Source organism: Neofelis nebulosa, chromosome 9 (assembly GCF_028018385.1).
Source record: "Neofelis nebulosa isolate mNeoNeb1 chromosome 9, mNeoNeb1.pri, whole genome shotgun sequence".
NCBI classification, from domain to species: domain Eukaryota; kingdom Metazoa; phylum Chordata; class Mammalia; order Carnivora; family Felidae; genus Neofelis; species Neofelis nebulosa.
In genome coordinates, this window is record NC_080790.1 from 36109252 (window position 1) to 36167578 (window position 58327).

The 58327-nt window shown below is 51.5% G+C and overlaps 1 protein-coding gene across 2 annotated transcripts; it reads right to left on the reverse strand.

Annotated features, from left to right (window-relative positions):
• Positions 1-5102: 5102 nt before the first annotated feature.
• Positions 5103-31581, reverse strand: MAL (mal, T cell differentiation protein). Of its 2 annotated transcripts, XM_058683244.1 has the most exons (4): positions 31333-31548; positions 11652-11819; positions 10291-10416; positions 5103-5707 (listed from the first exon to the last, which is right to left on the reverse strand). In XM_058683244.1, exons 1-4 carry the CDS (start codon positions 31423-31425, stop codon positions 5633-5635), a joined length of 462 nt encoding a protein of 153 aa, XP_058539227.1. In that variant the 5' UTR covers positions 31426-31548; the 3' UTR covers positions 5103-5632. The 2 variants fall into 2 exon arrangements, with proteins under 2 accessions (XP_058539227.1, XP_058539228.1); XM_058683245.1 differs by lacking the exons at positions 10291-10416; positions 11652-11819 and having other exon boundaries at positions 31333-31581.
• Between the last annotated feature and the right edge of the window lie 26746 nt (positions 31582-58327).

The window sequence follows — 58327 nt, forward strand, 5'->3', positions numbered from 1 at the left end:
GGCTGGGTGCCAGCTCCAGCACTAACTTCCTGGGTGCTGGGCGGGCCTCTTGGCCCTTTGGGTCTCCTGTTCTTATCTGCAACTTCTCAAATCCCTCCCAGCTCTGCTGTCCCGCCTCCCTCCTGAAGGGGGCGCTGGGGCCATCAGGCTGCTCATGCCCAGGAAACTGAGAGGACGCGAGAGTCTGATTAGATGACCCTGACCCTCTGGGGCCCTCGCGGTGTACTTCACGTAGTGGTCAGAAGGGATCTGAAGGAAATGGCCTCCCTCCCAGGGACTGAAGTTCGGTTTACTCTTGGGGCTATTTTAAACTATGTCATGGCCAATTAAACGTTCAGTTCTGTGGGGAAAAGCAAAATATCAGTCCAGGTTTGTGATGTCAGCAACATGGTTAATCAATAAAGACAAAGCGAGACACCATCGTCGTCCCAGGTTAGAAACTTGAGGATCATTCTAGACCTTTCCTTCTTCATTCCCATGATGGTGACCATAGTTGGCACTTCCTCAGGCAAGGAAACTGAGGTTGAGAAAGAGGACACACACTTGGGCTGGCTCAGGGATCCATGCCTTTGGCCACGACATTCCACTGGCTCTCAGTCCACCAAAGTCTGGTCAAGTCCATCCTGCTTTCCCAGCCCAGCTTGCCTGCCCCACTGCTGCTGTCCAGACCCAAGCTTCCCTCACTTGGACAGCTGCTATGTCCAAGAGGTATTCCCCGACTGGTGTCCCTGGGGTAAAAGCCAGGCTTTAACTTCACCTTCAGGACCACCCCAGATCATCAAAACCTCCGGAGCCCTCTCTCTCCCCACCCTGCCTGGGTTAGATCACCACCCTGGCTCTGCCCAGGAAAGCCCTCCCTGCCTTCTTTGCCTAACAAAGTCCCCATCATCTCAGACATACCTCCCGGGAGGGTTGGGCTTCTGGCTGCGTTTGCCTCACACTCTTTGTGTGCGGGTTGGAATCTTTTTATATCTTCTGTCAGTGTTGGAGGCGTGAAGAATTTGCTTACCATGTCTGTGCTCTCTGCTCCCAGAGGGACACAGACCCTCTAATGGTGAGATGTGGCACATGACAGGTAACTTTGGGGCTTTGAAGCTAGACCCCTGGAACTGGAATCACATTTACTTGCTGTGTGACCTTGGGTAAGTCATTTAACATCTCTGTGCCTCAGATGCCTTGTCTAAATGGTATCTACCACATAGGGCTGTCATGAGGATTAAGTGGACAAGTAGCACTTCGGGCAGCACTGGGCACACGGTGTCATCGGCAGGTTTTCTCCCCCTTCGTGTCCCTGGGGGTCTATCCTAGCAGACTTTTGTTGACCATGCATTGGCCAATGGAAACCCTGGAAACTGAGCACGCTACACGTATCAAATCCCTGAGGGGACCATCCAGAGAGCTTGGCACAGTGATTGTCCCTGTGTTACCTGAGAGGGAGCTCTGGCACCTGCCTCAGCACTGCAGCACCACGGCCACCATGGCCAAGTATGATGGGGATGGAACAAGGCCTTGAATCACACAGTGAGCATCATCGCTTTAAATCTGTTTCTCCAAATCGTGTTATTTTAAATGCCCTGGGCAGATGCCCATGTGTGCAGGGACACTTGGCTGGGCCAGAGGCTCTTTGTCCCCTGAATGGCACCATTGTGACCCCCGAACCGGCCCCGAGTGATTCCTGGAACAACAGGCCCTTGTGTGGGCCCCAAAGGCCTGCTTGCCCCCACCCTCGGCTGGCAGTGCGAACCCTTGGCCGTCTCTTTAAAGTCGGCATAACGAGGCCTTAAATCCTCCATTTGGGTGGCGGCCAGGGTTCTGATACGAAGTACTTTTTAGAGTTTGGTTCTAGGATGTCGATGAAGCTGAGTTCCTAGAAACTGTGCCCTCTCTAGGAGAAGGGCAGATCCAGTGGGCACCTGCTATGAGCAGAATGGGGGAGCCAGACATTGGTGTGCAGAGGACGACCATATTCGGATGGGGCCAGCCTGCCCTGCACAGGGAAAGCCACCGGAATTCCCCCAGAGCCCCGACGAAGCAAGGGGGCCACGGCCACTGAAGTCTCGGCAAGAGTCTCCGAAATTCCTGGTTGGATTTGCTCCACAGCTGTCTTTGGCTGTTTGCCCTCCCGTGATGCACGCCCTCACCACGTGTTTGTGGTGACCATGGTCTGTTCTGTTCTGCAAGCTTTCGCTCTTGGTCACATCACAGATAGCAGCTTCTTAATCCTTTCTCGGATCCATGAAGGGATTTGGCTCTTTGTTCCGGGACCTTAAAAACACGCAGTTGTTCACCTTTACAAAGGATCAGCTGGACTAGGTGGGCCTTTGGCTCTCTGGAGGCTGCCAAGTGGAACTTGGGAGCCGCCTGGACGGGCATGGTCGTGACTTTGCAGCTCAGAGCAGTCAGTCCCTTTCAATAAGACAACTGAGTCCAGGACCTGGACTCAGCCACGTGGCCTCCTGCAGACCCTGCCGGTGATCTGGGCTGTCCCAGGTGCCCGCCTCAGCCCCTCGGAAGACCCTTGCACTCTGGGCTGGTAGCAGGTGCGCCAGAAGGTCTTATGTCACTGTGACTTCCCCCCAGGTGGGAGGACAGACTTGCATGAGGACGGGTCTGGGCACCCTAGGGCAGTAAGCAAGCACAGGGCTCCAGGGCCAGAAGGAGCTGGCCAGACATCCACTTTCAGTTCTGACCGGCTGGGTGAGCCTGTCTCCTCACCTGTAAAAGACGGTATTAGCCATCTCCTGTGGCCACTGTGGGGATGACAGGAGGCTATTTACATGTAAGGTGTTTATGAAGTGTCTGGGGTAGGGCAAGAGCTCCAAAAACAGAAGGCAAATGGCCACATAGGTGCAAATGCGGGTTCTTTGGGCAGTCATGGTTGGGTGTTGGTGCTACCTTACCTTTGGTCCATCGGGGACGCCAAGCAGGCGGCATCTGAGGAATGTCCCATCTGTCCTTGGGCCAAAACTGAGACATGCCCCAGAGAAGGACCCCCTCCTGCTCAACATTCAGAGGCACTGAGGTGAAGCATGCCAGCCACAAGAAGCTTTGGGGAGCAGACACCATCCCACACGTCGAGGGACCAATGGTCCCAGTAGAGTAGACACTCAGTTGCTGCCCATTCTGTGCGGTCGAGTACCATTCGGCCACTGACCAGCAGGCTTCTTAAATGCCCACTTCCGCAGGCATCGTGGGTTTCTAGAGGAGCAGTGCTCTTAGCAGGAAGGCCTGCCCACCAGCCAGCACTTGTCCCTGCAAACACTTCCCAAACAGCAGGATGCAGACCGAACTGAGCAATGCGATGCCTGAGCAGGGAAACTAGACTAGTTTTGGGGGTGGGAGTCGGGGGGTGGGGAGGAGGGTCTGGGTAAGCAGAAAAGCAAGACCAGGAGAAGGCATTTTTGGAGGCTGGCCATCCATTAACATCTGATGAGAACAGGATGCAAGTCAAATGCCAGATGAACTGCAAATTTTAAAAATGACTCAGGATGGGAGGAATGAGGAAGCTATGTCAGGGGATCATCTGCAAAGCCTTGAACTCATAAGGGTCTCATCATTAGACCGATTGGCAACTGACAAAGAGAAAAGAGAAAGAGCATATCAAGATTCCTTTAGGGGCACCTGGGTAGCTCAGTCGGTTAAGCCTCTGACTCTTGGTTTCAGCTCAGGTCATGATCTCATGGTTTGTGAGATCGAGCCCCGAGTCAGGCTCTGCGCTGATAGCACGGAGCCTGCTTGGGATTCTCTCTCTTCCTCCCTCTCTGTCCCTTCCTGGCTTGTGTGCGCTTGCTCTCTCTCTCTCTCAAAATAAATAAATAAAATAAAAATAAAAGGGTTCCTTTAAAGGAGTGATTAAAATTCCAAAACACTGAGGAAACTTTGGGAAATTCAACCAAGCCTTTTTTTTTTTTTTTTTTTTTTTGATGGGGGTCAAAAACGCTCCTCTATTGGCATGTTTCTGGCTCATCAGCAAGCAATCAGGCAGTTCTGTTGAACAAATGAGACTTCCCTCAATCAACACTTGATTGCAAATTTTGCTAAACACACAACAAACCGTCTATCGTTTCTTAATGATCCTTAATTTGTGCTTTTTCAGGTTAAAGCCTCAATCAAACCTTTTGCTCCTTGGGGTGCCTGGGTGGCTCAGTCGGTGGAACGTCTGACTTCGGCTTGGGTCCTGATCCCATGGTTCATGGGTTTGAGCCCTGTGCCCGGCTCTGTGCTGACAGCTCAGAGCCTGGAGCCTGCTTTGGATTCTGTGTCTCCCCCCTGCCTCCCCCCTTGTGCTCTCTCTCTCAAAAATAAATAAATGTTAAAAAAAATTTTTAAAAAACCCTTTTGCTACTAATTTACTAGGAAATTTTTACTTAAATTTTGTTTTCAGTGGACTCACTAAAAGTTGCCTTTTACTTCCATGGCTGGGAGCTGACCAGTTTCGGAGGCACCTATCTGGTGTTCCAGCTGCGGAAGATCATTGCGTTGTTTGAGCAAAGAGATAACGCAGCCTTTGAAAACGGAAACTTGGCTTTCAGGATTCCTGAGTGTCCTCCTTCCTAACTGTCCACTCCCCTCTCAATCCAGACATCACATACTTAAAACGTGGCACTCACTGCACTTCCTTTCCCTCAGTAGTCTGGTCCCCTGTCTCTCCTGGAGTGGCCCAGGGAGAGTCTAAAAACAGTTTATTTGGAACAGAACGCAAAGCACAGTGCCCAGGGAATTTCGGCCCAGCTTCACAAAGAGCGAGAGGAAATTTTTGCGCCTTGTTTTCTTTTGGCTGAGGGACTTTCTCATTGAGCGCAGGCCCCTTGGTCTGGTAGGAAGAAGACGGGTTCCCCTGGGTTGGCACCTGGCAAGTTTCCAGAGAGGGCAAAGCCACGTGAGACGCCTGGTAGCTGGGGCGGGTGGAGTACCCAGCGACGGGCTCTCGGACAGTGCGTTGGCTGAGCATACACAGCTGAACTGCCATTTGATGCTGTCTCTAGAGATTCAGTCTCAGCCAAAGGATTCCTCAGAAGGAAAGCTGAAACGATGGTGTTCCTGATACGGGGAAAAGAAGAACACCCCCCCCCCCCCCCCGCACCAAAAACACCCCACGAAAGTATCGAACATAAAGGCACTTTATAAAGCATTTCAAAGGTTTATCATCTTCCACCGTGGACATCTGCACATATTTGTTGGGTGAGTTTTACTCCCCATGACAGGTAGACTATCCATGAAGTCTTGGAAAGATGCCCGGGGGGGGGGGGGGTGGGGGTGGGGGGCAGGAACTCAAAGAGGCTTGTGGAAAATTCCAAAAGACAGTTCAAAAGATCCGGTCCGGGAGTCAGCAGGGGATCTTTGTTTTGTGGTCACACTCCCCATTTTCCCACCTCCACATCCCCCTTTCCCAAATAGGAAATGATTCTAGAAAGACAGCTCGTAGTTGGAGGTCAAACGTGGCAAGCCCCCAACCCTGACATGAAGGCATGTAGGAGAGTAAACATAACACCCACAAGAAACAGAGCGTTGCTTTTGCTTGTTTGTTTTCTTCTTTCCAGCATCAAGAGTGTTTCTGCGTCGAAAATGTTACGCTGGAAGGCGGGCTGATCAGTTAACACCGTCTGGGGTTTGCGGCAAAAGTTCTGCTGCTTTACGAAGACTTCCATCTGATTAAAGAAAACACCGCATGGACCACGTACAGCAGAGTGGCCACGTAGGAGAACACCTGAAACCAAGATACATGGCCATTAATGGGAGTGCATGGGGAGAGGGCGACGCGTGGGCCATTGACACTGAGCCAGGCGCTGACATGGCGCTTGGGAGTGACAGACTGGAAGGGTGCGGGCCGCCGCTGCTTCCTATCATTCCCGCAGATATCCTTTCCTGCCGAGCCCAGATGTGGCCCCAGAATGCTTTCAGCAGAGGTCTCCAAGTGACCTACCAGCCCACTGGGTTTGGGGCTGCAAGGTCAATTATCTGTCATCACACGTCATCATGCTGGTGCCACCCAATTGGAAATGGGGGCCCTCAGAGACCCCTCAAATGATACCACTCTTCATGGGAAGCTTCCTTCCCCCACACCTGTGAGGTCAGAATCCACCAGCTGACTCCACTGGCCTTGGCTAAGAGACTATGAGCACCTGGGTTTGCTGGCTCTGGTTAAGGTCTGGATGCTGTCTGGTCATCCTCAGACTCCTGCGAGAATGTTATTCCAGGAATCTTAATTTCACAAGCATGAGCAAGGGTGCCAGGCTCATAGGAAGTAAGGAACCGGGACGGGGAGGAGGGACTGAGGCTTCTGCAAAAAGGAGGGGGCTTACTGAGAAAGCTTCTGGAAAGATCCAGTCAGTGTGTTGGCACTGGGAACAAAGGCCCTGGAAATGGGGCAAACGGTCACTTTGTCCCTGTCAAGGCCCTGACTTGCGATGTTCACATGGGCCCCACCTATTCCTATCACCCTACTCTGGGTGGCTGGCCTCCCTGAAGGCTTGCCTGCCCCCAAGTCAAATATCTGCACCTGGTTTTGTGACCTTGGGTGTTGGGGTCAAGAGTTTCCAACCCAGGCACAACATCAGGGCAGCTACGGTTCCATGACTCTTGAAAATGCCCATAAACACCAGCGGTCATCATGCCTGCTCTCTCCCTGCCTCCACACATGGGCGAACTCCTCACCCTCATTGGCCAGAGGCAATGAGTAAGCCGAGTTACTTAATAACCAATATAAGGGAACTCATCCGGGAACCCTTAACTACCATCTGAGAGGTGCGGTTGTACCTGAGTGAGCAGCACCCCCAAAAAACACCTCTCCCTGTCAGATGGGAGCAGCTGACGGATGCGAGAGCCCTGAACAGAAGCACCTCAGCTGTCCCCAGCAGTGACAGCAAACAGGCACTTATTTTCCAAGTGAGGTCAAGCAATGGCACACTGGGGACACTGAGAGCCAGGAACGTGAAGGCATATACTTAGGCCTTCAGAAACGCCTCTCCCTAAATGGCTGCCATTATTATTCCCGCTTTCTGCAGAAGTTTCTAGCTGCCCTCAGTGAATTCCCACCAATCCCAGGGATCCCTCTGGCACAGACTCTCTGCTGCCTGCAAAGGAAAGAGGGAGAAGCTTAGCTTTTGAGACGGGTCCGACTATCACAGAGAGGGCCGAGAGGCAGGCCAGATGCTCTCAAAGGCTAGGAATGTGCGGGAGAAGGTCTTGAGGTGCCTCCCCATTCCCGGGCTGGCTACCCCCAGGAAAGGCATGCTGTGGTTGGGCAGGATCTCCCCTGTGCACTCATACAACTGATATATTTTTTTTTTTTAATTTTTTTTTTCAACGTTTCTTATTTATTTTTGGGACAGAGAGAGACAGAGCATGAATGGGGGAGGGGCAGAGAGAGAGGGAGACACAGAATCGGAAACAGGCTCCAGGCTCCGAGCCATCAGCCCAGAGCCTGACGCGGGGCTCGAACTCACGGACCGCGAGATCGTGACCTGGCTGAAGTCGGACGCTTAACCGACTGCGCCACCCAGGGGCCCTTGAACCGGGTTTATACATCCCCTTTGGCCCAGTGCATCGGCTGGCTGGCAACATTTTGATTCTTGATTCTGGCACTCTCGACTTTGCCTGGGCATGCCCATGTAGATTTCATTCAACTAACAAAAATGGGAGGGTGGGGGAGACACGATCACTTGTGGTGTGGACAAATAGATGCCGGTGTAGCCACCAGTGGAATGATATACAGCAGTGGGAATAAACACTCTAGTCTCCACCCAAAAATGTAGATGAGCTTCACAAATCTGAGGTTGAAAGAAGGAAGCCAGACATAAAAGAATACACACTGTGTAACTCCATTTACATGAAGTTCAAAGGCAGGCAAAACTGAACTAGGCAGCTAGAAATCAGGATGGCGGCAATCTTTTGTTTGGGTGCACGGTGATAGCAGCAGCAGGACAGGAGGATTCTGGGAGCTATTTATGATGTCCTATATCTCAGTTTGGATGCTTGTTACACAGAAGAGTTCACTTCATGGAAATTCATCACTTGGGACACTTGTATCTCACTCACTTCTCTGGATGTACGTTGCATTTAGGAAGGAAGAAAAAGAGAAAAGTTGGAATACAGTAGATCACAGTGGTTCTCAACTAGAGATCTGTCCAGTGGGCAGAGGCAGTAATTCACCCTATCTGGGTCGTTCCGTCACGTGCTGACCCACTAGCCATGTTCCATGCACATTTCACTATTATCTGCAATAATTTTATGGAAATTGTCAAACGCCTTGCCGCTGATGTCTGTTTGGAGAGAAGGCCTCTGGGGTTGGTTTAGGGGGAGGGATGAGGCTCTCTAAGGTGACAGGAAACGAAAGAGAGTCATTTGAAGGATAATGGAGGAAGCGGGTTACCAGCCTCCCAAGGGAAGGAAAAATAGCCAAGGTGCTTCCTGGCTGTGTTAGTATTTAGAAAGCAGCCATCTTGGGAAATGAGCCAATATGGGAGACATTCCCACACTGGGGGACGGCTGAAAGGGTGCCAGGGACCATACAGTGGCCATGTTTCTGGAACTGGAGAGTAGGCTGGGAGCTTAAGGGGAACATGTGGCTTCCCTGGGACAAGGGACCCGTAGACAAGGTTTTCAGTAACTTTCCTCCAGACCCCACCCTCTGGAAGCAGGAGGAACACCTTCACCAAACCCCTTCCTAGAGCCCAACAGTGCCCGTCCCTGTGGGTTTTCTCTCACCCTCTACTCTACTCTTTCCAAAAAGTGGGGACAGTACAGTTTTGGCACCCTGAGCTGGCATCTTGTGATCTATCGTCACATTTGACCTCAGGATTTGTATGATTCACAGGTCGACCTCTAGAAATCTGAGGAGTGCGACTTCCTGAAGCTTCTTCCCTATTTTTTACACCTCACTCACGGCTAGAAATACACCTGATATCGCGAGTTTGCATGCTGGTGGGAGCCCGCACATGCAGAACTCTGGAAAGAGGTTTTATGAATCAAAACATTCTCCTCCTCTCTGTCATTCCGATTCATCCCATTAAGAAGAAAATCCATTAAGAAGAAATTTGGTGGACCTCGAAGTCCACCAATGGGTCTGGTCCCACAGTTGGAGAACACTTCTTTTAGAGCTCAGAGGCCCGCGTGCAGCCTGCACCCTGGCCACACACAGCTGGCACCCCCATTTGTTCTGCTGACGGGGTGAATGAGGCTCAAGCCCCCGGGCCACCCATTGCTTGCTCTGAGGCCTTGGAGGAAGGTGTTCGATATGTCTGTAGTCCTGAGGGAGTCGGACAGGAATTACCGTCTCATTTCACAGATGAGCAAGCTGAGGCACTTGCTCAAGAAAGTGGTGGAGGCCTGAGCTCTGGCCCCTCCTCCTCCAGCAGGTTCTCAGAGCTGCTAGGCAGGAGGCATCATCGGGAAGAGCTGAAGTCCTAACTGCGGCGACAAACACCCACAGCTGGGGGGTCTGGACACGCTGCACCCAGAAAGGCTTCTCCACAGCCTCAGTTCCAGAGCCAGGGCTTGGGGAGACACTGGCTACTCCATTTTCCATCCCTGACCTCGCTGCTTCCCCGAGCCTGACTGTGCTTTGAGGGAGAGCCAGGAGACCCGAGTAGCCAAACTCACTGCTCCAAACAGGTGCTAAGAGTGTGGATGGGGGAGCCTGGGTGGCTCAGTCGGTCAAGCATCCAACTCTTGACTTCAGCTCTGGTCGCGATCTCACGGTTCTTGAGTTTGAGCCCCACACTGGGCTCTGTGCTGACAGTGAGGAGCCTGCTTGGGATTCTCGGTCTCCTCTCTCTCTGCCCCTCACCTGCTCATTCTCTCTCTCTCTCTCTCTCAAAAATAAATAAAAACTTAAAAAAAAAAAGTGGTCACCTGCCCTGGACACCAATAATTCCTGGCCACCTTGGAGCAAGGTATCCATGTTTTTGGTGTCCCGGTTCTGCATCTGTGAAATGGGTATAATAAGCGCACCTACACCCTAGTGTTATCGTGAGTGTTAAATCAGATCGTTTATGGAGAGCTCAGACAGTGCCTGGTGCTCACGGTCATGTCCCTTTTGCAAAGGCATGGACTCCTAGGCCAGCCCAGGCCTGGGCAGCGCAGCACTGAGCAGAGAGGGCCAAGGGGAGTCTTGGACACATGCCCTCCCTTCTCCAGGGCTTCGTTTCTTCAGGAATAAGGGGAAGGTTTCATTCCTTCGAAAGTCAGTGAGCTAGGAAACAGAGGGGAGGGCCCAAACAGCCTTCTGCTGACCCTCCATCGGTGGGCGGTGGGAACTGGGAACGGGGGCAAATTGCCTGGGGGACTCACCACAGCAGAGATGTTTTCATGGTAGTGTTTATAGGTGTAGCCCTCCTGCATCCCGATGGTGGCCAAAGCTTCCAGGACAGAGGCGCTGAGGTAAAACAGGGCAGCGACACAGTGGTAGGCTGCATCCTGCAGGGTCAGGAAAGGCCATCAGAGAGATGGGCAGCTGTGGTCCCAGCAGGGCGTGGCTACCAGCCTTGTCCCCTCCTGGCACGGCTCAGGTCCCGCCCTCATCTTCTGCTACTTCCTTTGGGAAGGAAGGGCCTGCCTGCCCAGACCCCTGCCCCATCCCCCCATTACCATAGCCCAGCCCCCTCCTCACAGAGCTGGTTTCATCTCACTGGTTTGGGGGCCAGAGTCAGGACTTCAGGGAGAAGGCACGCTGCCTTCCCTTGGCTGCCTTCCCTTGACGCGGGATCAAGTAAGAGGTGGGGGCAGGGAGGGGCAGCCTGGGATCTAACAGGTAGAAATTGGCTCTGGCCCTGAGAAGTGTCATATGTGGTCCAGTCTCAGTTTAGATGTGGCCTCGGTGACCAGTGCAGGGTGAGAGGCCCAGGCCATTTCCACTGTGGTTTTGTCTTGTTATTGTCAGTTTTTTGGGGGGGAGGGGGGTGGGGGAGCTCCGGGAACGTTTAAAAGCAAGAAAATACAAAGCGGGGGTTTTGAGTAGCTGGCATTTGGAGGTGATTTCGAAAAGTCTCCGTAGGAGGCCTTTTGAGAGTAAAGGCCTGGCCAAGTGGCCCTGCCCTCTTCCATGGTAAGTCATGGCCAGGTGTCCCATGCATACATTTTACCCCCCTCGTGGGCCTTAAGGCAGAATTTACGCAGTATTATGTCCACGGGCCATCCCTTCCCCCCACCCCCCAAGCCCCTCCTTGGGGACCCTGCTTTAGAAGGTCATCACTGGACACTGGCCAGTAAGCCTGGCCTCACACAGGGCAGCCAAGGCCAGCCTCCAGGACCCTGCCCACCCCCAAGATGGAAACCAGCCCTCCTGGACGTTGGGAGATGCCAGCAGGCACCTGGCAGGTGCAGGTGGCATGGGGAGGGGTGGTTGGGCTGCCGGTTATCCATGAAAAAGGCAGTCATGCAGGAGAAAGCAGAGCAGGCCAGTGGGAATTGGGCAGCGGCAATCCAGCTCTGCCTTCACCTTCTCCGGACCTCCTGGCTGTGGGGAGCCCCCAGAGAGCTGCTGGGGAGAGCTCAGAGCCGAAGGGCTGGCCAGCTGAGCCTTGGAACGTGGCTAAGAGACATCTATGGGCAGCCTCACCCAGCACTGGAAAAGCCAGCTTGCCAGGGGAGAGGGTCCAGCACCCACCCACCCACCCACCCACCCACATCAGCCATTCCGGGCTGGGACTCACCAGGGTGACCCAGGAAGTCTCCCCGCCGTGGGCACCAACTATGTACAGGATGAGCAGGGCTGTGGTGGCCATGAAGCAGAACACAGACACAAACATCACCCAGCCCTGGACCAGGGGGATGGGCACCAGGGACGAAGCAATGAGGATCCACACGAGGCCCCCAAAGACCTGCAGAGGGAGGGAGGACAGGGCTGAATAACAGAGCAGGAGAGCCCATACCCAGGAAGGGCCAGACCTACAGGTCACACTGGGGCATTAGGGGCAGCAGAACAGGAAGGAGGCAGAGAATGGCAGCGGGCATTTTCCTCACCAAAAATGACTCTTTCTTCCCCCTCAAGGCTCTAGCCTGCACTGAGCCAGTCTTCCCAAGCCCCTGCTTGCCTGCCTTTGTCATGCCTGTTTTAAATACAATTTCAATTTTTTATTTGACAAAAACGTCTATCACACTCACATGCCAGGCACTGCCCCGAGCACTTGGCAAATATGGACTCAGTTCATTCTCACAACCCTATGGACGAGGTACCGACCCATTTGTCAGATGGAGAAACTGAGGCACGTGGACGCCAGGTAATTTGTCATCCCAGGAAAGGGCTTACGTCATCCAGTATTATCATTATTCTGAGGTGACATCCTAGATTAAATCCTAGTATTTTGACATTGAAATATCGTTTCTTTTTTTTTTTAATGTTTATTTTTTTTAATTTAATTTTATTTTTTAAAAATTGTTTTTTCAACGTTTTTTATTTATTTTTGGGACAGAGAGAGACAGAGCATGAACGGGGGAGGGGCAGAGAGAGAGGGAGACACAGAATCGGAAACAGGCTCCAGGCTCCGAGCCATCAGCCCAGAGCCTGACGCGGGGCTCGAACTCACGGACCGCGAGATCGTGACCTGGCTGAAGTCGGACGCTTAACCGACTGCGCCACCCAGGCGCCCCTTTAACGTTTATTTTTGAGACAGAGAGAGACAAAGCATGAACGGGGGAGGGTCAGAGAGAGAGGGAGACACAGAATCTGAAACAGGCTCCAGGCTCTGAGCAGTCAGCCCAGAGCCCGACGCGGGGCTCGAACTCACGGACCGTGAGATCGTGACCTGAGCCGAAGTCGGACGCTTAACCGACTGAGCCACCCAGGTGCCCCTGAAATATCGTTTCTTTTACGAAAGGTTAGCGACCAGCAGATTCTGTTGGTCTTTACTTGCCAAAATAGATTGATCACGCTATGTCATAAGCATAATTTTTTGATTTGTCCCCTTCGATCCCCAAGCCCAGGAAGTGTTCTGATTACTAGGGTCAGGGCTGGAGTGGAGAGTCTCTTCAGGTGGCCTACGACGGGCATGGGAGAAATGTTTCCCTGCCGTTATCCGGAAGACGCCCCTGTTGATGTCTGAGGGCTCAGTGAGTCCCATGTTTTCAAAGAGGTTCGTAAGGACAGTGTAGGGGTCCCGGCTCCCCGGGGACAAAGGCGCACAAATCCAAGCTGGGACCTTCCATACTTCTTTCATCCCCAGGAAGTCAGCCTCGTCCACCGTCCCTCACCCACATAAGGCTGGGACGCAGGCGGAGGGGGCTCTGTAGTCAAAGGTCTCCAGGGTGCTTCGAGCATCCGGGGCTGTGGACGGGCTGCCCTCCTAGTCCTATGTCCCCTGCCTTGTGAACTCAAACAGTACCTTGATTCCATCTCCTGTACCTGCTGCCCACCTGCTACGTAAGAGACCACTGTCCCTGTAGGTGTTCTCTGAGCCTCTCAGCTGAGAAGCATCAGGAGAGAATCACATTTGAGTAGATAAGTCAGAGCAATGAAGAATCTGGAGTTATCAAAACCAAGCTGGGCCTAATGAATCAGATATGGGCATCTCTGACCAGAAAACCTCCTCTACTGTGGAATCCGAGGGTGCCTGAAGGCCCCAGCAGAAGCAGTGGGACACATTTTACAACTTGAAGTCATTGGAGCAAACAGAGAAATACAGCAGGTAAATAAAAATCCTTAGACCACTGTAACATAAGATGTGTGTGTGTGTGTGTGTGTGTGTGTGTGTGTAGATTTCATCCAGAGTTGCCTTTAAGATCACACAGATTGCTTGGCCTTTTCCATAATGGGCCCTGACAAAGGGACACGAACATGCTGGTGGCTGAGAACTTGGATGTAGGAGGCCCAATTGTGGCATGGAAAAGTGGGAGAACTCGGCACGCCTGTGTGGAGGGCAGAGGCAAGGGCCTGGGATGCTCCTCTCCTGACCATCCAAGGTGGACCAATCTCAGTTAGTTCCCTGTTCATATGGTCTCAGGGAGCCCTGCCCTTCTCCTTTGCAGTGCCCAGCACAAAACAGATGCACTTGTGACAATGTGGCACTATCCCCGACCATGTGATAGAGGGGGTGAGGTCCCCCTTGCTCACGGCTAACTCCCAGGTGTGGGACACCTTCCCAGCGGTACATCAGTGTCTGAGTTAGTTGACTTGCCTTCAGGGTCTCCAGTCAGATATATGGGTAAACTGGTACGATTTATGCACCAATCCCAAAGGGACAGTTTGCATTACATGTGGAGGGGAGAGCGCGGTGTCAGGGAATCCTGTGGGGGACTCGGTGCCTCAGAGGTGCTTGTGGGTGGCCAGTGGACATAGCTGTGAGGAACACTGAATGTCACATCAGGAAATGAGTCTTTTTCTTCCTTTCTTTCTTTCTTTCTTTCTTTCTTTCTTTCTTTCTTTCTTTCTTTCTTTCTTTTCTTTCTTTTTCTTCCTTCCTTCCTTCCTTTTTAATATTTATTTCTTTTTTTGACAGAGAGACAGAGAGAGAGAGAGAGACAGAGCTCGAGGAGGGGAGGGGCAGAGACAGAGGGAGACACAGAATCTGAAGCAGGCTCCAGGCTCTGAGCTGTCAGCACAGAGCCCAACACGGGTCTCGAACTCACAAACCGTGAGATCATGACCTGAGCCGTAGGACGCTTAACCAACTGAGCCACCCAGGCGCCCCAGTGATTCTCTTTTTCACTCTCTTTGGTTTTTTCTAAGGCAAGAAGGGCTTCGAGTTGAGCCAGGGGTCTGGAGCTCCCTGAGAGCGTGGACTCCAGGAACGGGTAGGCAAAGGTGAACTGGATAATGACGCTGTTTTTATTTTTAAGGTAACGACACAGTTATTTCGGACACAATTAACTGTAAAAAACATATGAGGTAAGCTGATGCACAGGTGGTCCTGGAAATGGCAAAATCTGAGAAGATGACTCTCAGACTGGTCTGCAGGCTCATGTAACTTAACCTCTTTCAGCTAGGTGTCTCCCTGTGTGGCTTGGCAGGGGGTGGGAATCGACGTCAGAGTGAAGCCACCGCATTGAGTGCCTGCCACAGAGTCCTGAGTACGCACCAGGTAGCTTGGATGCTGAGCTTCTGGCACCCAATGCCCATTCAGAGGGAAGCTTTAAGGTAATCCAGACACTTGACCTGCTTTTGGCTCTCTCTCTCTTCTCTCCCTCTCGCAGGTTCCTGGAGCCCACGGTAAGAATACCTGTCCATAGGAGCAAAGCCCACCCTGGGTTCAATCCCAGCCCCTGCCCCTTGGTAGACCTCGGGACCCTGTCCTGCCTTTGGGTGTACTACCTTGCAAAGATCCTTTTAAAAATTATGCTTTTTCTTTCTTTCTTTTTTTTTTAATCTTTATTTTGAGAGAGAGACAGAGTGTGAGCAGGGGAGGAGCCGAGGGGAAGGAGACACAGAATCAGAAGCAGGCTCCAGGCCCCGAGCTGTCAGCACAGAGCCCGATGTGGGGCTCAAACCCACAAACTGTGAGATCCTGACCTGAGCCGAAGTCGGTTGCTCAACCGACTGAGCCACCCAGGCGCCCCTATGCTTTTTATTTCTTTGTGCGGTTTATCTATGGCAGTAAGTTTCATAGTAACATGGTGGGAAGCAATTCTCTCTTAGCTTTAAGGAGATATAATTCACATACTATACAATTCACCCATTTAAAGTGTACAATTCAATGGTTTGGGGATATACACAGACATGTACAGCCATCATCCCCAGACCAATTTTAGGGCATTTTCATCACCTCAAAAGAAACCCTGTAGGGGTGCCTGGGTGGCCCAGTCGGTTAAGTGTCCAACTTTCCATTTTGGCTCAGGGGATGATCTCACGGTTCATGACATTGAGCCCCACGCGGGGCTCTTGCGTTGACAGTGTGGAGCCTGCCTGGGATTCTTTCTCTCTCTCTCTCTCTCTCTCTGTCCCTTCCCCGCTCTCTCTCAAAAATAAATAAACATTAAAAAAAAAAAGGGAAAAAGAAACCCTGTGCCATTTAGCTATTGCTTCCTTCCCTCCCTCTCATCCCTAAGAGGCCACTAATCTACTTCCTGTCTGTAGATTTCCCTATTCTGAACTTTCACATGAGTTGAATCATATAATAAAAGATGGGCTTTTGCAACTGGCTTCTTTCCTTTAGCATAATGTCTTTCAAGGCGAGCAATACTCTCTCAAGGGCACCTTTAGAAAATGTCTCCACCATCACAGCACGTCCCACGGGCCCGTTCTGACCCCCACCATTTGGGGGTGAATGAATGTGAATGTGTCCCATTTCTCTGGAGCCTCCAAGCCGCAAACAGCTGAGGAACCACTGATTTGCAGGGAGGTTCCTAAAGCAAGCATGCGGCGGTCCTGCCTGTCCCTGGAATGTATTTTAAGTCACACATCATGTGAAGGTAAGATCCTCACAGCACGGATGAAGTGATTAGAACCCGAGGGGGCGGGGGGGGGGGCAGAAGACTGGTAGGGGCCTGTCCTGCACCCCTCACAGCCCTGCCCCTTGGGGTACCCGGGGCGCGGTGGGGGGGGGGGTGAGAAAGGTGGGGCCGCAGCTGCAGGAAGGGGCCACAGGCTGGGAGTGGTAGGGGGGGGAGGCAGAACAATCGCGAGGACAGGAGGGGTAAGTGGAAAAAGATGAGGCTGAGCCGAGGAGGGAGTCTATTCCCAGCGGCACGTCTGTGGAAACGGGCCCCGTTCTCGTGAGAAGTCCGTTGCGGGGGCCCGTGGGAAGCCAACAGCTGCGCATGCGTGGAGGCTCCGCTCTCGGCCGGCCAAGGCCAGCGGCCCGCAGCGCCCGCACCCTGCACCCTGCACCCTGCACCCCGCCGCGTTTGCTCCGCCAGCGGCTCGCTCGCTCGCTCCTCCCAAGCCGCTGGCGGAGGCCGCAGCAGGAGCCAGTCTCTTGGGCCTCGGCTTCCTTGTCTGCAAATGGCAGTTTGCCGCTGTGTCTCCCCACTGCAGGCTGGGGCACACTGGCCGGCACTGCGGGTGTGAGTGCGAAGCTTCTGGCGCTGTGCCCAGCCACAGGGGGGTGAGACACTGCTCACCCCGGAGGCCAACAGCCCTCAGAGACAGAGGCGGAGGCAGCCAGTTTACAGTGCAGGGTGGCAGCCAGCCCTGAGTGGGCAAAGCGGCTTGGACTGGTGCAGGGCCTCAATCGAGTCTTGCAGGGGGAAGTAGACTAGCTGGTTAACTGGGCCTAAGGGTCAACAAGGAGTGGCTTTCTGGAGGGAGGAAAGATTATAATATAATATAATATAATATAAGTAATAAATATATAATATAATATAATATAAATAATATATAATATAATATAAATATATAATATAATATAATATAATATAAATAATAAATATATAATATAATATAGTATAAATAATAAATATATAATATAATATAATATAATATAGTATAATATAATATAATATTAATATGCCAAGTCCAGAGAATGCTGAAGCAGCAGTGAGGGCTTCAGAAAACCAGGGAGCTGGGCATAAGGTAGGCAATGAGAGGGGAGAGTGGCTGGAGATGGGGCTCAAGAGGGGGTGAGGCTCAAGACAGAACTGATTGCCAGGCCAGGGTGAAGGCCTTTAAGGCCCCATTGCGTGGAAAGCTGGGGTTCAGTGTGAATCATGGGGCAAAGCCAGTGCCCGCCCCACTTCACCTACTAAGTGTGCAGAGAGCAAACAGAGAGAACAAGCAGAGCACCCACACCCGGGGAGATAAGGCATCCTGGGCAGGGAGCAGTCCACCCCATCCTGGCCTCAGGACCCCACTGGCCAAATATTTGTCAAGAGAAAGGGGTAGGTGAGGGTTCAAGCATTTCCCTTTGTAAAGAAAACTCCAAGCATCTCCCAGCTCCCAGCTCCCAATGCTGAGAAGCAGTCATTTTGAAACACAAGTGGAGGCATGACCCCAGTTTCCATTCGTCTCTGTCAACAGGCTGGACTTCCCACCACCCTCCACCTACACCCAGGTCACCGTCTTCCATAACTGAGATGGTGCAGCTGGCTAAGGTGGTGGCAGAAAACGGTCTCTAAGTTGGGCGGCCCGGGAGTCATCTGCATTGAGCTCTCTCTGTGGGGTCCCGATCCCCATGTTGGAAAATGGGGGTGGGTCTGGGCTAACGCACACGGTTTGCAATCCTCACTCTACACGAGAATTGCCTGGGACAACCTGAAAACACAGTAATGCCCAGGGTTTGACTCTCAAGTGGAGAGAAGGAGAGTTATAGCACATGGAACAGACGTCCCAGGCTGTTTGCCAAAAGCCTTAGAACACATTTCCACAACACAAGCCGTTAGATTATGTTCTGGTAATTCCTATCAAACAGAATACCAGCTGGCTCCTGTCTCCAGTGCCCAGCTCGGCTGTCCCGTGGTGCCAGTGGAGACACCTCTCCAGTTCCTGACTGGGCTCTGGGAGCCCAGGGGCAAAGCTCCCTTACCTCCCCTCTCCTCAAGCTTCAATCCCTGTCTTGCCTTGAATATGAGATTAGCTGGTCCTTGGGTGTCAGGCAGATGTATCTGTGAATGGGAATGCGCTGGAGATCTGAGGCCCCTACCCCTGCTGTTTCCGGACTGGAAATCGCCTGTTTTTAATTCAGTCCAGTTTTAGATGCTGAGCAGGGTCGAGGTTCCCTAAGAACCAGGGGTGATATAAAAAACCAGACCAGGGGCGCCTGGGTGGCGCAGTCGGTTAAGCGTCCGACTTCAACCAGGTCACGATCTCGCGGTCCGTGAGTTCGAGCCCCGTGTCAGGCTCTGGGCTGATGGCTCGGAGCCTGGAGCCTGTTTCCAATTCTGTGTCTCCCTCTCTCTCTGCCCCTCCCCCGTTCATGCTCTGTCTCTGTCTGTCCCAAAAATAAATAAAAAACATTAAAAAAAAAAACTTAAAAAAAAAAAAAAAAACCAGACCAAAAAATTTCAAAGACTTAAACGAGTTTATAAATCGTGGCCTGCCCAATCCAATGATTTTTGTGGAAAAAAATTTCCTCAGGAGACAGTCTTCAGGGGAGCTCTTGTGTAAACTCAGAGAAGCTTCTCAATTTTTCTTTCGGAATTAATCCACAGGATTAGCAGGCTAGCATGGTTAAGGGTGTAGACTTCAGAGACTGAGTTACCAAGTTTCAGTCTCAGCTCTGCCACTTTACAACGGGATGGCCTGTTGTCTCTGGGCAAGTTACTTAACCTCTCTGTTCCCTATTTGAAAAAGAGTGATAACAACAGCGCCCACCTCATGGGATCGGGGTGAAATGGGGTTATGTCTGTGGAGTGCCTGAAAGATGGTAGGCAGTCCGAGCGCTCGCTGTCTCAACTGCCATATGATGAGGCAAAGCCTCGTCTGTCACCCACCATTCCAGTGGGTCTAGGATCTCAACATGCACAATTATCCACTCCAAACCCTCCTGGGACCCAGAATTTAATAATAACTTCAGAGGTGCCTGGGGTAGCTCAGTCAGTTGAGCATCTGACTCTTGGTTTCTGCTCAGGTCATGATCCCAGGGTCGTGGGATCGATCCCTATGTCGGGCTCAGTGCTGAATGTGGAGCTTGCTTGGGATCCGTCTCTCTTGCCCTCTGCCCCTCTTGTGCTCTCTCTCTCTCTCTCTCTCTCGCACAAGTAAAAATAAAATAAAATAACTTCAAAACCATTAAAAAGAGAAAAACTGGTGATCTTCTAGAAATCTGAAGTTGAGAAAAATGTGTCTGCTTTTGTGGAAGGAAACACAAAGGACATTAAAATATGAGAGAGCCTTCCTTCAAACAATGAGCCTTGGTTCCAAAGGGGGGGAAAGGAATCCTCCAGCACATTCTTGAGATTCGTGTGGTGTTTCCATTGCTTGACCAGGGATGAAAGAGTTCTGCATCCACCATTGTGCAGTGTTTCCGCTGCACAACTGGGATAACCGAAGTCAACTCAGAAGAATTGCTCAAATTCTCTGGATATTTTTCTGGATATTTTGCTTTGTCAGGGTCTTCACAAGCAGACACTTTTCCAGTAACAAGTCAAGGCGTGAACTAAAGAGGACTTCCCATTCAGGGCTTTCCACATACACACATACGCCTTGGGGCCCCGCATCGGAATTCCCAATGGCTCTGAGGGCATGGTGCGTGTGCCCTGAAGGCACATCTGAGCAGGAGTTTATAATCCAAGCTCTTGAGGAGGAGAGGAAACTTATTACCGAACACAGACTGTGCACCTAACACTAAGCTGTCTTACCACCTTGGTCAGGCGGTCACAAATCATCTCCCCAGGAAGGCAAAGGAAAGATGGCCACACCAGAGGAGACGGGTCCCAGCTCCCTGAGCTCCGAGCACTTTGGCCAACAGGCCGGAAAGTAACCTCAGTTTGTGTTTCTGGAAAGGTCCATACTCGCCTGGACTATTTCAGTAGTCAGGGGTTATTGCAATGCCAGACAGACATGTTGTGTAGGTGGTCTGACCAGTACAGTAACTGTGCTGGAGGAGAGACTCAACCAGCTCTAGGGTTGGGTGGCTAAAAAGATTCATCATTCTGTGAGTTAGAGCAGAGGGTATTTGTGTGTGTGTGTGTGTGTGTGTGCGCATGCGGGTGTGAGTGTGTGTACAGGTTGGTTATGGATGAGCTGTTGGAGAGCAGGGGAGTGGCAGCAAGGGGAAGGTCAAGGGGACAGAAGCACCAGGTGGTAGGAGAGTGCGCAGAGGGAGGCCAGAGGGAAAGACCAAAACTCCAAGACCCTGAAGCCTTTCCCATACTTCCCTTGGCTCCTCAGAAAACAGGTCTGAGAGGAGGACGGGGGGACTCTTTTCCTATGGAGACAAGATGGCCAGAGGCACACATGTGGGGCTTATGCCAGCTTCTCTGGTTCTCGTGTGAGCCCCACCTGCCTGGTGGAGAGGAACTCGGCTCCCAGCAAGTCGAAGGAAAAGCTCCCTTCGCTTGCTCCCTTGCTCACCCACTCATTTGTTTGTTCATTCACGCATGTAACAGATGCTGAGTGCCCCTGACCGTGGCCAGTAAGCACCGAGGCGGGTACACCTACGGAGGTAGACCTTATCCAAAGACATGCCCTAAAAACAGAGTCCATCCCTCCCTTCCAGTCTTGCTGCCAGGCTCCACTGGAGCGGCTCTGGTCCGCCAGAGGCAGAGTCAGGTCCTGGTAAAAGTATTGGGACCCCAGTGAGGGTGACCAGCTCAACACCTCTGCCTGGGAGAGGGATAGAGCCCAGCAATTTGAACAGATCCCTTATTCTTACCCTATAAGGAGGTGTCTGGGGGGAGGGATCAGAAAGTTTTCCATGTGCAGACCCCTGCCCCCCTCTGTCAACTGACAAGGCAGCTTATGGGGAATCTGACCTCTGAGGCTACTCCCAAGGCAAACACTGGGAGTGGTGTTGAGGCCACCTGACTCAGTTTACTGGTGCAAGTTGCTGTGCCCTCCTGGCCCCTTCATCAGCAGGCTCATCCTTCCAGAGGGACACATCGTGCCATTATCCCTCCCAAGGCAGGCTTAGATGGTGTCCTTTTGTCTAATCTGGAGGTAAGGCCAGGACTCAGGGGGCCTGGAGTCGGTTTGTGAAGAGGGAGATAGAGACTTGAGATTCAAAGGGATGGGGGTGAGTTCAGGTCTGCCGTCGACGACATTAACATGGTGGGTGTGGACTGAGAAAAGGCCCCTGTCCAGGCCTTCGGTCCCACTTCTCTCAAGTCCCGGGGAGATCTCTTCCACAGTACCCATTGCCCCTGTACTTCAGGCACTGGCCACTGCTCACTGATTAATGCTACCTCCTTCCCTATGCGGAGGACAGTCACTCATTCCTGAATGAATGAAAAGTTCTCTCTGGTCCACAAAGCTAGGGGCTTTCAGATAAGCTTGTCCTCATGTGAACGGAAAAGTTTCCTAACCACACCTACACCCAGGGGCTTTACCCAGCGGGATAAACAGAAGCTAGGAGATTCCATGAAAAATACCAGCAAGCTACCTGTAAAAGAGCAGCAAATCCATGCCAACTACTAGACCAGACGGGAGTGGCTTCAGTGCAAGAAAAACAAAAGGAACTAATGGGAATCACCAAGGAGGATAGCAATTTGGTGAGCCACCGAATAAAACAGGTGTGGATTATGCAGGGCAGGGAGAAGGAACCGGCCACCTACAGGGCCCGGGGCTTCTTTTCAGGGTCCTGGGGGTTCTTTCTTGGGAATGGGTGGTAACTGTCAGTTTCACCTTCCATCTGTCCTTGACTCCTCTTGTGATTCATAAATATTAGCCAGGTGGGAGGCGAGAAGTTAGCCCCTGTCCTACCGATGCAGGCTAACGACAAATGCTTCGGGGTGCACAGTTTGTGCTGGGAACATGGCCGGACTTAGGGTCCAGGCGGGAGACGTACCCTAAGCAATGGCCTGCAATACAGGTGCCATATGGCAGGATCGGGGTGCTCTCAGGGTGGGCACCCCTGGTGGAGGTATGAGGAAAGCCCAGGCCTGAAGGATAGAGGACTTAGTCCCACCATGCCATCTGCACTAAAGGAAGACCTCGAATGGAGACCAGTGGAGGACTACGGGCTGGTTCTGGAAAGAGTCCTAGGACACAAAAGCAAGGTGGAATCCTTCCTGCCAGTCCCCTCCACCCAACTGTGCTCGGCTTATCACCAGCCACAGGGCAGGATGGAGGCTTGGGGAGGTGAGGGCACACTTTTGTGCCAGAGGCTGCCCTCTTCCTGAACCAATGCCCTTCCAAATGGTGATACACTGACACTGAAGACAAATCATTTTTGGACGGCTTAATCCCAGGCTCACTGGTAATTGGCTCCTTCCCCTTGGGCAGACGCAGCAATGTGTGTGGCACTGAGAAGTCACAAAGCTGGCACCAAGCTGGCAGGGTGGTACATGAGAGAGGCTTAAGATATCCCCCGCCTCTGAGGCAGAAGGCAGGGCAGGACTGCCGGGGCCTCCCGTCCCCCGGGCCACCCCATCAGGCTGGCCAGGGGCAGCTCTGAGCAGGGGAGCCAGAAATAATCACGCTGCTAGGTGGGCCCTACAGAGGGTGGTGTCTATGCAGTACTTGATGACCCCAGAGACACGGCAAGTGGGCCCTCAACAGCCCCACCCACTTCCAAATCTCACGCACCCTCTGCCTCTACACTGCCCGAGAAGGGCATCGAAGGCAAAAGGTGGCGTGGGATGGGTCTTATGGTCCCCACCGTGCAGTTATTTTAGCAGGGATTGGCTAGTTGCTCTCAGAGCAGGTGTTTGAGTCATTAGAAAATTAATAAGAGTTGTACTTAATAGCTATTCAGCAGTTACTACGTGCATCATGTTATCTTAAGAGCTTTGTGCATAACATTCCTCACATCAATCCTTGAGGTAGGTGCTGTTATATCCCCATTTTACTGATGCAGAAACTGAGGCGCAGTCACAGGCTCACATCCCCACAGCTGCTGAGTACCAGCTCTGACAGGCTGGCTGGGGAGCCTAGGGCAGTAACCCAAGCCCACCCACAAGCAGGTCACCATGAAATCCCACCCACCCACCGTGTCTAGGGTCCTTTTGGAAATAGCCGGGAGAACAGCAACAGAATGATAGGAGACTAGCCCATTAGCCTTCACCCTGCTCCCTCCCAGCTGCCCTGGGTCCAGAGAGAATTGCAAAGGAGGTGGCTTCTGGAAGCAGGCTTCCCCTCCCCCACTCCTCCGCCTGCTCAATGGGCTCTGTTCTTTCAGAGGAAAAGAATACCAAGGTTTGTGTTTAAGACCAAAAAACAAGCAAAAGGTCAGAACGCTGAAGGACATCACTCTCTTCTGCAGGCACAGGCCTGTGGTTCTCATCCCCGGGTCCATCAACAGGATGTTTGTCATGACCTGCACCCCCCCCCCCACCACCGCTACTAACAGGTACAACCATGCCAGCTTTCATTTCCTTCCCCATTTGCTCTATTCCTGGACTGTCTACCTGCGCCCCGCCCCCCTCGCCCCTTAAAGCCTGGATTCTGGGTTCTCTTTAGGTCTTCTTCAAAGCTGGATCCAGGAGTTTTAGGGATATCCTTCTCCTCTCTCCCCCCTTCCCGTCTTCCTGCCCCTTCCCTCCCAGCCCAACTGCATTATTCTAACAGGAATCCGGGGCTATGGTGTGGAATTTCAGGTCAGCTGAGCCTGGCTGTGCCTCTTCCCACTGCCCGTGCATATCAATGTGTGATGGCTCACGACAAGGCTTTTCTTTTAGCTCCTACATATTTTTCTCAGGCCTTAGGGAGTTGTTTTGCCCCGATGTGGGCAGAACATTAGCTATTAATGAGGTGGGAGTGGTAGAGAGCCTGGGGCTAAGCATGGCAGAAAACCAATGCCCGTACATGACCCTGGAAAATAATCACGCGGCTGGTGTCCAGCAGGAGCCAACTAGGAGCTAAACCTTTCCACCAGAATGTAGAAGGTAAGTCGAGGCCCCACAATGCAGAGAGTACCAGGAACCTTCTCTAGGACCCCAGGAATAATCTGAAGCCTGTGAGGGGTCAGTCTATACTTGTCCATGGCATTAGTGCTTTAAGGTCTAGGGGCGTCGCTCATTCACTCACTCACTCACTCACTGTCCTCACATCCATCAGCACCGCAAGAGAACACCTGCTGGAATATTTTAGTGCCCCTCTCTGGTGGCCTTTGGTCCAAACCACTATGTCCACTATGTCCAGGGACCGCAACTTGAGAGCCCAGAAGGAAGCCCCAGACAGGCTTGTGTTGGGGGTGGAGGTGGGGCTCAACGATGAGTCCATTAGGACTTAGCCCCCTAGCTGGATGCAGATCTCCACTGGGTGGCCCCATCCCACCTCAAGGCAGGCCCCGTGTGGTCCAATCCCCAGCCCCCTGCCCCACCCACAGCCCTTCCCTGAGGATGTGCCTAAGCCCAGAGCAAAGCAAAGCCATTCCAAAGGCTGTGCAGAACCGGCTTAGGCTGGCAGCACAAGGCACTCCCCCCCCCCCCCCCCCCGCCCCCGACACACAACCTTTGCAGGGCACGGCACGTGTAGGTGCAAATAGTCAGCTTTTGTCCCTGGCCCACCTTGAGTGACCCGGTGAGAGCTCTCCCTCTCCCCTGCAGTGGTGTCTGGGATCCTCCCACTCTCTCCTGAAAGCACTCAGAGAGAGAGAGGATGCCTCACATCACTCTGGGTATGACTCCATCTGCATCAAGCTGGGGAACGACCTATGGAAAGCAACCTTTTTCAGCGTAGCGTGGTTGTGACCACGTGGGGGCTGAGCCCCATCATCACGCTAGGCAGTTTCCAGAGAACAGCTCAAAGTCACTTTCTCCTGATCAAAGCAGTCCTCTGGTCCTCTGGTTCTTGAAAAACCAGAAAAGTCACTTCTCAACTCCAAGAACAAACCCCTCTACCTATAATTCTTCCCCTCCCTGTAGAGAGGAGGAAAGGAGAAAAGCAATATCCTTACCCACTTCTAAACAGCTACAGAGAGGGGCCCCCAACGCAAAGCAAGGACACAGGGCCAGGCTCAGTGGGCACAGCCAGTGAAGGCCACGCTCAGCCGTTGTCCCGAGCTGGCCAGCAGGGTCAGCCCCCACTGCCTGGTGACTATAGAAGAGGTCCCTGCCTGGGGCAGCAGGGAACTTTCCACAGGAGCATAGGGGGTGCCTGCCTTGAACCGAGGAGAATATTTAGGGCACCTGGCTCCCTGCCCCAGCCTCTCACTGAGAACTGTCTCTACTACCTTGTCCTCGACGTGAAAACATTGAGGGGGTGGGCTGGCTTACCGACTGCCCCTCCAAACCTTGCTGAATCAATGGCTTATGAAATGCAGATTCTTGGGCCCAGCCTTGACCTAGTGACCCAGATCCTTCAGGATGTATTTGTGACAAGCAGACCCAGGGGCTGTGAGCTCCCCAGTGGCTCTGAGCTGCCCCTTCACTCTCTGGGGGAGAGAAGGGAAGAAGGGAACCAGGCCTGCCCAGCGCTGCCAGATGGATAGGGCCGCCCTTTCACGATCCTTTCTGCTGCAGGCAAAACTTCCTCGTGGGTGTTTGGGTGAACGCAGAAACCTGGATGTGACTTGCTGTCACTACAAGAAGTGCCACCCTGGAGACTGAGTTACCAGGGTAAGCTGCGCACCCCCCTCCCCCCCCCACCTCCCAGTCTGGCTCGCCCAGCCTCAGTCTCCTCCCAGCTCCGACAAATTAGGTTTCTGTGATTCTACATCTCTTATCTCCTGTGAGTCCTCATGCTGTCTTCTCCACGTAACCAGAAGGTGGACCACCCACCAGAAAACTGCTTTCCCATCCTGCTCCCACCCCACCCGCACCGCCCAATCCCGGCTCTGTAGGGCCGCTGTTCCCAGGCAGGTGAAAATCTAGGGCAGGTCTCCGGACTTGTCTGGTCACTCTCAAATAATGAAAGTCCCCAGTCACTTTGGGTCAGGGAAACGGCCTCATTTTACTGTGTCCGGTTCACTGGAAGAATCACAATGACAAGCCCCACCCGCGTGCCCCACCCCACAAGGTGCACCCCAGGAGCGGTGGCTCTCAGCAGTTGACCCTACTTGTCTGCGCTCCTCAAGTCTCTCTTCATTCCCAGCCATTCTGTCAGCAGTTTCTCCTCTTTTATAGGCTGGGGAGGAGGGAGCCGAGTTAAAGGTTTCATAACCTGTTTTCTGGCATTTCCTTTACAAGTTCTGAAAGGGCGGGGAGGGGGGGCGGCTGTTATCTCTCCTGGCACTTTGTAAGAGAAGTTTCCTCCGGCCCTGGCCAGAGCTGAGACAAAAAGCATCCTATGTTAACCTTTGTTCTGTGAATGGTGGACCAAGTGTCACCAAGGCCCTGGCTTAGAAGAGAAGAGGAGGAAGAGGAAACAGCCTGCGGTCCCCAGAGGAAAAAATCCTCCTTGGGTGGGGACAGGGGATCAGGCCAGAAGCAAAGCCCTGGGTTTGCTCCCGTGTTGGGAGAGGGGACGTCCCACCCCGAGCCTGCCCATAAGGGGGACACCAGTGTCCCTGTGGCATACAACAGCCGTACGGCCAGTGTGACTCTGATGGTGCTTGGCGCTCGGACAGGCGGGGTCCCGCCACCTCGCTGGATCTGCCTTCCACTTCCTGCGACGACCCTGCAGCGTTCAGAGGTCTGGGATGGGGGTGCTGGGCCAGGGTAAGGTTGCCATACACCCCCACCCGTGCCTCCCCGGAGCCACCACCCTTCCCTGTCCCTGTGGGCAGTTTCCTTGCCTTGGGAGGGGGGTGGGGCTCCACCCTGTTCGCTTCGGACGCTGGCATCTGTGACTCCCAAGCTATTGGGAGGTCAGGCGTGGGCGTGTGAACTATGACTAATCAATTCAATGGACTACAGATTTTATACATACCCAAGCATTTCACACCCACTGGGTTCGCTGAAAATTACAAATTCTGATGTTATCAAGTGTGGCACGGATGAGGAACAATGGGGGCTTGTTTAGCTCCAAACTTGTACAATTTGGGGCCCTTCTTTATTAAAGAATACAAAATGAGGCAGGGTCTCGGAAGGGACCTGAGCTTAATTATGCTTCATCAGCCTCCAGGCCCCTCTGCTTCTGGAGTATGGAAACTGGAATTACCCTTTTTGGACAGGGATGCGGTGACATCTGGGGAAACAAAAGAGGTGCATTCCCTGTGAACCAGGAGGTCAAACCCTCCCTTTGGGAAGAAATCCCCAGCAGGTAACTAAAGAGGCACATACAAGAATGTTCTTGGCAATGCAACGGCAGAAAGCAACAAATTGAAAATAGCAAAATGTCCATGAACAGCAGACGGGATAAACAGTATCAACCTGTGTAAGCCTCAGAACAACTTTGTATGAAAAGCCTGCTGCAGTGGGATAGGTAATGTGTGTGTGTGTGTGTGTGTGTGTGTGTGTGTGTGTGTTGTGTGTGTGTGTGTGTGTGTTGCTATTTTCATAAAGTGAAAACTTGAAATAATGCCATGTGTAATCTGCCCATAGTTAGGTATGCAGTGAAGGTCTAAATAAACCCTGCTCCGGGGTAATGAACACTACTACATTTAGCCTCGAGATTGCCCCAAGGATGGAGGGAAGAGAAGATAATGGTGGCGTTTCCAGTGGGCGTGGTGCCATCTGAAAAGCTTTATTTCCCTCATACTAAAAGAAAATAAAGCCAACTATTAAGATTTGACAAAGTGGAATGATAATTACATGGGTGCCGTTCCTGTAATATGAAATATTTCTTGACGTTTGTTTCTTAAAAAATTTAAGTCTACATAACATAAAGTCAACCATTTTAATATATATATATATATATATATATATATATATTAATTAATTTATTGTTTTTGACATCGAGAGAGACAGAGCATGAGCAGGGGAGGGGCAGAGAGAGGGGGAGTCACAGAATCCGAAGCAGGCTCCAGGCTCTGAGCTGTCAGCACAGAGCCCGACGCGGGGCTCAAACCTGTGAACCTTGAAATCAAGACCTGAGCCAAATGAAGTCAGACCCCCAACCGACAGGTGCCCCCAAATTACCCATTTTAAATTGACCAGTTCAGTGGCATTTAATATACTCACGTTGTGCAACCACCCCCTCTAACTTCAAAACATTTTCACCACCACAAAAGGAAACCGGGCCCCTTATCCCTCTCATCTCAGTCCCTGGAAAACCACCAGTTTGTGCTCTGTCTCTATGGGTTTACCTATTCTGGATATTTACATAAATGGAAGCATACGTGACCTTTGCTGTCTGGCTTCTTTTACTTAGCGTAGTGTTTTCAAAGTTGATCACCTTTGTAGTATGTATCAGTATTTTTTGTTCCATTCTATGGTTGAATAATACTCTACTGTATGGATATATCACAATTTGTCTCTCCAGCCATTGCACTGGGGCTGTTTCCACCTGTTGGTTATTGTGAACAGTACCGCTAAGAACATGCGTGTACGTGTACCTGTTCAGGCCCCAGCTTTTAATCATCTTGGTTAAAAACCTAGGCATGGAATTGCTGGGTCAAATGGTAATTTTTTTTTTTTTTTCAGGAACTACCAAACTGTTTTCCAGAAGCAGACGAGCCATGTTACATTTCCATCAGCAATGTGTGAGGGTTCTAATTTCCTCACATCCTGGCCAGCACTTGCTATTTCCTTTTTTCTTTTTTAATAATAATCACCATAATTTCATGTGAAATTGTACCTCATTGTGGTTTTTATCTCATTTTCCTAATAATGAATGATGCTGAGCATCTTTCCATGCGCCCCTTGGCTGTTTGTACAGCTTCTCTGGAGGAATGCCTATTCAAGTTTGTTGCACATTTTCTAACTGGGTTGTGTGTCTTTTTGGATAGAGGTTGAGGGAGACCACTGAGGCACCCTCAGTCTCTCAGGAAGTTGGGGGGTAAGGAGGGAGGTGAGGGAGCAGGGCAAGGGTTAAGGAGAAAAAAAAATCACTTCTCAGACAGCCGAGAGGAAAGTTCCAAGCAGGAAAGAATTATTTCTTCCAGAAGCCCCTACTATGTCAGGTCACAAAACCGCCCCGGGAGGAGTAAATTTCCACTAATCCATGGTTCTGAGATTTCCCACCTCCAGCCTTCCACTTTCACTTGGTGGGTTTTGGCAGTGGGGTATCCTCCTGTCCCCTTCCAGCAGATCGCCCTGTTTGGCTCTGCCTGGCTGGGCGGTTCCTACCCTCGGGAGCACTCCTTCCCCTAAGTTGTGATACCAAGAGGAGGCATTGGGAGGCTTGTCCCCTCGGTGAGGCCAGCACTCCTCCGCCCCCACCTGCCACCCCCTGCGGCCACCTGAGCCCATTCTTGTCAGGGCGGCAGGAGGATGGGGCCCCAGTCTTCTGCCTGGAGCTCAAGTAATACACTCTTTCCTGATTCTTGTTTTAGTGTTCCTCGAAGAGCTACAAAGGCAGAGTCAGCCACTCATGAGGGCAATGTAAGAGACACTAAGGAGACCTTTTGCTGCTTAAAAATCTCTCTTGCCCCATCACACCTCAGCATCAGCCCTCATCTCTTTTGGTTATGAAACTCCTGCCTTTGTAAAGAGTAGCCTCTGAAGGAACCACCCAATACTTATTCCCAAGCCGCAGGTCTATATGCTCTTTTCAGAAATCCAGCGTTCGGCAAGCACAGGCTGACTGCTGAGGAGAAGCACTCAGATGAGCCATCTGGAAAAAGAATGCTCCAGTGGATGCAAGCCCCTCCCCTCTGGGCCTATCCGAAAATTGTAGGTAGGGCTGGGCTTAGTGGTGTCCAGAGTTCCTTCTAGATGTCACTTCCTTGATTCTGGCCAGCTCCAGGTTTTGAAGTCATTCTGGATACATCCAGGTTTGGGCTCAACCCGAGTCACACAACTGCAAGGATACGGTGCCCCAGGGAACCTCAGCCCCCTTGGCCCTTTCCTCCACCATCTCCACGGAGACCAGAACCTGCTCCCTTTGCTGTTCACACCCTCCTGCCTCCAATCAGACAGAAGCCGGGGTCCCCTTTATTTTTACACAGTCAGGTGTGGGCAGTTTCTTTTTCGACCAACTTTCCGGGCGGCCACTTCTGAGTTTGGGGTGCAGGGAAGGAGTCTCTGTGACCTCAACGCACCACACCCACAGAGTAAACACCATGCCCTCTCCCAGGTAAGGGGCCGCAGCCCCTGCGGAGGTTAGGCTGAGGGCGGTCGGAACTTCCCCACAGGGTGATCACTTTACCAGAAGCCTAGAGTAGGAAGCGCTCTCCGAAGCCGCCGGCGGCAGAGGCTGTGCGGCTCGGGCTTAAGGAACGGCCAGCCGCGGGTGCAGCGGGGTTCCCGCTGCTCAAGGTCAGCCGAGGCACAGGACCGCTCAAGGCCAGTCCCTCTCTCTTCCCCCCACCCGTTGCGCAGGGCAGAACGACTGCAGCGGAGCAAACCACGCCTGTTTATTTCCCCGATCAAAGTTGTGGCAAGTACGGTCACTCGCCAGAAACTTTCAAAAGCCAGAAGAGAACAATCCAGATTCTGCCCTTCCTACGACACCAACCCAATCCCCAAACCTCGGTTGGTAACACGTACTCGGGTTTCTTTTGATTTTTTTTTTTTTAAACGAAATCCTAACCCCGGGAAAAGCTGGACGCTTCCACAAGGACGTCTCCCTCCAGGAAGGGCATACTCGGCGCGGCACCTGTGAAGCGGTTTGGGAGCGCAGCTCTGGAACGGGCGCGCTACAAGTGGACCCGGGGCCTGTTTCCAACATCTGACCCATCCTGGGAATTTGGTTTTTCCACCGAGGTCCTGGGGACTGTTTACCCCATTGCCCTTGTCTAGAGGGGGTCAAACGACTGGAAGGTGGGAGGAGAGAGACTTTTTCCTCACTGTGGCCTCGCTACCCAGGTGCTCCGGGGACCCGCGCAGCCACCACCATTCCGCCCCTTCCCTAGCACAGGCGCGGGCGCGCCGGCGACTCACAAACTCTAAGATGAAGAGCAGGTCCGGGAAGGTGGTGAAGACCGCGAAGCCGCTGGGCAGGGTACTGCCACCCGACGCCGCTGCGGGGGCCATGCCGGCGTGCTGGCGTCGGCCTCGGGTGTGGATGCGCGCGGCTCCGGCTTTGCACTGACCGCTAGCTCGCTCTGCGGAACCCAGTGGCCCGGGCGCCCCCGCGCGCGGGTTAAGAGTAGGGAGCCCGCGGTCGAAAAGGGAGGAGCCCTGGTCACCGCCCGCCCCGTCCCCGCCCAGGTCCCCGGTGCGCGCCGCGGGCGCCGCCCTGCCCCACCTGGAGAGCGCGCCGCGGGCGTGCGGAGCTGGAGGCGGGAGCCTGACTCCTGCGACCCACTCCGGCGCCACCTCCCACCCGGAGGGGGACAGAGCCACTTTGGCGAGGCGCTTTGCACGCTTTCCACGTGGTCACCATCCCTTGAGAAAAACAACCGTCAATAACTAGACCCTGCAAACTTCCCATTGTGACACCCCTAGGGCCACCTCTGCTTTACCTGTTCTTAAGTTGGTGTCCTTCATCTAAACTCTGGGCGCGTTGATACGCGCGACCTTCACGTTCAGGCTCAAGGTGGGAAGAGTAACCCTCGGCTGCAGGCTGACGGTCTGCAGGGGCCTCGAGACCAGCTCTCCCACCCACCCCTTCTCCCGCCTGAGCGTAGGGGGCTGCTCTCCGCCGTGTGACCCCTGGGGGAGGGCTGGTGGTGGTGGTGCTGGGGCGAGTCCGCATTGAATTTAAGGACAGAAAGGAGCCCTTTAGAGCAAATTTATCCCCTTCTCTCGGAGCAGGTATCCCGGGGCTCTGTGGGGGGGAGGACTCCTCCTCCCCTTGTCCTCTGACTGCCTGGATTGTGTGTGTGTGTGTGTGTGTGTGTGTTTCTGGATTATGATTTATGTATGTATGTATGTATGTATTTATTTATTTATATTGCCTTTATTTTAAAACAGGTATCAGACTCCAGTAGTTGCCCATTTATTTTAATTTAGATAGTGAGTGTTCTTCTCCAAATCCTAAAGCCCAAAATCTGCTGGCAGTTCAGGACGTGGCTCCAGCTCAGACTTCCCGGTGCGTCACCCACAGCAGATAGCAGGGCACAGGGCTCCCTCTTCCCAGTGGGACCTTCAGTCTTTCCCCTCTATACAGCTTTTTCTCCCAGTCGCTACGGGGAGAAGTAAATTCTTGGACACACTTTCCAAAGCAAAAAGCCATGCCCATGAGCTGTTCATTCTGACTATTCATGGAGAGACACCAGGCAACTGAAATGAGAAAATCCCACTGTGCCCCTGTGAGCCTTGGGGCTGCTGACTTTGGTGGCTTGAGTCCCAGGGTGCCATTGTGGCTTCCACCAGGTCCCCCAGGGCCAGGACCTCTCCCGGCCAAGGTCAAGAAGAGGCTTTGACCTCTCTGAACCTCTGACCTCTCTGAACGCTTCATCTTACCCGTAGTCCTTTGCTTGATGTTTATTTTCCTGACCACACTCTACCTTCTGCAGGGCATCCACCACCCCCATCCCCCATCTGCCTGCTTCCTTCCCTGTTGTATCATATCTTTGGTGCCTAGCCAAGAACCCAGCCCATGGTAAGCGCCCCAAAAATGTTTATCCCATGCCAGGATGGACCCAGCCTTCTCCGTGCTGACTGCCCAAGGAGGAAATGAAATGACTCTGAACATAAAGAGTATCAGTAAGTCGAGACAGGTCTGTCTTCATTTCGCAGCAGAGCTTCTGGAGGGTGCTCTGAGCCGCTTGCTGATGGTTTAGGTGGTTCATATTTATAAGAAGCCCAGGACATACTTTGGTTCCCAGCAGGGTATGAAAAAACAACCTCGGTCACTAATAACTCACTGCAATGTCTGTGGTCGTGGCACAGTGGGTGTGAATGTGGGGGTCAGTCTGGGTAGAACTGGGGCTTCTGTCAAAATAGTAACATGGCCTAGAGTGGGTTTCTGCAAAGCAGAAAATGACAATTGCTACACCATCCTGGGGGCACAGGAGGTTACTTCCAGCTTGTATGCCAGGGGAAGGAATCGGGAGGAAGGTGAGGGACATTTTTAGGGAAAGATTCATGGGACAGGAATTGCCAGTACGCAATGTGATTTGCTGTTGAGGACTTAGAATGACTCCTGTTTTACTGATGAAGTATGGAGGCTCAGAGAAGTTAATAGCTGCCCAGGGCCACACAGCTGGTGACTGGTAGAACTCAGCCTTGAACCTGAATGCTGCTGTGTCTCCAATGCTGCAAACATTTGATTAAGACAATACTTAAGATGGGCAATTGCCAACCAAATGCCATGCTCCATGCAGGCACCCAAATCCAGTCTTAGTGGTCATCTTGAGTGTGGCAGTGGGCACCTATTCCCTGGGGGATCTCTGCCTGTCTGACAGGACTCTGGACTTTTCCTCCCTGACTGGATATACAAGAATGGAAGTCCTGATCCGGGTTTATGGATAGAAAAGCTGGATGAGGGGCACCTGGGTGGCTCGGTCGGTTAAGTGTCCGACTTCGGCTCAGGTCGCGATCTCGCGGTCCGTGAGTTCGAGCCCCGCGTCGGGCTCTATCCTGACCGCTCAGAGCCTGGAGCCTGTTTCGGATTCTCTGTCTCCCTCTCTCTCTGCCCCTCCCCTGTTCACGCTCTGTCTCTCTCTGTCTCAAAAAGAAATAAACGTTAAAAAAAAATTTTTTTTTAAAGAATTAAAAAAAAAAAAAAAAAAGAAAAGCTGGATGAAGGTTGGAATTCAGAGAGCTCCCCTGGGCCAGCACTTATCTCAAGGGATTTTATTTTCATAGTCACCCCGCCGCCCCACATTTCCACCCATGGCATGAAGCAATGAGGGCAGCTCCTGGGCGGAGGACTTAATGGCAGTCACAGCTGCCTTGGCCCCAGGAGAGCAGAGGGAGCTATCATTGCTGATGGCCTACTAAGCGCCCAGCCCTGCCACGTGCACTTTGCCCACTTGACCTCCATTTGACCCCACCGAGCCCTTCCAGTAGGTGTCATCCCACTGTAAAAGCTCAGAGTGGACAGGAAATGTGCCCAGACCACACGGAAGGCAGCTGGACCTCCTGACTCTAGAAGGCAGACTGTCCCCACTACCTCCGTGCCTACTGAATAAAATCGACACATTTCGAAACCGGAGGTGGCGGTTGCCCATCAGAGAGCTGTCCCTTGGTGGGCGGATGGGCACCTGTGCTCCGTTGCCTCCAGCGACAACAAACCACGGCCTGTGATCTTTTTTGTTTGCTCCCAACTTCTTCTAGGTCCATGTTTCCTAGCGCCAGGGAGACGTGGTGGTCCCCCACCACCTGAGAGAGTCATCGCCAGGCTCTGAGATTCTGAGCACAAAGCAGGGGCCGGCATTGTCTAGTAGTCAAGGGCGCAGGCATGGAGGGTGGACTGTCTTTAAAGAGGGGGGATAGAGGGGCGCCTGGGTGGCTCAGTCGGTTGAGCGTCTGACTTCGGCTCAGGTCATGATCTCATGGTTCAGGGATTCGAGCCCCGCGTCGAGCTCTGAGCTGACAGCTCGGAGCCTGGAGCCTGCTTCGGATTCTGTGTCTCCCTCGCTCTCTGCCCTCCCCTTCCGGTGCTCTCTCTCTCTCTCTCTTTCAAAAATAAATAAACATCATGGGGCGCCTGGGTGGCGCAGTCGGTTAAGCGTCCGACTTCAGCCAGGTCACGATCTCGCGGTCCGTGAGTTCGAGCCCCGCGTCAGGCTCTGGGCTGATGGCTCAGAGCCTGGAGCCTGTTTCCGATTCTGTGTCTCCCTCTCTCTCTGCCCCTCCCCGGTTCATGCTCTGTCTCTCTCTGTCCCCAAAATAAATAAAAAACGTTGAAAAAAAATTTAAAAATAAATAAACATCAAAAATTTTTTTTAAAAAAGAGGGGAGGTAGAGTCCCTGCTCCCTATGTGACTTCCACCCAAAGGGACCTCATTACATTCAAAGTAATGTAATGGACTGGGCCAGCACTGGGCGCCTTTCCTGTCCCTGCAGGCTCCACCCCGAGAGGTGGCATGCCGGCCAGGTGCCCCAGAGCCAGGGTGCGGTGGACACAGCCTCCCCTTTCTGAGCACCTCTTGGGTGTCCTTAAGATGTAACAGTAGAGTGGATAAAGGCCCCTACCCTCGGTCGTCCCATTAATACCAGTTCAGTAAGCACTGGGCAACAGGGATAGCATGGGAGCAGGGCAGCCATGACCCCTGCCCTTTTGAAGCTTCTGTAGCACAGGGGACAGACCAGCCAAACGCCGCATAATAAATGTGTAATGAAGTTTGGGGCTGGAAGGACAGTGCAGGGAGCCCCAAGAGCACGTGCCAGTGCCGCCTGGCTTGGCCTGGGGGTCAGGGGAACTGGTGAAGGAGTGAGTGAGCAGTGGTTGCCTAGGCGGAGGGGAAGAGAGCTTCTCTGCTGAGGAACAGTGGGTGCCAGGCCCCTGGCTGTTTCCTGGAGGGGTTGCAGGCACTATCTACACTGACAGGGCTGTAGGTAAAAATAAGGAAATCCATAAGACGAGTCCAAGGTACTGAGGTAGGCACAGGAGGTACAATGCAAACAGCCGCAGGAGTCCGAGGCAGAGGGAAATCGGCACAGGCAGCAAGTTCTGGAAGAGGAAGGCGGGACGGAAGCCAACAAGGGAGTGAGGAGAGAGCCCCTGCGGAGAAGAGGGGGAAGAGGGCAGGCTAAGGGAGCATCAAGAATGAGTCCTGTGAGGCCCGTTGAGTCCTTTGATTTCTGTGGGGAGCAGGTCGGCGCTTGGGGCAGAGCTGGTAAGGCCAAGGGCAGGCTAGACATCGGAGAAAAGAGGCAAAATTCAGAGGGTCAAAAGCATACATGAAGCTTCATCATTTCCTCCCGCTCAGCCCAGAGAGTGACTGGGCTCATTGTCTCTGCCCCTTAGTGGGACTGGACCCTGCACCTCTCCATGAGAGCTCACAATCTGCCTGGGCAGTTGCACCCAGAATTTGGCCCAAGTTACCTGAAATATCAGTGAACTTCAGATGCACAGAACAGGGCTGGGCCAGTGGCTCTTTGGAATGTCGTCTCGGCAGGTCCGGGGCTGGCCTGCTCCCAGCTTAGCACTCCCTTCGAGGTTCCACTTACAACACCCCTCCGATAGCCTTTGCCACACAACGTGTTTCTTAGACGGGGAAGCAGTTGTTGAGTAAATATCAGAATTGGGCAGATGCCTCCCCGAACAACCTTGTTCCCCAGGCTTTTTACTCTCAAGCTCACTTCCACCACGGGGCTTTCTCCAAAGTCCTCCCCATGGGAACTGATCCCCTCCTGGATGACCAGGACCCCACCTTCTAGAGAAGCTGCTTGCCCTCCAGCCTTTGAGACAGTGAAGGAAACCTTTAAAGAAACAGGGGTCTAGGGACCAGCCCAGAGGTCTCAAAATTGGCTTAGGGACCCTGGAGATCTGGAAGAGCATGAGATCACAAACTACAATAAAATCATAAAACGTCAACTAAACAGAATATGAAACTTGGTGCAGAAGAAGAATGAATATTCTTTTTTTAAAAATTGTTTTTATTAAAATTTTTTTTTAACGTTTATCTAATTTTTGAGAGACAGAGAGAGACACAGTATGAGTGAGGGAGGGGCAGAGGGAGGGGGAGACAGAATCCGAAGCAGGTTCCAAGCTTTGAGCTGTCAGCACAGAGCCTGACGCGGGACTCAAACCCACGAACTGCGAGATCATGACCTGAGCGGAAGTTGGATGCTTAACCGACTGAGCCACCCAGGCACCCCAGAAGAATAAATGTTCTTATGGAGAATAGTAGGAACTTGCGAATTCATTTCTGGGTGCCCGGTGCTTAGCCCAGTGCCTGGTGCACGGGAGGGGCAGCGAGTGTTTGTTGGACAGGGAGAGAGGGTGGGGGAAGGGGAGAGAAGGAAAGGGAGAGGGAAAATTTGGCATTCAGGCAGGCTTCTGGAAAGCAGGGGAACCTCAGACTTCACTGAGCCGTTTTGCTTGTTCCCAACTTCTAGGTTCCACTGGTGTTCCATTGGTTTCTTCGACTTGCCATCCTTGACACAAAGTGTGTCCTTTGGGTAAACTGATTCCTATCGTGACAAACAGACCTGTTTTTCCAGCTCTTGGCTGCCCTGGGTCTTTATGACTCAGAGCAACCAAGACCTTGGAAGGCAGAGAGGGGATCTGCTGCTTCCTCACCCTGATGACAGACGAGGAGGTTCCAGAGAGGTGCATGCCGGAGGTGTGCAGGAAACAGCCTGGCTGAAACAATGGGCAGCAGCCACGGCTTATGGGGAGGAGGGCTGGACCCTTGTCTGACCAGCCCAACCGGGTTGGGGAGTAGTCTTGACGGTGCAGTGCGCGCCATTACATCCTGGGAGATGGTTCAGACCCCACCATCGCCGCATCACCTCCCTGACTCAGCTCCTCACAAACCCATCACCTCCAGACCTCACCATTTTCCCAGACCCCATCATCTCTCAGATCCATCATCTCCCCTAAGCCCCATAAACATCAGACAGACCAGGATCTAGGTATTACCAATTTGTCTGAGACACGGCATCCTCTCCCCACCTCCTCTCACCTCTCATCAGTTGCTCAGAGGGGGCAGCTCTATGGGAAAGGATGATCCAGTCTCAAGATGTCCACTCAGCATAAGACAAGTCACCCAGATACACAAGGTCTGTGTTCCCAACGTAGGTAGGATGCCATGCCAGTGCCAGAAAAGAGACAGTAGACATCCATGTGCTAACATAGGAAGATGGCCAAGAGAGTCTCTTTTGGAGGTGAAAAGAGGAAATTGCAGGTGATGTATAATGCATAATTCATGTTGTTCCTTTAAGAACGTATAAATTTGTAAATGCAGAGGTAAATAAGTACCTGGAAGGACAGAAGTTACACTTTTCACGGTGGTTCCCTTTGGCGGCAGAATTGGTGGGTAAGGGTGAGATGGGGCTGGGGTAGGAGAGAGACATCACTTTTTTCTTAAATCGTGGACATAGCAAATGAGCTTGTAATTGGAAAACCCATTAGAGGAAAGCACGTCTTGGCTCTAGCCTGCTGACCCGTGGAGGTCTCTGTGTGGACGTCTCTATGTGGAGGTCTCTGCCACATTGGGAACTCCTGCATGCTGCAGAGCCAGATAGCTGGGGGCAGGATCTCAAAGCTCCCCACTTCTAGAAACGTCCTTGTTTTCACCCTACCCTCAAATGGCCGCAACCTCTGACAGGCTAGAGGTGTGGCTGGGCAGGGATGGTTGCACATCTGAGGTCAGGGGTGGGGAGGCATGCCCTGGAGGCCCCTGGCTGATGAACACCCCACGCTCTCTACTTGCTTGGGCTGCCAAGGTCAAGGTCTTGGTCAAGGTCAAGGTCTGCTTGCTTGACCTGCCAAGGTCTTGCTTGGGCTGACCAGGTCATCTGGTCGTTACAGCCCTCTTGCCTTGGGGTTTCCTTCCCACAAGAAGAAACCGAACATTCCGGCTTTGGTTTCCTTGTCTATAAAATGGCAATAGTGATCCCTGGGTTCATCACCGACCTGCGTGTGCCTTTCACATACCTTCACTCTTAGACGTTTTCTCCCCTACTTAGCTGCAGATGCCATTGGAGAACATTCTGGCTCTCCTCACACACCTGCCTCACCGCCTCATTTCCTGGCAGTCACCTCCCGGGCCTGAGGCAATTTCTGTTCCTTGTTCTTACAGCAAGTAGAAGTTTCTGTTCTAGTCCCTGCAGGAGCCACCAACCATGAATTCCTCTAACTCAGAAGATGGGAAGGCCACGAGAGCCAATCCCACGGTCAGCAGGTGATGAACAAAAAAACCCAAAGGATGACAATGTGTGAGTGTCACTGCTGCCTAACTTTGAGCTCTTTTAAAAAAATTTTAAATTATTTTGAGAGAGAGAGAGAGCGCGTCAGGGGAGAGGGGCAGAGGGAGAGAGAGAGAGAGAGAGAGAGAGAGAGAATCTTAAGCAGACTCCACGGTCAGCACAGAGCCCGACTCAGGGCTCCATCCACGACCGTGAGATCATGACCTGAGCCAAATTCACGAGTCAGATGCTCAACCGACTGAGCCACCCAGGTGACCCCAAGGTTGTGAAGCTTTGCCCTATGTTTTCTTCCAAGAGTTTTATGTCTTACATTTAGATCCTTGATCAGTGTGAGTTAGTTTTGTATATGGTGTCATGTAAGGGTCCACTTTCATTCTTTTATACAGAGACATCCAGTTTCCCAAGCACCGTTTGCTGAAAAGACTGTCCTTTCCCCATTGAATGGTCTTGGCATTCTTGTCAAAAGTCATTGGACCACAAATGCAGGGGTTTAAATCTGGGCTCTCGATTCTATCCCATTGGTCTATGTGTCTGCATTTTTGCCAACATCACACTACTTTGATCACTGTAGCTTTGTAGTAAGGTTTGAAATCAGGGAGTGAGTCCTTCAGTTTTGTTTTGTTTTTTTTCAAGATAGCGTTGGCTATTTGGGGATCCTTGAGATTCTATATGAATTTTTGGGTAGGTGTTTCTATATCTAAAAAACATTAGGATTTTGATAGGAATTGCATGGAGTCTATAGGTCACTTTGGGTAGTGCTGACATTTTAACAATATCAAGTCTTCTCATTTACGAACATAGGACTTCTTTCCATTTATTTATGCCTTTTTCACTTCTTTCAGCCATGTTTATAGTTTTCATTGTGCAAGACTTTTACCTCCTGGGTTATGTTAATGCCGAAGTATTTTATTCTCCTTGATGCTTTTGTCAACGGAATTGCTTTTGTAATTTCCTTTGCGGATTGTTCGCTGTTCATGTACAGAAATGCAACCGATTTTTGTGTGTTGACTTTGGATCCTGCTACTTTTCTGAATTCACTTTTTGAGTTCTAATAGGTGTTTTTGGTGGAATCTTCAGGGTTTCCTACACATAAGATCATGTGGTCTACGGAGATAGTATCACTTCTTTTTTTTTTTTTCCAATTTGAATACCGTGCTGGTGGTTACTATTTTTACAATTCTGCAAAAGGTCACCACATGGCAAGTGTTGTCCTGAGTTTCTCATGCGTTTTAACTGCTACTCCATTTGTGTTGATGGCTATAGGCTTAGAGCAATTTTACTGCTTTCTTTTGTTGATTGCTTTGCTGCTGTGTCAGGGCATATTTGCACTTTGTTATGGTCTTCCTGTCACCAAATACTTGCATGGGAAAGCAGGGATAATCAGGTGGCTGGTCACCAAAAACCTTGCAACCCCTGGCTCAAAAGCCCACAAGTCAGGGCCTTTGCCTTCCCTCCACCTGGAGGGCTCAGTCCCATGATCTCCTCTTAGACCTTCCCTACAGTTTCCCCGATCCCAGGTGCCCCTTCCTCCCCACATCACTTATTATGTCTCCCTGATCATGTCTCATGGAACTTTCTCTAACAGAAAATTGTCCAATAAGCCCTTGTTTAATGAATACTTGCCCTCTGGAATGCCCGCCTTGTGCTCTGAGCCCAGAATAACGCTGGCATGGAGAAAGTCCTCAAAAATAGTTGTTGAGCGAGTAAATGAATCCCATAAGGTGATATAGTGAGATCCTTTGAGAAATAGGAAGCCAGTCTAACTCATCAAGCGTTACTGGTCCTCGTTGTTTCTATGGACGAGAATTAATCTGTGGTTGGCACCTGATGCTGAGCACTCGGAGCCAGCGCCGTGGCCGTGTCCTGGGATGGAGACCCACAGGTCTGTGGGCAGGGGCAGCAAGCACCACGTCCTGAACTGCCCAAGCTCTGGTTCATGATCTGCGCTGCCTACAAGATGCTGTGCTACTTTCTTAATTCTCCGCTCAACACCCTCTTTTTTTCTATCAACGCACAGTGCAAGTGTCTTCTCCTTCAAGGAGAATTCCCTCAGTCGGCTCTCATTTTGCCCTAGATGTCTGATGTGGTGCCCACAGGCCTTGCACGGTGACTAGAACCTTCCTCGCCCTTCTCTGTCTCTGTGCGTTTGCCTTTCCCCCTCTCTTCCACTTAATGCATCTCGACTCCAGGTACCACCTGCGTGGCCCCCGCTACCTCTCCTTCCTGCACCCCCGAGGGCAGCTCCTTCCCAGAGCTCTCATGGTGCTTTAGTTACCCAGCCTCTCTCCTACAGTAAGTATTTGTTATCCCATGGGAAGGGCCTGGGAACTTCTCAGGGAAAGAACAATCTTAGTCGTCTTTCTTTCCTTAAGGCCTAGAGCATACATTTTGGGAAACAAGGGAATGACTGAGTCCGTGAATGAATGAGTGACTGAGTGAATGAATGGTCGGTCCTTCCTGGCTGTCATGGCGAGCATATGGTGGTTCTGACACAGGACTTGCAGGGGATAGATATGGATGGGCAGCAACGTGTGTCCTTTGTGGCTGACCTTGGAAGCAGCCTACTCACTCTCAGCCCCAACTTGCTTTCTTCTTTACTCGAGACGCTGAGTGTAGGGGGGGTCCTGAGTGCCCATAAGCTGCCCGGCATCTTCCCAGGCCCCGTGCTTCCCAGCCTCTCCTGGGTCAGAAAGCGTTTGGTGCACTGGTCTCTTGGCAAATTTAAAGATTATTTTGATGGTGAACCCAATACACTCACCGTCGGTTAGATGAAAAGCGGAATCTTTGGTCACTTGCACCTCCAAACCGGAGAAGGCCTACTGACGGCAACTAATGGGACAGAGCATGGAGCTGAAAGGGCAGTTTTTTTGGATCAAAAGCCCGCTGGCAGCTTCTGGACAGCAGGGGCCGTCCAGAGAGCCCAGGAGATACAAGGGGAGGTGGCTAAACTTCTTTAATGAGGGAATTTCTGAGGGTGGTGCCTGTTGATTTTCATTCGAAAGGCTTTTTAGAGCCTTTTGTTGGTGAAAGTCCCCTTTAAGGGGGGCTGATGTCTCAGTAGCAGCGTCAGTGAGATTCGGTAGAACCGTCAATGAGGAGCATGTTCCCTGCAGAGCTCAGAAAGGACTGCAAGAAGTCGGACTTGGTGTCCTTAGTGTGTGCTAGCAAATCTCCGGGGAGGAGGATGTTATCGGTGCGATGTCACAACTGGCCGAAGGTGGATGCAGGAAAGATCTTGCTTGTGAAGACTGGTGGATGGCAGAGCTGTTGCCGTGCCCCACGGGTGTGGGGCTGTGTCCCCTCGCAGCGTTTTAAAACGTAGATTTTAGGGGCACTTGCGTGGCTCAGTCGGTTGGGCGCCCGACTTTGGCTCAGGTCACGATCTCGCGGTCCGTGAGTTTGAGCCCCGCATCGGGCTCTGTGCTGACAGCTCAGAGCCTGAAGCCTGTTTCAGATTCTGTGTCTCCTTCTCGCTCTTCCCCTCCCCCACTCACGCTCTGTCTCTGGCTCTCTCAAACATAAATAAACATTAAAAAATTAAAAAAAAAACAACATAGATTTTATTATTATTCAGGTACAGCGAGGCCAAAAGATCTGTTTTCAGAGTGCCTTTGAAAAGACAGTTTGCTACTCACAGTTCCCAAGAGAAGTTACATAATTTTTTTAAAGTTTATTCTTTTTTTTTTTTTTTTTTTTTTTTTTTTTAAAGAGAGAGAGACAGGGCGTGAGCAGGGGAGGGGCAGAGAGAGAGGAAGACGCAAAATCTGAAGCAGGCTCCAGGCTCTGAGTTGTCAGCACAGAGCCTGATGCGGGGCTCAAACTCAGTAACTGCAAGATCATGACCTGAGCTGAAATTGGATGCTTAACTGACTGAGCCACCCAGGCGCCCCTGAAGTTACATAATTTTTTAAAGCAAATTTCAGATTTTCAATTGAGTCAGATTATGGATCATTGTTTCAATTTAATTATACATATGTATATGTCTACATGTATAATTTATTATTTTTTTAATGTTTATTTTTGAGAGAGAGAGAGACAGAGCATGAGACTGGGAGGGGCAGAGAGGGAGGGAGGCACAGAATCCGAAGCAGGTTCCAGGCTCTGAGCTGTCAGCACAGAGCCCGACGCGGGGCTTAAACCCATGAACTGTGAGATCATGACCTGAACCAAAGTCGGATGCTTAACTGACTGAGCCACCCAGGCGCCCTTAAGTGTATAATTTAATTATATAAATATTAAATGGATCCAGGTTTCTTTCTCTCTTTCTCTCTCTCTCTCTCTTTTTTGTGGCAGGGTGGGAGGGAAATTTCTAGCAGCCTAAAGTGTGGTTTTTGGTTTTTGTCTCTGATAACTGATCATTTGGACCTTCTAGGAGGTTACAGGGAAAGGAGGGAAAGAGGTGTCCCCTCCCAGAGGTCAGGGTTTGCACTCAGGAGAACTGGTAGCAGCCTCTCCTTGGGACAGTGCAGTTAGCCACCAAGTCCCAGGAATCAGTCTCTCTTCATGTCAATGGCGGGAGGCGCTTGGGCCCAAGCACACTGGCTAGAGGGCTCGCGTTATTTAAGCAATTCAGTAACTTCTGCGGGAGTTGGGGGTGGGGAGAGAGTGTGACCCATGACACCCCTGAGGGTCTGGGAGGCAGGAAGTGTGCAGATGACGACGAGGTATGGAGCAGCAGAGAAGACAGGTAGACTGCGCCCCCCACCCCCACCCCGAAACAAACTGATAGTGAGACCCGGCATTGGTTCTTGTTTTTCTTTCGTTTTGTGGGAAGTCCAACAAACACCTTCTTCTGCAGGGTCACCCGAAACACACAGACAAACCAGGGTTCTCCCCCAAATATTAATAATAATAATAATAATAATAATAATAAAGGACATGGAAGAAGTGATAAGTTCCTGGAAAAGGGCCTCCACTAAACCCTGGCTGTTCTGGAACCCCCAAGGCGGAAAAGCGTGGCTCAGGTGGCCAAATGCCCTAAAGCGGGCCCTGCCTGAGCTCGTACGCAGTTCCCAGAGTTTGGTCCATTAGCAACATTCCCATGCTGAGGAAATTCGGGTAAGTAGAGAGCAGCAGGCCGCAGGGCTCACACACAGGCCCGAGTTCTGTCCCAAGCACCCCTTCACCGAGGTCTGGAACCAAATAAGAAACCAAGAGCAGTCTCCCGACCAAACTACCCAAGGGCCAGCGGTCACGGCCACGCCATCCTGCTCAGAGCACCAATTGTTTTCTAAGATGTAAAGGTTCCTTTGATGGTGGACACAACACAAAGACACTCACACAGATGAAAGGCGGACTCTTTGTTACTTACAGCTTCAAACCAGAGCAAGCTGCCAAGCAGGGCCACACAGAGGCTCGCGCCAGGGACGAGGTGAAAAAAGGCAGCGGAGCTGGAGGGTGCACGGGCGAGCGTGTGGCAAGCGGGTCTCTCAGGCGCCCTGTGGATTGGCTAATTTGAATAGTGTCTCAGGCTCTGACAAGGACAGGCCGCAGGACAGCTGGAGGGCTGCGTCTGGCCGTCTGATTTGGGCTGGTATGTAGGCTCCAGGGTGCGACAGCCCCATAAAGGAAGTGGTGGGGACTTGGCTGCTCAGGTAGGGCATCTGACCAGCCTCTAGCCCAGGTGAAGACAGCATTAAAAAAACAAACTATAGGGGCGTCTGGGTGGCTCAGTCGGTTGGGCATCCGACTTCGGCTCAGGTCATGATCTCGCGGTCCGTGAGTTCGAGCCCCACGTCGGGCTCTGTGCTGACTGCTCAGAGTCTGGAGCCTGTTTCAGATTCTGTGTCTCCCTCTCTCTCTGACCCTCCCCCGTTCATGCTCTGTCTCTCTCTCTGTCTCAAAAATGAATAAACGTTAAAAAAAAATTAAAAAAAACCAAACAAACTATATTACACCTGGTGGGGTGGCTGGGGCCTCTTCCAGGGCTGAGGGAGGAATATCTAGCACCCCTGGGACGTGCTCACTGAAACAGACCAGATGGGAATGGTCTATGCTCAGTCATGGTAAAGCTGTTCCCAGTGATGAGTGGAGGTCTGGACATGTACCACAACCCTGGTCAGTTATAAAATTCATTTGTTCTGTTCATTTGTACATGTATTCCACCAATAGCTATCGAGCCCCTCTTCTTTCCCAGGCACTGTTGCGGGTGCTGGGAAGTTTGCACTGGACAGGACAAGGTCCAGTGGAGCTTACGCCCTAGTGGGAGAGGTCTCCTGCGAAGAGGCTGGGTGTTTGAGTCCCTCCACTGATCTTGTTGGAGCCGACACCTGATGCTCGGGGGTGAACGGGAGCTGGGTCTGGCCCCCTCCTTGGGAGGGTTGTTTGACTCGGAGGCCTTATCTATGGGATTAGAGTGGGGATCGAGCAGATAGGCCACTGAAGTCCCTTCCCAGTTTGACCAGATGCCAAGGTGGCACATGATCTTAGGCCTTAGTTTTAGACACTAAACTGCAGAAGGATGCTCCTGTGATATGACTTTTTTTTTTTAATTTTTTTTAATGTTTATTTTTGAGACAGGGAGAGACAGAGCATGAACGGGGGAGGGTCAGAGAGAGAGGGAGACACAGAATCTGAAGCAGGCTCCAGGCTCCGAGCCGTCAGCCCAGAGCCCAACGCGGGGCTCGAACTCATGGACCGCGAGATCATGACGTGAGCCAAAGTCGGACGCTTAACCAACTGAGCCACCCAGGCGCCCCGTGATGTGACTTTTTTATGTCTTTGGGCCTTATTATTGAAGATATGATGCTCGGAGCTGTGGCAGCCTCCCTGAGATGATGAGGGAAAAGCCATGGAAACAACAGAGAGGCTGACCTAGGACCCAGCTATGATTGAGCTATAGAATTAATCAACCCTGAGTTGCCATGGCTCCAGTCTTTTCATTATATGAGGAATGGCACTAAATTCCTTACAGTCTGAGCCATTTGGGGTTGGGGATTCTGTTCCTTGCACTCAGAAGGAGCGCGATTCAGTGGTCATACTGCACTATTGCGTGCATGTCAGGGGCCCTGACTCTACGACACCAAGGAACTGCAAGCGGTTATGGGTTCCCTCTGTCTTTGTGTGTTATCTGTTGCACCATTTATATAAAAAAAAAAATCCAACAAACCCCAATGTCTCACTGGAGGGTACTGGAGGGAAGAAGTCCGGTGAGGGGCTACCCAGCCCTGGAGAGCCCGGGTGTGGTCCTCTAGGAAGGAAGTGCCCTGTCGGACAGGACTTGGAGGTCAGCAGGGCTAAGGTAGGTCACGGGCCATCCTGGCAGTAGGGGGAGCTCTGATCCGGTGAACCACACTTAACCAGACAAGAGGAAACTGTAGAAGAGGGAGTGTCCTTCCTGTTGTTGTCGCTAATGACCTGAAGACCCAAGAAGCACCAATGACTTGACCCCTGGGCCACAGCCCCCAGGAGGTAGGGGAGCTTTTGTGAGGGGTGAGGCCGGCAGCCTGTCCTAGGGCCAGAGAAAACTCACCTGTGGGCTGGTTGGTGTTTGGGGGTGCTCCCTTGCAGCCCATGACTTGCAGGCAAGGTTGTTGGTGCAAGAAGGTGGTGTCTCGAGCCGTCTCCTGCCTCTCCTGCTGAGAATTAAAAGGTGGAAGTGACTTTTTATTGAGCACGTATTAAGGACCAAGGGCTTTTTACCCGTGATGGTGTATCTTCACAACCATCCTATAAACAAAGAAAGGGATGGTCAGAGATGCCGGCGTCTTCCTGAGCGCGGACACAAGGGAAGAAGTGGTGAAGCTTGGTTTAAACCTATGTCTGACCCAGAAAGCAGAGCCTGTCACCCACCTGCCCTCGCCCCCTGGCCACCATCCCGGGTATCCAAAGCTTTGGGCAGTATCTGCAGTGGCCAGCATGGGGCAAGGGCAGGCTCGGCCTTACCTGGCTCCTGAGCCTCAGTCTCCCCCTCTGTAAAGTGGGGGTGGATGTGTCTGGTGCCTGACGCAGAGCAACCCTTGACCGCTGCATGACCTACCTCCCGGCGGACCGCCTCTTTTGAATTCCCATCTATCAGAAGAAAAAGAGGAGGCAGAACTGATGATGGCATCAGGGAGTCAGGCCCAAGGCCTTCGGGCAAATCGCAGATTTGCATCATCTTGTTTCCCCCACTGCAAGGCCCCAACGGAAGGCCTCTGGCCTCCCGGTTCCCGATACGCTGAGAGCTGGAGCGACTATGTGCACACGGGGGTGGGGCTGCCCACAGCCTCCAGGGTTTATAGCCTGGCGACAGACCCTGGAATGTAATCTGAGTTTCCATCGCTCTACAGCTGGAGCAGAACTGGCCATCACCAGCCCACGCCGGCCTGGACCGCTGGTCACTGGGTAACTTTAATACTCTGTTGGTGCTGGACGGGTAGGCCTGGAGCCCAGGGAACCCACAGCAGGGCTGACCAACTCGGGGGAGGGCTGGGTCTCCACCCCTCCAGCTCTGCAGACTCTAGCAGCACCAGATCAAGCGTTCACGTGAGGGCCTTTTCTAGCTCCCAGCCTCCCGGAATGGACAGGGTCTGTGGTGGTTGGGGGGCAGGGACAAAGGGGGCCCTAGGAATTGGTCCTCAGTGGACGCTGCGAGGCCTGCTGGGCGCCAGGCCACAGAGCAGGAGCTCGAGTCCACTTCCGTGGCCCGGAAGCTGTGGCAAGTTATTCCTCTCCGCTAAACCTCAGTCCCCCAACCTGTGAAGTGGGTACCCCAGTGGTACCTCCCCTCAGGGTTGCTGAGGGATTGGACAAGTCTTCCCGTCTCGTGCCCATACCTTACGAATGGCTGGTAAAGGAGAGCCTCAGGCACTAGCTACGATCCGGAGGGCCTTCCCATCTCTCCCCGCTCCGTATAACCAACCCAAGCTGCATTCTCCCGGCCCAGGACAGCTTCCTCTCCACTCCCCAAATCCTGCTTCTCTTGCAAGCTCCTCCGTGAAGCTTCTGGCCTGCAGGAGCCTCGGCGCACAGACTGGAGACGCTCATTTGAGATGTTATTTAGCCCACCGTGGGAGCCAGATGCAGCAGTCAAAGAGTATCTTTGGTATCTTCGGGGCCGGCTCCCGCTGTCTCTGCTTCGTGCCTCTGCTCAGCAAAGATCTTGCCCCTTGCCACGTACCCTCCCTCCATGCCCACCCTCCATGAAGCCTTTTGCTGCCAAGGTGCTACTGACTGCATTTTCCTCAAGTCCATATGGTGAAGTCCTGACCCCCACTGCGATGGCATTTGGAGTGCGGACTTTGGGAGCAATGAGGTTTAGCTGAGCTCGTGAGGGTGGGGGCCCACCATGGGCTTAGTATCTTTATAAATCAGAGTTTGCTTTCTCTCTGCCATGTGGAGATGGACAGAGAAGGCAGCTGGCTACGGCAGGGGTGAGAGCCCTCTCCAAGGACTGGAACTGCCAGCACCTTGGTCTTAGACCTTCCAGTCCCCAGAACTGTTGAGAAATAAATGTGTGCTGGCTGAGCCACCCAGTCTATGCTATTTGGTGAGTGGCCCGAGCTGATTAATAGGCAGGGAGAGGACCTCCACCCTTTGTCTTTGGCTGTGAACCAGCAACAATGTTTAAGCGCTGTCTTGTGGTCTGTGCAGGAACCACTGTGTTAAAGCCCACATCTGCTCTGTCGGGGAAGTGTTGCTGGGGTGCTTATCGCCTGCCCGTCGTAAGGATAAGAATCAGAGGCACAGGAACATGACAGGACAGCTAGAAAACAGCAGAACGAGGATTTGCTCCTGGTTCTCTTGGGCTCTAGGGTCCCTGCCTTAACCACAGAGCTATGTATTCTGCTGCAAAACAGCAAAGTTGTCCCTGGGTCTCATTAATCAAATTTAAAATAGTTATTTGTATACTCGCAAATGTATACAATTTGCAAAATGTACACAACACTTAGCTATGCATATTGCCAGAGCTCTCTCCCAGGGCGTGGAAGGGCCTAGAAGCGGAGGCTTCGAAGCTTCGTGGCAAATCCTCTGCTGCTCGCGCTCTAGGCCATCAAGCCTTACAAATAGCTGAAGAGTAGGTTTATTAAATAGGATATTTTGAAATGAAAGCCTTCATAATGCAAATTAAGAGCCATATATAAAAATCGTGACTCCCGGTGAGAAATCAGCTCTTACCTTGACTAGACTTTCCTTGTTTTAAACATGGTTTTGGGGTCAGTCTGGCTTTCTCTGACCAGCCCCCTGCAGTACCTATAAATATAATATTTTCTTTTTACATATTTTAGTTATTTGGTTTCTATAAAATCTTCCTGAATATTTAAATAACTTTCATAAGCCTAAAAAATTAAATTTAGAAATGCTGTGTGTTTTAAGTTCTTTCAAATATATATGTTTTAAAGACTGCACTTATTTATTTATTTATTTAAGTTTTTTTTATCTTTTATTATTTAAAAAAAATTTTTTTTAACGTTTATTTATTTTTGAGACAGAGAGAGATAGAGCATGAACAGGGGAGGGGCAGAGAGAGAGGGAGACACAGAATCTGAAACAGGCTCCAGGCTCTGAGCGGTCAGCACAGAGCCCGACGCGGGGCTCGAACTCACGGACCGCGAGATCGTGACCTGAGCCGAAGTTGGACGCTGAACCAACTGAGCCACCCAGGCGCCCCTATTTATTTAAGTTTTAAAGTTTACTTATTTATTTTGAGAGAGACAGAGACAGTGCAAGTGGAGGAGGGGCAGAGAAAGAGGGAGAGAGAGAATCCCAAGCAGGCTCCATGCTGTCAGCACAGAGCCCTTTGTGGGCTGGATCCCATGAACCTTAAGATCAAGAGGCGAAACCAAGGGTTGATGCTTAACGGACTGAGCCACCAGGTGCCCCTCCCCGAAGAGTTTAACCTGCGACCCCACAGTGTGAGGGACATACAGACGGGTCTCAGACTGAAAAATCCAGAGAGGGAATGACAGACTGACAGCCTGCTTTCACGTGGGGGCCCAAGTGGGTCACGGCAAAGGATGCCAGAAAGGTTTGCCGTGAACCAGACGGGCTAGGCAGCAAGGGATGGGGCTGAAGTGGTTTTTAGCTCCTGCAGAAGAGGACCACGTTGGAGGGGCTGGGGTTGAGACTGGCGGCCCAGGTTTCCTTAGAAAGCAGCCAGTGTGGACAGAGCCACATCCCCCTGGGTCAGGGTCTGCAGGCCAAAGGTGCGCCTGAAGGGCAGGGAGTGGGGGTGGGGCATCTCCATAGAAGTTGCAAAAACACCTGTCTGAGAGAAAGGTGGCTTCCCACTTCTGCCGGTGCGAGATCACACCACAGGCCCTGTCCCCTAAAGTCCTTCCCACGGCCACTCTGTCCTCCTCCCTGGGTCAGAAAGTGCATTGGTAAGCAGGGGCATGAAGAAAAGGGGAGAAGCCTGCCGGGCCACCCCTCCCAAGGCTGCAGCAGGCTGGGGCGGGGAGTCTGGGGTGGGGGTGGGGTTGGAGCCAGGCTTTATCACCTAAGAATGACCGGGACAACCGGTCTGGTTGCTGGGGTTTTCAACCGGGTAAGAACTAGTCCCAAAGAGTGAATGAAAGGGACAGAGGGAAATTAAAATGTGGCTGCTTGTCAGTTGCTTTGCTCTTTGCTCAGTGAACATCGGTCTGTAGGAAGAGCTGGGCTTGGTAGGAGAAGGAGGGATAACTTGCTTCCTTCCCCCGTTTGTCCCTCCGAACGCCCACCCAGCCTTTCCTCCCCACTCCTGGGTGAATCCTTGGCTTCTCTCTTCCCAGGAGCACCGCCCCAGAGAGAGAGAACAGGAGCTTAAACATTCCTGTAGCCACACTAGGAAAAACTAAATGAGCAAGTGGAATTTATTTTAATAATGTATGCATTCTATTCAACCCAATATATACCTAACTTAACATTTGAACCTGTAATTAATATACAAATTGTTGAGCTATCTTACACTCCTTCCCCCCATTCTAAGCCTTTGAAATGCAGTGTGTCCTTTTCTCTTATTGCACACCCACCTCTATTCCAACCAGCCTCATTTCAACTCCTCCATAGCAGCATGTGGCTCTGAGAGAGCAAGGAAGGGCTTAGTTTTCAGGTATTAAAAAAAATCCAGGCCAGTCCGGAAGCAAAGCTGCAATCCTTTATCCAATTCAAAACGTCTGCCTCCCCCAGCCCAGGCAGGACCTGGAGGTGGAAGCCTGCAGGGTCCGCTGGGTTGGGGGACGAATGTTCTCTCTTCCTCACTTTAGCTGTTCTACCAGATAGCTGTTCTCTCTGCACCTCCCCCCCCTCCCCCCCAATCCCCACCCCCTGCCGTCCGTCCAAGACTGCATGGGAAGCAGAGGACAAAGACAGAATCTCAGGCCACCAGAGTCCTCTCCATCAGGGTACCACCCCGGGGCAGCCGTTCTCTCATGTTGTGCGTCTGTGCTGGGAAACTCCACCTGTCTCTCCGTCACATTTACAATACAGTCAGGAAGGGCAAGCCAGCACCAAAATATTAACATTGGCTGCCCCTGGGTAGGAGCATTCCAGGTGATGTTTAATTTCACTTTTTGTGTCTCGGAATTTTCTAAAATATTCTTACAATGCCTACAATTTATTGTTTCTAAATGAGAACTTTTTTTTTTTTTTTTTGAGAAAACCAGTGACTCCTGGGAGTCAAGTAAGGTAAGAATATGACTATTCTGAATAATTTGTTTAGTGTTTATTTATTTTTGAGAGAGAGAGAGAGAGAGAGAGAGAGAGCAAACACATGTGCGTGAGTCGGGCAGGGGCAGAGAGAGACAGAAAGAGAGAATCTCAAGGAGGCTCTGCACAGAGCCTGACTCGGGGCTCGAGCTCACAACCCTGGGATCATCACCTTAGCTGAAATCAAGAGTCTGACACTTAACCGAAGGAGTGCCTCAGGCACCCCAAGAAGATGAATATTCTAGAGAGCAGATACATCCAGAGTGAAGTAAACAGCAGGTATGTGGGGGGGGGGGGTGGGTGTCTTTGCACACCCACGTGTGTAAACGAGATGCTGTATATTTGGAGACTACAACTTCTCAAACAGCAACTCTCCTGCCTTTCTCTGTTCTGCTCTGCGTCGTCTCTCAGGCTTTGGTGGTGGTGGCCATGGCGGGGAAGCCATTGTTCTCCCCCTCTGTCAGGGAAGTCATTCTGGCTTCCACAAGCAGCTGTGGGCACCAGGGGCTTCTGGTACTTCCCCTGCAGCAGGGTCAGCAGTGATGCCCTCCTGGGCTGCGGGGTCACCACCCCCCCCCCTCCTCTGGCCCGCAGGGCTGTGCCCACCTCCTGCAGCTACTAATCTCTGGGTTACCTCTCCTCCCCACCATTGGTCACAAGTCGCTGAATTCAGTCCTCTCTCTGTGAAATACCTAACGTGGCCTCTGTTTTCCAGTTGGACTCTGGCCAATTCAGTCAGTCAAGCACGTTGCCAACGCCGGCATGCACAGCTACATGGCCACAGCAGCCCTCTTGTCACTCTCCGCTCTGTGGCTCCCGGCTGGCTCTGCCATGGGCCCAGTTCTCTGCCTCCCACAGGGAGCAGGCATGCCAACGGCTTGGCCCTAGGCTAGCTTGTCCCTGAGCCCTACAGTAGCAAGCGACTCCCAGGCCAGGACTCCCCCAGCACCTAACATCCTGTGCCTTGCCTGGTCCCGAGACCACCCCTCACCCTTGCGGGGACAGGGCACACCCCGGGGGGCCCTGTCTGTTCTGTGCAGCCTATCATCTGTGGCCTCAGGGCACAGCATCTCCATGGCTATGAAGGACGCCTTTGGGACATATAAACCTGTATCTTCCACATAAGGAGCCAAAAGTGAAATGCAAGTGAAGAGGTGGCCTGCCCAGGGTCACACAGTGACTTAAAGGAACGGCCATGGCCAGATCTCAGGTCTCCCGTCTCCTGATGCAAAGCCCTCCAAAAGGAAACAAAAAACTTTTAAATTTTAGATCATCGTAGATTCCCACGCGGTTGTAAGAAATGGTACAGAGAGATCGTGTGTGCCCTTTGCCCAGTTTTCCTCAATCAGGCTCACTGCTGTCAGCACGGAGCCTGCTTTGGATCTTCTGTGCCTCTTTCTCTCTGCCCCTCCCCTGCTTGAGCTCTCTCAAAAATAAAGAAAATTAAAAAAAAAAAAAAAGAGTCAGCAGCTTAACCGACTGAGCCACCCAGGTGCCCCTTTTAACTGTGTCCTCGGAAGCATGAACTTTAAAATTTTCATCGAGTCTAATTGATTTTTAATATTATTATTTTTTTGCTTATGCTCTCGGTGCCCCATTGAAGAAACCATTGCCTAGTCCAAGGTCATGAACATTAACTCCTATGTATTCTCATAAGACTTCGGTAGTTTTCGCTCTCGTATTTAGGCTTTTGATCCCTTTGGAGTCAATTTCTGTATCTGGTACGAAGTAGGGCTCCACCTTCGTTCTTCTGCATGTGGGTATTTAGTTGTCCCAGCATCTTGTTGAAAAGCTGATTTTGCCCCACTGAATTGTCTTGGCACTCTTTTCATAAATCAGCTGGCCATAAATGTGAGGTTTCAATTTTGCATTTTCAATTCTATTCCTTTTTTTTTTTTTTTTTTAATTTTTTTTTTTAACGTTTATTTATTTTGGGGACAGAGAGAGACAGAGCATGAACGGGGGAGGGGCAGAGAGAGAGGGAGACACAGAATCAGAAGCAGGCTCCAGGCTCTGAGCCATCGGCCCAGAGCCCGACGCGGGGCTCGAACTCACGAACCGCGAGATCGTGACCTGAGCCGAAGTCGGACGCTCAACGACTGAGCCACCCAGGCGCCCCGATTCAATTCTATTCCTGTCATCTGTATGTCTAACCTTTGCCAGCACCCTCCTTTATTGCTTACTATTGTTTGTTGTAAGTTTTGATATTGGGAAATGCGAGTCCTCCAGCTCCGTTTTTCTTTTTCAAAATTGTGTTGTGTTGTGGGTCCTTGATGGTTCTATATGAACTGGGGGTCAGCTTGCCAATCTCTGCCGAAACTGCCATTGGGTTTTTATTAGGGATTGCGTGGAATCTGTCAGTTAATTGGGGGGAATATTGTCATCTTAAGAATATTAAATCTTCTGAGGCACCCGGGTGGCTCAGTGGGTTCAGCATCTGACTCTTGATTTTGGCTCAGGTCACGATCCCAGGGTTGTGGGATTGAGCCCCACGTTGGCCTCAGCACTGGGCATGGATCTTGCTTAAAATTCTCTCTCTGTCTCTCTCTGCCCCCCCCCCAATCTCTTTCTGACCCTCCCCTGCTCTCTCTCTCTCCCTCTCTCAGAAAAAAAAAAAAAAAGAATATTAAATCTTCTGACCCATTAAGCATGGGATGTCTTTCATCTATTAGGTTTTAAAATTTTTCTTTCACTAATGTTTTGTAGTTTTCAGTGTGCAAAATTTGTTTAGATTATTAATTTTGAGAGAGTGAGAGAGCGAGCGAGACAGAGGACAAGTGGGGAGGGGCAGAGAGAGAATCTCAAGCGGCTCTGTATCATCAATGCAGAACCTGATGTGGGGCTCGAACCTACAAACCGTGAGATCACAACCTGAGCTGAAGTTGGACATTTAACAGACTGAGTCACCAAGGCACCCCTCAGTGTACAAATCTTGTATTTTTTAAATTGAGTTTATTCTTAAGTGTTTTTTTTTTTTTGATAATACTGTACATGGAATTATTTTCTTAATTTTACTTTTGGATTATTAGCATTTGGCTTCTATTGAAAACTTAGTTAAGGAAACTTAGTTAATACCTTCCAGTATTTTAAACTGTCTTTCTAAGTTTAATATACATGTTCTCATTTTAAAATATTTCAGGGGCGCCTGGGTGGCTCAGTCGGTGAAGTGGCCGACTTCAGCTCAGGCCTTGATCTCATGGCTTGTGGATTCGAGCCCTGCGTCAGGCTCTGTGCTGACAGCTCGGAGCCTGGAGCATACTTCGGATTCTGTGTCTCCCTCTCTCTCTGCCCCTCCCCCCGTTCACACACTCTCTCTCTCTCTCTCAAAAAATAAAAATAAACACTAAAAAAAATAAATAAAAAATAAAATAAAATACTTCAATGGTCTCATAAAGTCATTTTGAGCCTTTTAATTTCAAATATTGAATTTGACATAGAGTGAATTTTACATTCTCTTGAATGTTCCAATGCTATTTAGAAACTTAGATTTCTGCCTAAAACCTCTGGTCTAAAGCAGTTAATGCAATTATACATAAGCGTCTGAGAATCCCAAATCTCGAATACATCACATGCACAAAATTCCACTTATGAGATTCCTTCTGGACACTTAGACCCTAATAACTAAATATTTCTGACCTCGTGTGCAGCCCTTCCGAGATGGACACTTGGGTGCCTACTGGGAAGGTCAGCCACCTGCAGACCTTGGGGACAATTCCATTCACTCAACTGAGGAATGTTCTAAAAGTCTTGGTGAGGAATTGGTGGTAGCCAGTTCAAGCAAACAAACTTCCGCAGAAAAGTATGGACATAAATGCCAGCACAAATTCTTTTGAAAAGGCTCTATGTTGATGTTTTATACGAATTCCACATGTAATGTCTCCCCTAATACTTTTAAATTATTTTAATTATAATTAAATGTCTATATAAAGACAATGTCATGAGGCTTTGTTTTGTTTTGTTTTGTTTTTGCTAAGCCCCATGTAGTTTTCCCAGTTTATCCCAATGTGCAATAAATTGTATTGTTTTCTGTGTGGCCCACGATGGCAAAAACTTGGGGAATACGACGTAACCAGGGTCTGCTATGTGCCAGGCTGCTGACCCGCACTACCTTACTTCATTCTCACGACAGAGGGACCGGAAGCAGAGTCAACTGCCCAGGTTGAAGCCTCTGGCCGCTAGCCAACTGGTTCTCAACAAACATTTGCCAAGGAAGGAATGGCCTGTGTTAACCATTTGCACGTTAGCGTGGATTTATTTCTAGAGCATTATTTCACTTCTACTTGTGAAATAAACGCCAAATGTTTCATTTCAACTGCACCAGTCAGAGATCCTGGGAGTCTGGCTGGTTTCAGCCACACAAGTATTTTGACCTGGAGCTGTAGAATATTCTGGCCTGAGCAGTGAAAGCACAGAAGGTCTGTCAGGAATTGTGACTGCCCTTTAGGCCTGAGGGGAGCCAGCCACTTCCTGTGGGAAGCCTACCCCTTTGCAGACAGGGGTCCCCCCAGAGCCAGGGGCATTCATACCTCTGCTGGATTGCATGGGAGGTATTACTAGTCTGTTCTCACCCTAGCCAAGCTGGCTGCTGTTGGCTCCTGAAGCTTCCACTTCCTTACAGCGTTCCCTATCCCAATTGCCCTCCCCACCTGGCTGCATCATATCCTTTAGAAGTCCAGCTAGGTGACCCTAGGCCAGGGAAGGGCATGTGGTTGTCCACTGATCGTCCTGGTAACTTCCTAGGGGTCCCATTTTCTAGGAGACCCCTTGTAAATTCCTCCCCTCTGCTTCCAGTTGGGGTCAGTGCCCTGTCACCAAAGGATATGAGCCCTCTGGCCCCTGCCACACCCCATTCCTGAGTTCTTGAGAGCGAGGGGGGCTCAGGCCAGGGCCGGTCATGCAGCAGAGGTACAGCAAACTTGCACGTAACGGAACTAAACCTGAATTTTCGCTGAAAGCAGACATCACGGCTGCTCCCAGAAGGCTTGTACCGCCCAGCTTCTCCACCTCTGTGTCTCCTGAATCCATACCAGAGGAGCCTGGCTTGGCGGGACCTCTGGGCTTGACTTGGGCTTCATGACCTGCCCTCTCTATGCAAAAGTGGCCTGGCGGTCTCCCTCCTTGATTTTCCCTTCCACCCTCCCTGTCGAAATAGTGGCTCCAGAGGGCCTCTGAGGGCATCTCTGCACGCCCCTCAAGATACGAAGTAGACTGAGGTAGACAGAAGGCACATGCCTGAGACTGTGGGAATCAGTGCACACTGGGGTGGACACTTTTTGGATTCGGCTACAGAATGTCAGCAACGGGTATGGCCAAATAGCAAGGTGCGGGCTCTGAACCACTTACATAAACGTGTCTGTTCAGGAACACGGCAGGGGGAGGCTGGGGTGCTCATCAGGCTGGGGGTGCCACTGGTAGCTTCTGGAAACCCAGGCGTATACCGAATACACAGAAGCTAATTAAAGGAATATGATAATTTTTAACCATATTATGACTTTGCGATTCTCCTCCTATAAGCCTGTGATCTGACATCCTCCCTGCTCCTGGGAGTTGCCATGGTAGCTCAGCTCCTGCCCAGCATGTGTCCCTCTGTAGTGCAGGTTCGCCACCCAGGGGCCCAGGAGGGCTCTGGGCATTCGGTGAACATAGCAGAGCAAAAAAGGGGCAAGGGGGGTGGTGATGGCCAAGGAAGGGCATCGGACAGGAGCCCCTCATCCCCCCTTCCAGGCAGAACAGACCTTTTCTCATGGCTTGGGCCCAGCCATCATCCCACCACAGTGACAGTGGAGGGACAGACGGGACCTCTGTGCAATGCCCAGCCCCTTCCCTTGGGCTCTGATTCAAATTAAAAACTGCAAAGGCACAGTCTGTCCTGGGCCTCGGTTTCCCCATGTGTGAGGCAGTGGGCAGAGTTCTGAAGTCAGGGGACACCTCTGTGTCACTCCCTGTGCAGGAGAAGCCTTCCCTGGCGAGATCTCCAAAGATCCCACACCTGCCACTTCTGGTTCTGACCACCTGCTCTCCCCAGGAAGGCCCTCTCCTCATTCGAGTGGAGCCCCCACGCCACCCAGTGGGACACTTGGGTAACTGCACCGAACTCTTTTTTTTTTTTTTTTAATTTTTTTTTTTTTTAACGTTTATTTGTTTTTGAGACAGAGAGAGACAGAGCATGAACAGGGGAGGGTCAGAGAGAGGGAGATACAGAATCTGAAACAAGCTCCAGGCTCTGAGCAGTCAGCACAGAACCCGACGTGGGGCTCGAACTCACGGACCGCGAGATCATGACCTGAGCCGAAATCAGCCGCTTAACCGACTGAGCCACCCAGGCGTCCCTGCACTGAACTCTTTCAACTTGTTTCCCACCTCAGTGGGGCCGGGCTCTTGAATGATAATGCATTAAAAGGAGTCTTAACTCTAAAAGGAGAAATAGTTCTATCATTTTGGTGATGATGAAGTTGTTTTCTATCATTGCAGAAGGAACTGACATGATCTCAGGGGTGCCTCATGGGTTCCTGCCAGATTCCATTATACAAGCCAGGAATGATTATACTTCATAGGC

Coding starts and splice junctions, on each gene's coding strand:
- MAL (XM_058683244.1), bottom strand. CDS start 31,425: ATGGCCCCCGCAGCGGCGTCGGGTGGCAGTACCCTGCCCAGCGGCTTC. Junction 10,417..11,651: donor AGACTTCCTGGGTCACCCTG/GTGAGTCCCAGC, acceptor CTGACCCTGCAG/GATGCAGCCTACCACTGTGT. Junction 5,708..10,290: donor ATGAAAACATCTCTGCTGTG/GTGAGTCCCCCA, acceptor TCTTGGTTTCAG/GTGTTCTCCTACGTGGCCAC.